This window comes from Cinclus cinclus, chromosome Z (genome assembly GCF_963662255.1).
Source record: "Cinclus cinclus chromosome Z, bCinCin1.1, whole genome shotgun sequence".
Lineage (NCBI taxonomy): Eukaryota > Metazoa > Chordata > Aves > Passeriformes > Cinclidae > Cinclus > Cinclus cinclus.
The window spans coordinates 19,923,710-19,995,798 of NC_085084.1; the positions used below are offsets into that span (position 1 = coordinate 19,923,710).

The 72,089-nt window shown below is 38.6% G+C and overlaps 1 protein-coding gene across 1 annotated transcript; it reads right to left on the minus strand.

Moving 5' to 3' along the window:
• Positions 1-4,517: 4,517 nt before the first annotated feature.
• On the minus strand, positions 4,518-55,433 carry ST8SIA4 (ST8 alpha-N-acetyl-neuraminide alpha-2,8-sialyltransferase 4). Its single transcript, XM_062513353.1, has 5 exons — positions 55,321-55,433; positions 50,940-51,071; positions 41,535-41,792; positions 29,419-29,712; positions 4,518-4,800 (listed from the first exon to the last, which is right to left on the minus strand). Exons 1-5 carry the CDS (start codon positions 55,431-55,433, stop codon positions 4,518-4,520), a joined length of 1,080 nt encoding a protein of 359 aa, XP_062369337.1.
• Positions 55,434-72,089: the final 16,656 nt, after the last annotated feature.

The window sequence follows — 72,089 nt, forward strand, 5'->3', positions numbered from 1 at the left end:
TCTTACAATTAGCACAAGATTGATAAAACTACCATAACTGTGTTACAAAGGACTATGGAACAGAATATAGCAGAAAACATGAAAGGAAATTTTTATTTTTCAGTTATACAAATAAAAAAATCCCCATAGCTGTACTTGACATAAGACTAACAGTGTCAAACATGACAATTCTGAGAGAATATGTACCAATACTTTAAACCACAAAAATTGTATGACATACACTCAGTAGCAATAGTACTCTCCTTTATCTACATTTATAACAATTGTGCTTTTCCCTACACAAAGTAACAGTGCTCTTAAAAATAAATAATGTGCAATTTCAGACTTCTATCTGGAAATATGCTAATCTAGATCCCCATCTAATTCCTGGACATGTCTCTCCCAGGAAAGTCAGCGCAAAGAGCGTTTAGCACTTTGCTATATCAACCACTAAAAACAGGTACTGAACCTGTACCTGTTTTTCTTCAAATTGCAGTCAATTACAGAAAAGGTACTGACCTCAAGCACATGTTGCTTATATTGTTTAACAAAAGAATGATATAATTGAAAAGTTCAGTAGGTCTTATATCTGGAGAGTGGCTCAGAGCTGTGGAAGAGAACTGTCCCCAAGCTGAAAAGTTAACAATCAGTTATCTATTATTTATATGAAATGTCAAAGGCTGTCACAGAAACATTAACATGTGCCTTAATAAGAAATTTACAATCAATTTATCTGAATGAATAAAGTTGCTTAATGCAAAGCTGCCATAAGCTTTGGAAAAATATACATGTTCTGCTGTCTTGATTTAGTTTCCGATTCTTATTTTTAATGTACATTTAGGAACTACAGCAGGCAACTGATATAGCTGATGAGAGATAAATTTGAAGAACATTCTGAACTCAACTGACTGGCATTTCAGTTGTTCCTCACCAGGGCAGATAACATTACAACATCAGGGATCTTTCTTTTTATCTTACTACATTCTACTAGTTGTTGATAGTATTGGATTATAAAAGTGGTAGTTATAAATTGATTATCTGCTCTGTGTTGTGGGCAGCAGAGCTGTGAATGTAGCTAAACAACAGAAATCAGCCAAGGCAGCTATGAAGGCTTAAACCGTTGACTGCTAACCAGTGAAGGACTACAAAGTGAAATCTGTTCAACCTCAAAGTCTCTATACAGCAGTTAAGATTTTGCTGCAATGCCCTGGGTCACCTTTAAAGAAAAGGTCACACAGTGAAAGTAATCTCTTTTTTTTAATTTAGGTCCTGGAGTGCCTTATATAGAAATGCTCCAAGAGCACCAGGAGGTATAAGGGAAATAGAAGAAGGGTGTCTGCAATGAGTCCATTGCTACTGCTTCCCAGCTGTAAAGTGCAAACAACACAGACAGTCCTGGGCATGTCTCACCTCAGGTTGCCTAGACCAAGCAGTAACTGGTGGTCACAAACCATCTCAAAACAATCTGTAGCACAACAAACCACACACCTGGGAGCCTCACAGAATCTTTGGGCTCCACACGGACACAGGTCTTATACAATAGTGTAAAATTACTCCTAGTGCTTGTGAAAACCCACACAGTCAAAGACTACAACTGTTACTTGCCACAGAGAATAGTTTGAGACCCACCCCTCACTACATCACACCTCATCTCAGGATAAAGTGAGGCAGGTGAGAGAAAAGGTGTGGAGTCCCATGATTTTGGTAGGGAGGCACACCTAGGTGCTGGTGTTGAGGGGAGAGTGCTGTGAGAAGGATGAGTGTGGGTGACAGCAGAATGCCCTGAGCCTATGGCTCATGGTGTCCAAGAATGCAGTACGGAAGGTAGAAAGCCTGAAGAAGATGAGGTTAAGGCCCAGTTTTGAGAAGGTATGGAGAAACTGTTGTCTTTGAAGCAGGGGCTACTGCCAATGCTTTGTGCCAAGCCAAATCAGAGAAATTTAGTGATAGGGTAAAAATCTGGATTCCACAGCTTATGTACTAAAGTTAACCTCACATGAGGAAAAACAAATGCATGCTTGGTTTTGAAGAATGCAAAACCAAGGCCTTGGCCAAAGTTTAGCAAATTCTCTCACCTATCTTTCTATTTACATGATATTATTTTCATTTATTCATTTGCACAAATATTTTTTTTTTACTGCCAAGGAATAAGAGAGTCCCCATTGACTTTGCTGTAAGATACATAAACAATAGGCATAATCAAACCTTCCACAGGCAAACAAAATCACGTGTCAGGTAGCATTTTAGATTACTGAGCATGCTGTTTGCTGATGGCCTGACACTAGAGAGAAGAAAATACATTCCCAAAAGATAGAGTTGAGCAGATGTTTCTCTGAGCTTCTGAGAGACTGGCAGTCTGCGAATTATTTATTTCAGTAACAATTTTGTCAATGTATATGAAAGATGCTTTAAAAGATCAACAGCAGCACAACCCTAACAGCAAAAACAGGAATATGCTCACCCTTCATCGAAGAAATAATCTTGTATTAAAATGAAGGTGTACACAGTGAACAAATAGCACCCTCTGGTTTATCAGTGAACAAATTAAACACATTCCAGTCTGCATGGCTGTTTAGTTCATTGTGATGCCTTGATTTCAGTGAGATTCATCTTTGGATGGCATATTGCACGTCAGCATGTGGCCAAAGTAAACTGTCCTAGGTAGGACAGTCTGGTGAATAAGGAAAGATGTTACTGTGTCTTACATATAACAGAACTGACTTTCTGCTTCCTGTAATATTTGGCTGCAAGGCAGTGATTCAGCAGGCAAATCTGCATAATCGCAGATCTCCAATCATGCATGATGAAATACATGACCTTAAGAGGAGAAAATGGGTAATAAAGAGATAATAAATGTTTGTGAGAATGGTGATACATATGAAATTGCTCAAACTAATTTAACATTTAGTAGATACTCTGAATATCATATTCGGACACCATGACCTAATGTAGCTCTGAAAACATAATAAGAAAATATGCATTCATTATTCTTGCATGCATACTCCTTAGTTGAGCATAGCAGGAAAGATCTGAAACCATGATGTTACCCATTTATGTGCCCCTTTAGCATTCAAATATATCATAAGACGACAAGTTTTGTTTTTAATGTATGTTGTATTGAACCTCTCCTACGCTCCTGTAATTTCTCATTTTCTTTTTTTGGAAAGAAGGAAGTGAAAGAACTCTTGGTTTTTTGGATAAACAGGACTGATGATAAAAAAAAACAAACAAACTGTGACATAATGTAACTCTGCATTATTTCAGTCAGTTACACATCAGAACATCTAGATGATACAAAAGAGGTATATTAAATAAAGAGATCATTTAACAGTATTAGAAGTTTAAAAGAACTGTATGATCTGCATTTTTACTATTAATTGGCTAGGTATTCTTTTTTTTTTTCCTTAGTTCCACTGTCACCTGAGTTTCTTTAGACTTTTCCTTTCTACCAAGTATAAAACTGTATATATATGTATGCGCACATATATATTTGAGTGCATGAAGTAATTTCTTTATGCCTGCAGATTTCTCTGAAGCATCCTATATGTGAAGTCAGTAAAGAGGTTTTGATCTGAAATGCTTAAAAAACATAAGTAACAAAGAATATTTTCCCTTAAGCAGCAAAGAAACATAAATCCACACTGTTTCTCCAATAAGGAAAAAATGTGTATAAAAGTAATCTTTGGCACCAAAAACAAGGGCACCCTCTTGTATGTCTTCAAATCTGTACAGGAGAGAAAAACTTCTCTTTAAGTCAGATCAAAATGATATCTGTGTGGTTTCATGTAATGAGTAATGACACCAGTAGCTAGAAAAACAATTGGGATGTTAAGGATTGTGTGATAGCAGGGCACAACACAATAACACTTGATAAAATATTTGATGTTCCCCTCTACCCTCCCACATTTACAATTCTTTTTACCTGAAGACAATTCCATAAGATAAAAAAATTAATTACACATAACAACCTTGAAATCTTGTAAGGCTCCAAAAACTTAAAAGCAACAAAATGCAACCAATGGCAATATGAAAAACAGTAACAAAAGCTGAGGTTATCATACAATATCAGAAACAGTTCTCTGACTGAAGGCATTTACTGATTTGTTTGATCTTACAGATTTCACTTTCTTTACTTAAATCCATCATGATATTTTCTGCAAAAGACTAATTTATTTACTCAAGTATATATTCCATCCACTGGGTATTCCTGTGTGGGCTGTCTGATTACAGTTGCAAATTGGCAGGCTCTTTTTCTTCTTTAATTCATGATGAATGTGTCACTGCATTCTGTAAACACTACTGAGCATACATTCAAGCTTTGTTCTTAGTGAAAGTGGCACTTACTTGAACCTTTGCAGTCAAGATAGCTTAGTTATATAGCACTTTACAGGTATAATAGCTGGTTATGTATTTCTGATATAACACCTTTTTCCAATGACTTAATGGGTATTGAAACAAATCCCCACTGTGGTCCCATTGCCATTCCACATCTTTATGATGAGGTGTGTATTCTGTGTTTATTGTACTTTACATGTGCTTTATTGCTGTATGCATTTCCCTGTTGTTAATTTAAGTGCTCCTCTATTATGTAAGACATACAACGTTTTGAACTCTAATGGCATCCTATGAGGACTGGCACTGGAAAAGTACCGATACTTCAGATCATCATAATAGTGATACTTGACTGGTTTTCCATGTAAATCCTTTGGGAATGGCCAAAATCCATACAGGTGAATTTCATCACAAAATCTGGTGGCGAGTGTATACATGAGGAGACCAGTGCTGGGTCGTTTAATGTGGACCTTGTTTGTTAGCCAATAGCTGCAAAGAAAGAAAAAGTGCATTAAGAAATTAATATAACATCATGTGAATAAATCCCATGAACCTATTTTATCTACTATGCATTCATTTTACACTATGAAAAGGTGAAAGTCTCCTTTTCTCTAAACTGAGATCATAATGACACTGTTCTGGCGCACCTTTATTCCTCCTATAAGAGGTTAAGCGAGACCTTATTTAGCACAGTGCTGCAAAAACCCTGGCCTGCTAAGGGACTTAGTTCAGGCTTTAATCCTGACACAACATCATGTCTGCAGAAGCTGGAAGACTGCAGTTAACCTCCTCAGCCAGATCAGGGAACGGTCTCTTGCTATAAAATCTGACCTGTTGTGGTATCCAATTCTTGTGATCAAGTGAGCCCTATGCTGAATATTTGATTGGCCTGCTGGTTACTTCACAAACTGCTTGTCTAAACAGAAAGCAAGTGCAAATTATAAACATAAATTAATAATTTAATTTTCAGAAGTCAGTAGAAGAGAAGCTCAATTTACTTGCTTGCGCTTGTTTCTGTTTCTGTTGTTGTTGGCTTGAAGTTTTTTGGTTTGGTTTGGATTTTTTTTTTTTGCATTTTTGCATTGCAACTCAAGTTCATTTTTTGAAAGCTGAAGAACCCTGCAAAGCAGAAAAGTTCTGAGCTGAGTAATTGCTTCTCCAAAGCCAGCATAGGGAATGACTCAGAATTTTGCTTGGCTGTAAAAACAGGTTGGTAAAAAGCATATTGAAGGAGTGAATGCAATTGGGAATGGGTACATCTACAAATGACACATGCATATATCATTTTTCATTGTCTTCATAAACACCATTTTTTAGACATAACATGGTAAGCAGTTTGCTTTTCACTCTGATAAACTGCAACTCTGTAAGACAAGATAAACCAAAGAAGGGACTCCATTATAGAAAATAAATGTTTGTTTATGGAAATGTTGCTGAAGAAAGAAATCTGAACACTTTTAGCACTTCATATCACAGATAAGAATAACAGATTAAAAGCTAATTATTTAATTTTTGTAAAAACTGGCAGCTGTCTCTTGAGAAGCTAGTACTTCAATCTCATGCATCTGTCTACATGAGTGTTTTTAGCCAAATAGCAGTCAAAACAGATGCATATGGTATTACAGGATACCACTGCTATCATTCCAGCTGAACTTCACCCCTCCAGGAATAGGATGCTCATGGCAGAAAATTAAGTTAGTAAACAGGTACATATTTGAAAAGGACACTACATCTTACTTAAGCATTTCCATCCAGAAATAAGTATGTAATGAAGGAATAAAATAAAATGAAGACTCTTACAATTTAAGAGTATAAAAGCATATCTTCTCCTGTCATATTCCGGTATTATACAAAACAGAAGTTTAGCTACTTGGTATTTCTTAAAATTGAAAAATATCCAAACTCCCTCTATATATATTGATAATATAGTACTTGATGTAATGATCATAAAAAAAATTGTAACTTGGGATCAATTATACTTCATACGAAGAAAAAAAAACCAGGAATCAACAAAGGCTGATCAGGGTCGACTGACGTTGTAGATGCTTTAACCAATAGGCATCTTTGTACCTGCTTGCAATTTCTGGAGTTTTATTCTAGCTTTAGTTTAAAGTATAAAAATACTCTCCCGATCTACTTTTCTGGGATGCACTCATTTTCTGTAAACTAAGTTTGCATCATGAAGGATGCAATATACTTTACTTACTACAGATCTGAATGAGAATCTGTCTTGTTTCTCATAACTCATCTCTAGATCTTCACCCATGACCAATTTCTGGTTTTCAAGCTGGATCAGGAATCAGCTTGACTGACAGGACTGGACGAATCTCACTATGTGAGAAAACAGTCATCACTATGAAGTCTGTAACTGGCTATGAGTGCACCACTGCACTAATTTTCTTGATGCTTCATGGTAAAACAACTCTTTTGTGAGGCCTGAAGACTGAATTTATTGATGATTAGTGAATGTGCCAATGCAAAAAAAAACCTCTTTAATTCTATAATTTCTGTGACTTGAAGTTGAGTTGCTTGAATTCAAAGAGATCTCACTTTAAATTACTTTTAAATATATGGCTGATCATAATGTTGTAAAGACACTGGCATGATACAATGAATTTCAAATTATGCTCAAAAGTTAAAAGTAATTTCTAGGGGCAAAGGAAAACGAGCACAAATAGAAAGTAGGTTGAACAGTCTGCAATGAAAGGAAAGTCAGAGCAGTATTTAGGTCCAGGTATTGCTTTTTATACATTTGCCATTAATAAATACCATGTTTACAACAGGTAACTAAAAAACCCACAATACCCTGTAGGAGTAAGGGTCACCCTGCTTACAGCAGGGGACTGCTATAAATGCCTCTTCCATGAAAAGAAGGGGTATTTGAGGAGGTACTGGTTCCTGTAGCAATGTCCTTGTGCTCCTACTATCATTATGTCTATTTTCACCCTAGCTCCTCATCCCAAATCCAAGCATCTTTGCCTTCAAAACTTATTACACACTTCAGACATATTAGGTAGCAATCCACAGCCACATGTCTGAGACCTCTTTCATACAGTCCAGTACAGATGTCTCTTCTACAATCCTTTATTTTTACAGAGCATACATGTTTCAAATAGATTTCACATGATTTTAAAATCTGAACAATGATCTCTTACATGTTCCAGTGTATTTTACATTAAAAATCAAAATAATCAAAGACATTTTTTGTATTTCTGTTAGTACAGGAAAGAAATACTGTCAATAATGTATTGTGCCAGCATTATTCTAGTACCTTCTGATGCTTTAAACATATATACTTTTGCCTTCCTTTTTATTATTATCTTAATGAAGACTAGTTTTAATATGCAGTTCCGCACCATAAATAAAATACATTTTAAAATTCTGTATGTAAAAATGTGTTTTTTGTCAAAGATCCTTCTTTGTCTCTACTAAGGTAATACAAAAAAACTATAAAAATTATATAAGAATTGATTTTTAATTGAGGCATTGGTGCAAAACTAATGTTCACAATGTTCACAAACCCAGTGGTGCTTATGAAGCTCCTTCTCAAAGGTTTGCTAAGCTGCTGGTGATGGGAGCATGTTTCACAGGGTAATCTTTTCTCTAACTTATCTTCCATATTTCTGTGTCAGCACCTGGCACTGGTAAGACTACAGGCTAGAAAGGGATCTTTTAAATAGCCGCTTTTATGTTCTTGGACCCAACATCTGTTTCCTAAAGAAGGTGTTAGGGCAAATATCTTCCTCAAATTCAAAGAAAAATCAACTTCTTGTGCTTTCTTGTCTTCAGTGGGATTAATCACACCAATCACAGGAACAATCCTTCAATTTACGCTCTTAATTTATGTGGATGTTTTAGTTAAGAATGCACTATTTGTCTTTTTCTTACTGAGATATGCTTTGTGCAGAATGCTGCACAAAGAATCTAAAGTGTGAAAGAATTAAAGTGTGAATAACAACACAGAAAACATGACAACCAGCACAAAAGCACTGCTAAGTGTTTGCACAACATCTACTTGAAAATTCACAGTGTACAGAATTTTCAAAGACTATACATAAAAAACCCTCTTTCATTAAAAGAAATAATACACTTTATGAAGAACTGAAACTCCATCACAGCTCCACCCAAACAGTCAGGATTCTGTCCTGATCTGATCTGCCTCTTTAGTAGTTACAAATGTGCTCTGTGATACATCACACTACAGGATGAAAAGGGAAGTAAAGGCTACTCACTTATGTTTCTAGTGAAACTTGCAAAGAATATCCATCAATATATTAAAAAATAATTTAAACCCTCAGGAATCCATTTACATGAAAAGGAAACCTGAACCTTTGCCAGTAAATATGGTTAGTCTTCTACTGCACAGAGACTGAAACATCTACCCTTGCTACAGTAGTCATGAAAGTCATCAACTGACACTCAGCACAGTACAAGCCTCTGCTAAAAATATGGCTTGCTCAATTCATGCAGAAAACCATTTTCAAGAGTGAAACATAGCTTAATTTTAGGAGAAGTCATCTACAAATAATTTGAGACAACAGTTGCACTAGATGTGCACACAGACACACAGCAAAGGTGCAGTCAAACAGACCTAGAGTACATTTTACAGGCCTAGAATGTCAAGAGAGAAACTTCTGGAGAAAAGTTTTTCCTTTCTGACATATCAGCTCCTTACTGAAATATGATGGAAAGAGATAGATCTCCCAGTGAGGTGTTCCATGCCTATCTTATTTCTGTGACACACTTGGACAATAACATATACCTACTGTACAGGTAATGGAGCACAATATAGAATTCTACAAAATAAAGAATCACAGAATTGATTCAGCTGGGAGGGACCTTTAAAAATCAGTTAGTCCTCTCCCTCTGTTCTGGGCACGGACACATTACACTAGACCAGGTTGCTCAAAGCTTCATCCAACCTGGCCTTGAGCAATTCCAGTGATGGGACATCCACAACCTCCCTGAACAACTTGTTCCAGTGTCTCAACACTCTAATGATAAAACATTTCTGCCTTCTGCCTAACCCAAACTTATCTTCTTTCAGCTCAAAACCACTGTCCTTTGGCCTGTCTTGGAGAGATAGGTAAAAAGCCTCTCCCTCTCCAGCTTTCTTGTAGGCTCCCTTCAGGTACTGGAGGGCCACAAGGTCTCCCTGGAGCGTTCTCTTCTCCAGGCTCAGCAAGCCTAGGTCTCTCTGCCCCTCTTCAGAAGAGGGATGCTCCAGCCCTCTGATGATATCTGTGTCCCTGTTCTGTACCTGCTGTCTTCTTTCTGCTGAAGACTCCAGAGCCAGATGCAAGACTCCAGGTGGGGTCTCAGCAGAGTAAAATTGGGCAGAATGAACTCCCACAACTTCCTGGCCACACTCCTTGTGATGCAGCCCAGTATACAACTGGCTTTCTGGGCTATGAGCGTATAATTCCAGTTCACATTCATATGAAGACATGCTAATGTTTCTTTCAGGTTAAGAAATCCTATTCACTCAAAAAGCATTTTCTAAAAGTTTTTAAAATCAAGTTGTAGCCATAAACTAGAATCCACCATTTGTGATAAACAACAAGATTGCAACAATTTTTCTTTTATTCCCACACAGACATTATAAATTAATGAACTACCTTCACAATTAAAAAATTAAAGTCTATACACCAGTGTGTAATTTCAAATCAATCTGGTTTTGATTAATACAGACTGAACCTGCATCAAGTTATTTTTTTGTTGTACTTTTGTTGAAAACTGCTAGCATTTCTGGGCTATTTTTTTCCCTTTGCAATTCCAACAGTTAAGACAACAGTTTATTATTTTGTATATTTTTATCTTGTTTCATGGAACCATTTAAAAATATGGAAATATTAAGGACTAACATAAAACCTTAAAAATGTTGGAGAACATTTGAACAGTATGACTGGTAGATGTAAAAATGGTGATCAAGAAGCATGCATATGACTGTATGAGGATTTGAAATGTCATATAGGAGATATTTTTAGATGATACACAGACAGTCAAATCTAAGTGAAATACAATGTAGCAACATACAGTAGCAAGCAAAACACAAAAGAGAAAGTATCTGATAAATTAGGAAGAAATAGAACCATCAAGTTAAATATCGAATCTGAGCAACTCTTTGCCATAATTTTATAGTCCTCCTTTCTCCTTTGTTTCATTCTTTCTGCATGAAACCTCAGAAGATAAACTATTTACCTATGCCTATAACTAGAAAGTGCAGCTACAAAAAAAAAAAATCCTTGGCCAGAAAAGTTGTGTGGAATTGCCATTCTGGAAAGCCCAATTCTAAGAAAATACTTACAGAAGTAGGTAAAAAGAATGAAAGAATGCAATTCTATTTTAAACAAACAGGGCTACAAATGGTTTCAAAGGGAGTAATTGGCTTTTTTTCCCTCTCGTATAGGTTGTGAATATTACTTATTTTCTTCTCTACAAAGGGTACTGGTATTAGATTGGATTAAACAGAAGCAATGAAGCAGAGGGATTATTCATAATCAGACTGAAGATGGCACAACACTGTTTTATTGATTTTAAAACTAAATTTTCTACTCAGTAAAATAGGATTATTTACCACTATTCCATGCACAGAAACTTATGCAAAGGTGGAAGAAATTAGCTTGGAAATAGGAAAAAGTGTCAGGTAAAAAAACCCCAAATATTTAGTGTACAGAAAAGCTCCAGCATTTCCTTACAGCAACATGAGAAGGCAGTCACAGTAAAGAGGTAATTTAAGATTTTAGGACATTTCTAGACTAAGCTTATATTTTGACTCATGTTTAGGCTGGGTCTGTTTTAGAAGTAGACTCATCCACTGAAGAAAAAGTTTGGCTGTGAGTGGTAACAACTGCTAGAAAGAATTCCTTTGCTCTCTACACATCTTCTATGGCTCCTTTTCTGCCTAGGGGTGGCACAAGAGACATGGGCTGCTGTTCCCTACTATTGGAACATTTTATGGATCTAGAAGTTGATGCAGACCAACTGTGATGGCTGGTTGGCTTCCTTGGCAGGGATTTTGCCTGTGGCATCAGGAAGGTTAGCACCAGCAGCCATTCTCAATCTGAAAACAGTCACACAAATCCACTCCGTGACTTCCTCTATCTCTGGAGCTAAACTGAGAAATCTGAACCCAAGAGTATACCACACCTGGCCCATAGGATCTCCAACAGCCAGAGATCAGGCAGGATGATAAATAAACAGCCTACTTTCTATCAGCCATATTCCCTTCCTGAAAGTGCCCTTTTATACTTCTCAGAGTAGCTATTCAAGCTTCAAGAAGACTGTTGAAGCAGCCCCTTGACAGGAAACCTTGATAATGGCTTAGGTCAGCAAAGGTAACCACAGCCAAGAAATTAAATTGACACATGTTCTGCACAGTAACTTGGTATACGGAACCAATGCTGTTGGGTATGTAAAACCAAATGTTCATATTAATCTTGAACGTCTGTTCTTTGTCAAACTGTGTCCTGGGGTTATGACTTTTTCTGGAAATTCGTGAGGGCATAACAAAAATTGCATTATATTTCATTAAAAATTACCACAAAATATAGGCAAATTGAGTGAAAGAAGAATTTGGCTTGCAAAAAAAGTGGAAAACAGATTGGATTAAACTCTTCAACTGTATAAGTGAAAGCTTGTCTGGGAACGCCATGTCAAATGAAGAACACAGAAAAATCTTCTGTTGGAACAAAGACATAACAAATTCAGTTAACGGACAGACTGAAGAAGAGCTATGTAACCTTAATGCAAAGTTGCAACAGTACTGTGTATCAGAGTGATTGGGCACATTGCTAAGAGCTTTGAAACACACAGGTAAGGTCAGATTAAAGTAATAAAATATGGATTTCAAAACCTTACATTAATTCTTAGTATTCTATAAAATAAAATTCACAATATAAAGTATTCATTCTTCATATTTTATGAAGGCATTACAACAGCTTATAATTAACTAGCATTTTTCCTGTGAAAATTTGAACAGAATATTACTGTAGGGGTGTAATTAAATTTAATTACTTGCCCTAATTCTAGCTTTCACCATTAGATCTAGTCTTTCCTACTGAGGGAATATCTGCTCTTATGCTAACAGCCAGAATATATTTCTGTAACAGAAAAAAATCCTACCTACCTAATTTTCTCTCTTTTCAAAACAATGCAAATGCAGTCATGTTCAGAAGGAAAATCTAATATATGAAGAATCAGAGTAAAATCAGTGCCCATTATACATAGTAGGGAATTAGGAAGACAATAATGGAAGGGCTTATTCAAATTGCTAAATTCCGCCTTTGTTTCTTCAAAATAATTTAGCTGTTGCCTAAAATATCCATTCCATGGGACTGTATTCTTGAAAGATCATTTTCTAGGAACTTACTTCACCTATTAGATCTACCCTAAAATAGAAAAAACTTGGTAGGAGAAGTTGTGTTGAATTTCCCTTCTGGGCCCAGTCCCAAAAAAAAGTTATAAATGGAGGCAAAAGAAGACAACTCTGTTTTAGGTAGGGCTACAAATGGAAGCATGCTTTAGAGTCAATTGCTTTTAGAAGGAGTCAGCTTGGGATTTTTTGGTCCTTGCTATAGAATATTATATTATGTGTCCCTGAAACAGGGCAAAAGTTAGAAAGATGATCCCAGGATGAGTCTGAAAGTATTTTGTTAATGGCACTGATACTGAAACTAATGCTGAAAAGTACAGCCTGTAAATTTGAGAATATGTTCAGGATGCTTTTTGCTCATAACATTATAAACAGTTTTAAGCTTCTTTTAGCTTGTGCCCAACTGCCCTTTGCACCTGAAGTCAGTAATGCCTAACATCATAATATCAGGTCTGGATACATCATTAAAACAAGATGTTCAGTGCTATGCTACTTGTTAGATATTTTGAAGTTCTTGAAGGTAGATATATATATAGAGATATATATATGTGTGTGTGTGTGTGTGTGGATATATATATATATGTGTGTGTGTGTGTGTGTGTGTGTGTGGATATATATATATGTATGAATTATACTGAAGTTCTATAGCTACAGTTATATAGAAGAAAATCTGGTTTCTTCTGATTTAATCAAAACAAACCGAAGTCTCCTATTTAGAGATTTTTACAGAAAATACACATGACAGGACCTTAAATTTGATCGGTGCAACAAACCAGAGCAGATTAATCAGATATGAAAGCTATTGATTTTATTATCTCTCTTGGAGTGATTTATGATGATAGTCTATTCCATGATCCTCTGCTTTATGCCCAAAAGCGGTTGTTGTATCTTTAAGGCCTGGGACTGGGTGTGTGCAGGGCTGGGGAGGGGGGACCTTTGGGTTATTTGGTGGGCATTTTCAAAGACTCATTGCCCATGTGTTCTACGGCTCTGTGATGTGAGGTTCTGCTTGGCCCAGGCTAAAAGCTTTTCTCTTCCCTCACTTGGAGAAGCTGTAGTACAAATCTTTCATCTGCCTTGAGGTGAACTCATCAGCTGCGGGTCTGAGAAAGAGAGTGGGACTGGCGGGAGCAGGGCTGCCCTGTTCCAGCCCCAAGCCTCAGGGAGACAAGGAGAGAGAACACACACCAAGAGGCTCCTGACCAGGCTTTTTGCCTGCCATGACTGCTGTGAAGAGGAGGTCGACACCAGAGATCCACCAGGTTCTTGCCTCCTGCTGGAACTCCTCTATGGAAGCTCCTCTTCCCTTAGAGAAAAAGCTGGTGCTGTCTTGAACTTGTGTTAGGAACATTTCTCCCATTTTCACGCATTTTTGGGTTTTCATTCCTCTGTGAGTGTGGGGCAGAACATGAGGATTTGGCGTTGTTTTTCTTCCTTGCCTTGTAGCTCTCCCTAATTAGTATTCATTCTCTACTAATGCAGGGGGTTGTTGAAACTCTTTAGAGAAGACTCACTACAGTGTGTCCTCTCTTAAATCTGTCTCAGAAGTGAGTCATCATCATCAATCCCACGGTTCTCACTGAATTAACTAACCGATAGAGACAGGTTTCATACAAATAATAGTATACTACTTCAGTAAATGAGGTAGGGCAGAAGTTACTCCTTAGGATCAAGATTACACAGAACCACAGACCAGTCAAAAGCATTCCCTGAAACATGTGAAAGCATGAGTGTGATATGTGTGATAAAGAGTGTGTTTGAACACAAACAATTTGCTGCATCACAACTTAATGTGGAACTAACTCATAGTGGCAGATTGCATTACAAAATCCATTAAATATGAAAAGCACACTTAAACAATGCAGAGAAGTCCACACACCAAAGGATCAATGTCTTTAAAGAATGAATGAATGAATGAATGAATGAATGAATGAATGAATGAATGCTCACTGTTCACATCCTACTAAATTCTAACTCATTGCAAACAATGCCAACCAAAATGCCCATTAAATAGCAATGGGATGCGACTGGAGTTCTGCCAAACCCATCAACTGGTTTCACAAGGACACGCAATACACCAAGGAAAAAAACTATTCTGAGTCACTTCTACAATCTATTAGAAACAAATATGACACTGATGTGTAAGGCTGCAGATCTCACTATCGATTTTACAAGCAATAACTTCCCAAGAGAAATTTCTGTGATTTTCTGTGTTTAGTTTGCTTTCTGATGTGACAGCTTTCTGCATCATCTTCTCCTTTGACTACATATGAGAGGAGCATATAGAGAAAAATGACAAAAGACTTTGCCATTATTGGCTAGTATTAAAAAAAAGAGAAATGTGACCTCTGCATTGTACAACTTGTTTTATTTTTCTTTATGTGGGTTTCATGCACTTTAAATCTACACTGTATCAATAGAGGCATACAGTAGGTAGCTGTCTACTGTTTTTCACTTTATTGCTTGCTGTTATATATCAAATAAAGAAAAAAGGAATCCTGAACCAAACCATAAACCCCCTTGAATAGACTGAAAGATTAAAACAAAGCAACACTTAAAAAAAGGAAAAAAAGGTGTCTAAATACATTTAAAAATATTTTAAAAGAAAACAGTTCTCACTTAATGGTTTAAAGCCTTTAAACAAAGCCTGAGCTGTCTTACTGCTACTTAAAATGCTATCTTCATATATTGTCAGTGGCTTTACTAAGTTACCATCAAACATATAACTAACATATAACTCATATAACTCATTTGAAGTGCAATCTTGAGACTGAATTCAAGTTACTCAACTTCTAGTCATCAATGCTATAGAAATAGTGTTTACACATCAGCACATTTCCCAGATACCCTGTGCCCAGAACTTGCTTTGTATACTATGAACAAGTTTATAGAATATGAAAACAAAATCAGAAAGACAGATTTCCTCTTCTCTTTCACCTTCAGAGAATGATCATCATACCAAAACAGCAATGATGGTTTAGCAATTTCATGACTTAACACAAGAAGATCTGAGGCATAATTTTGTGCTTTTCACCAGTCCTTTATGTATTATCCTTGCTGGTGAGAAGCCTCCTGCTCTTTTAACAGATTCATTTGGAAAAGATGTTTGCTACTAACAATATTAGAGAGCTGACATTAACAAATGCATAAACCAAATCTTCCTCTACCCATATCCTCTCATACCTCCTCCCTCTCTCCTGAATTCATCCAGTTCATTTTCTAATAAGACTACAGACCCAGCAAGCATCACTTCTCTGGATCTATGCCCACTGTGAAAGATCCCTGGGGGAAACCACAAACTACAATGAATCAACTCTTTAGAAACCCTCAACAAACCACTTGCAGGCAGCAGAAATCCCAATTGCCACCAGTGATCCAGGGGTCAGGCTTACAAATTTTGTTTCCAGTGCCATCATGCAGCAATATTCCTGCAGCAGGCTGAGCTGCCTTATCTGCTTGGCACTCATGTTTCCACAGCACAGCTCACAGCTGTGCTCCAGGGTGAAACATCAAACACAGCTTCCAGTGGATGCCTTTTAGAGAGGAGAACACTTTGCAGCATGGAGGGAGGGCTTCTGTCTCCTTGACATTGTCTTTATCATACCTCAGGATTTCTCTTCAGTGACTTTTAAATGACTGCTAGCTCTGCAAAAGAAGATAAAACTTAACACTGAGATTATTTTATGAAACCTTCTTGTAATTGGGAGCTACGTTCTGTAAATGACCTTTTTCCTATTGCATTTCAATGCTCTGTCCATTATAGACTAAAAGGTGAAAAAGGCAAGGCCTCTTTCATGAATCTTTCTACTGCTTTGTTAGCCCATCTGTATGTTACACTTCATCTGAGGCTAAATAATTTGATCCAAGCATAAGCTGTGCCACCTGTTGATTTCAGTATGACTGCAAAACACCCACTTCCCCTCTGCCAATTCTGCCAGTAAGTGTGCCCACACTTATACTGAAATGGAAAAAAAAAAAAAAAGGAAACAAAACCCCCCACCTTGTGAGCCTCCAGAATGTTCTGAAACCAGGGGCTGCATATAGGACCTTTTTCAGTAAGGCCCTATCTTGGATTCTTTCACAAGTCTTCTTTTCTTGCAAAAAAAAGTGATTAATCATTTTCTTTGGAAAGTCCCATGTATCCCAGAGGTACACAATAAAGTACAAATAAATGTGAAATGAAAAAGCAAGTTCTAGCAATAACTTTTGCTAAGCCCATTTTTTTTGACTACTTCACTAAAGATATGACACAAAAATGCAAATTATGACATTTGCTTCCACTAAATACAGACCAGAAAACATCCATAAGCTGTTTCCGCTTTCCATGAGGCAGAGAAACTATAATATTTCTATACAGAAATATTGCTTTTAAAAAGTTTGAAATTAAAGTAATTACTTTTTCCACATTACAGAAGTAGCAATTATTTTCCTAATTTCTCCTATGGCCTATTAATTCACCTATTCAAGACAGAAGGACAGAGCTCAGAAAATTACTTCAATACAGCAGTGTTAGGTTATTGAATTCATAATGTGAATCCAAACAGCACTAACCTCCGACACATTTATAGATATGTCCTCATGCCTACAAAGGAGGATAAGGAAAAGGGTAAGCACAATGCCTAAAAATGGGATCCACAGAAACAACCTCTGCTGAAAGGGACACACAAGACAGAATGGAGAGGTACAGAGATTTTGGTCTAGAATGGGAAGGAAATGAGGACTGGTGAGAGATTTCAAATTTCATTCCATCCCAAACACATGCATGACTAGCATCTACCTCAACTATGGTGTGCCTTCCAACAGCAATGGAGCAGAATTCAGATTTAGCACCTGGTAAATCAGTTATTTTCAGATAAAACATGTTCTGTTCTTAAAACATCAACACAAAGCTGGTACTGACCTGACTCTCCCAAGGGTCTGAAATAGAGCAGTGCTCTCCCTTTATCTCACTTTCTAATTCTTTGATGTTTACTGAAACAGGCTAACAGACTTCCCTTAGCCTCTGAAAAGCCTCTGTACATGCCTCATGTACCAAATAAACTAATTCCTTCCCTCACATGGGGACTTGACTCTTCCCAGATGCTCTCATCCCCTTCCCACTCCTCAGTGGGATGGGAAGAGAACAGAAGAGTAAAGTCAAGTAAACAAGTACAAACCAAGTAAAGTCAGGGATCAAGATAAAGACGGCTTACCAGGAGAATGAAAAAGCCACCTCCCACCTTCTTCTGCTACCACAGTTGTATTGCTTGCTGAGCATGATGGTGGATGGCATGGCATTTCCTTTGGTAACAAGAAATTTTGAGGCTGTGCAAATGCCATTCAGGAACAGTCAAAACACTGGTGTGTTACTAACAACTTTTTACCCATAAATACAACAAACAGCACCTACATTTTGGCAGAAATGTTCAGGAAGAAGGCAGTAGCCATTAGTGATAGCACTTGGCAAGTCCAGACAAAATACCCCAGATACTTCTCAGTGCTTCTAATCTGAACACTTAAACCTCTCCTTGCATGCCAACAAGAACTTAGAGACTTCAAAGAAGTTCATTAAAACACTCGAAGGAACTCCTATGGATTAAAAAGCAAGAGTACAGAAGACACTGAGCCAAACTGCTCCTTCCTGTACTGACACCACTGTTTACATTCATGCCAGTGTATTACTTCTCTGAGGCACTATTCATGTTAACAGCCCAATGATCTGAATTGACCAAAGCAAAAGGCTAGACCATATAGTGCATATAGCTTTGTTTGTTTATTTCCACATTACCTCAGTAGTTAACTAAGCCTTTGAAGAAATCTGTTACTGGCTGGATGCTTAATACAACCTCTCCTCAACACAGAAGCTCAGTAAGATCAAAACTTAATGCAAAAATCTTTTAAAACTCTTGGAAGGCATTAGAATCAAGAGAAAAAGTAGCAAAATTATTATTATTGTCTTATCTTGGAAAAATCACTTTAAAAAAGGAAGGAAACCTAACAATTTTCTCATGCATACATGTTCCAGCCAGAATCAACAGATAATGCATCTCATGTGTCAAAAAAAATCCCAAGAGAAGCTACTCTGAATTCTATTAATACTATATGGCCAACATCACTCTCTGTGGATTCTAATCCTATTACTGGTTCATCAAAAACAGACTACAAAAAATGTTTCTAGTTTGCTTCTCAATTGCACAGCTACCATGTTGATTTTTTTTTAAATTTTTTTTTCAGAAGTATGAAACAATCAAACTGGAGTTATAACATATTTTTATGGTTTTTAGAAACAAAGGTTTTATGTAAGGGAAAAGAAACTGAAAAAAAACCCACAAAACAAAACAACCAAAAAACCTAAAATTGAAAAACAATCATAAGTACCAAAATAGTTTTCAAATAAATATAAATTTGCAGATACACTGTATGAATAAACTATGTGCTACGTATTCCCTGCTTAGCTCCTAGAAGTCATTAGTATTAGTTAGAGTCCTGTTGTTCATGGTAGATAACCTAAGCAACAAAATTTGAAAATGGAAAAATTCATTCCTCTTTTTTTCTTATGAATAATCCTTCTGCTCTCCACTACTAGAAACCTGAAATTCAATGTGGGAAGAGTATGTTTTTGGGGTTACTTTAATAATCGTACATACTGTGAGGATATGACACCAGGAAAAATTTTGTCCCAGCCCATTACACAGTTTTTTGGGTCTGCTCCACCAGTTTTTGAAGGGTTCAAATCACTTCTAAGTGGTAATGATATCATACAGTGGCTGACATTGCTAATAGGCCTTGTAAACCTGTTCTATTTAACATTCAGAGATGAGGGGAGATTGACTTGGATGACAATACTGATACGTCCCCCAAGAAGTAGGGATTCTGCCCCAGAGCCTGGCCCTGCCCCTGCCCCAGAGACTAAGGATTCTGCCCCTGAGCCTGACCCTGCCCCAGAGCTCAACTCAGAAAGGAACCATCCAGAGTGGGTGGGGTTTCTAGTGAAGGAGATGGGTCAAATGCTGAAGGAGTACCTTTCCCCAGCTCTTGAGAAACTCTCCCCCTGCCTTAAAGAGGGAGAACCTGATGGTGCAGCAGTGGAACCCACAAATGTTACATCTCTCCAGGTTTCAGCTGAACTGCAAGGGCACTCACAGCCAGCAGTAGTTGCGCCCATGGAAACTAGAAAGTCTAGGGTGAAAACAAAGCACCTGGATAATAAGGATCAGAAAGCAGGGCCCCCACAACCAGCAGGGGAGCCAGAGGTTGAGATCATCACCGAGTCCCTGTCATACGAGAGTCTCCATAATCTGCATAAAGACATTGCACAAAGGGGCCGTGCGGCTTTTACAACGTGGTTACTGCAGGTCTGGGACCTTATAGGTACAGGTGTGCAGCCGGATGGTAATGAGGCAAGGAATTTGGGACCCTCGACTCAGGACTCAGGTGTGGATCACATATTTGTAAGGGAACCAGGCCCCCGTTCCCTCTGGGAGCGGCTTTTAATGAGTATAAGAGAGAGGGTTGTCCATAGAGAGAGAATGCAGGAGCACCACCATAGAATGCGCTGGAAGACCGCTGAGGAGGGGATCCAACAGCTGAGAGAAATGGCAGTACTGGAGGTACTCTTTGGGAGGGGTGGACAACATGACAATGACCCCGACAAGGTCAGGTGCACAGGGCAGATGTTGTGGAATCTGGCACACCTGGGACCATCCCAATACAGCACATTCATTGCAGCCATTAATGCTGACACCAACCACAAGACAGTGGGTTCTGTTGCCAATAAGCTCAGAAATTTTGAGAATATAATGAATGGCCCAATGCAGGCTCAGGTCTCTGCTGTGATTAGGGAACTCAAAGAGGAGATAAGAGAGATGAGGGAGGAGATGAGGAAGGTCAGTGCAGCACCAGTGCAACTCACAGATGCCAGAGTTAGAGCCCAATGTCCCCCAGCTAGGGAGAGAGGGTACACCTCAAGAGCTGACCTGTGGTTCTTTCTGAGTGACCATGGGGAAGATATATGTAGGTGGGATGGGAAACCCACTTCTGCCCTGGCAGCACAGATGCGTCAACTCAGGGAGGGAAACACTAACCAAGGGAGCTCCACTAAAGTGAAGGTAGCCTCAACTTCCCATAACCAAGTCGCAGGGTATTACAAAAGAGAGGATGATTTGTCAGATCCCCTTGAGAAAACCTCCAATATGTATACCCAGAAAGGAAATAGCAACCAGTGCTAGAGGGGCCCTGCCTCTAGCCAGGGAGAGGCACGGGAAAACCGGGTCTTTTGGACGGCGTGGATCCCATGGCCTGGCACATCAGAGCCACAAAAACATAGGGCATTAGTTGATACTGCTTCACAGTGCACCCTAATACCATTGGAACATGTGGGGGAAGAACCTGTTTCTATTGCTGGGGTGACGGGGGGATCACAGGAATTGACTTTGCTGGAGGCTGAGGTGAGCCTGACTGGGAAGGAGTGGCAGAAGCATCCAATTGTGACTGGCCCAGAGGCACCGTGTATTCTAGGCATAGACTTCCTGAGGAATGGCTATTACAAAGACCCAAAGGGACTCAAGTGGGCTTTTGGAATAGCTGCTGTAGAGGCAGAAAACATTAAGCAATTGAACACCTTGCTTGGACTGTCAGAGAACCCATCTGCAGTGGGACTCCTGAAGGTGAAGGAGCAGCAAGTGCCAATTGCCACCTGGACAGTGCACCACCGGCAGCACAGGCCAATTCGAGATGCCGTGATCCCCATCCACAAGATGATCCGTGAGCTGGAGGGCCAAGGGGTGGTCAGCAAAACCCACTCACCCTTCAACAGCCCCATCTGGGCTGTGCGCAAGTCTGGCGGAGAATGGAGATTGACTGGACTATCGTGCATTGAATGAAGTGACTCCACCGCTGAGCGCTGCCGTGCCGGACATGCTGGAACTCCAGTACGAGCTGGAGTCCAAGGCAGTAAAGTGGTATGCCACCATTGACATTGCCAATGCATTTTTCTCCATTCCTCTTGCAGCAGAGTGCAGGCCTCAGTTTGCTTTCATGTGGAGGGGCGTGCAGTACACCTGGAATCGACTGCCCCAGTGGTGGAAACACAGCCCCACCATTTGCCATGGACTGATCCAGGCTGCACTGGAAAAGGGTGAAGCTCCGGAACATCTACAATACATGGATAACATCACTGTGTGGGGGAACACAGCAATGGAAGTATTTGAGAAAGGAGAGAAGATCATCCAGATTCTGCTGGGACCCGGTTTTGCCATCAAGAGGAGCAAAGTCAAAGGTCCTGCCCTAGAAATACAGTTCCTGGGAGTAAAGTGGCAAGACCGGCGGCACCAAATCCCCACTGAGGTCATCAATAAAATCACCACGAAGTCTCCACCCACCAACAAGAAGAAAACACAAGCTTTCCTAAGTGCCATGGGCTTTTGGAGAATGCACATTCCTGAGTACAGCCACATCGTCAGCTGTCTCTACCTGGTCACCCGAAAGAAGAATGATTTCCACGGGGGCCCCTGAGCAGCAGCAAGCCTTTGCCCAGATCAAGCAGGAGATCGCTCATGCTGTAGCCGTCGGCCCAGTCAGGACGGGACCAGAAGTGAAGAATGTGCTTTACTCTGCAGCCGGCAACAAGGGCTTGTCCTGGAGCCTTTGGCAGAAGGTACCTGCTGAGACCCGAGGCCGACCTCTGGGATTCTGGAGCCGAAGTTACAGAGGGTCAGAAGCCAATTACACCCCAACAGAGAAGGAGATCTTGGCTGCTTAGGAAGGAGTTCAAGCTGCCTCAGAGGTGATTGGCACAGAAGCACAGCTCCTCCTGGCACCCCGACTAGCAGTGCTGGGGTGGATGTTTAAAGGGAAGGTCCCCTCTACCCACCATGACACCGATGCCACATGGAGCAAGTGGATCGTCCTCATCACACAGCGTGCCTGTATCAGAGACCCTAATCGCCCTGGGATTTTGGAAATAATTACAAACTGGCCAGAAAGTGAAAATTTTAGTCTTGCCGATGAAGAAGAACAAGAACGAGTAACCTGGGCTAATGAAGCCCCACCATACAACCAGCTGCCAGCAGATGAAACTCGCTATGCCCTTTTCACTAACGGTTCCTGTCGCATCGTGGGGATAAACCGAAAGTGGAAAGCAGCCGTATGGAGCCCCACACGACAGGTTGCACAAGCTACTGAAGGAGAAGGTGGATCAAGTCAACTTGCTGAACTCAAAGCCATTCATCTGGCCCTGAACATTTCTGAAAGAGAGAAGTGGCCAAAGCTTTACCTTTACATTAATTCATGGATGGTAGCCAATGCTCTGTAAGGTTGGCTGGAAAGATTAAAAAAAGCTAACTGGCAACATAAGAGAAAACCAATCTGGGATGCTAATGAGAAGAAAGATATTGCCACTCAGGTAGAGAAGCTACCCGTAGAAGTCCATCATGTAGAGGCCCATGGCCCCAAGAGTCGGGCTAATGAGGAGCACTGACACAATGAGCAGGTAAATCAGGCTGCAAGAATAAAAGTGTCACAAATAGACTTAGACTGGCAACACAAGGAAGAATTATTCCTAGCTCAATGGGCCCACGATGCTTCAGGTCATCAAGGCAGAGATGCTACCTATAAGTAGGCACGAGACCGAAGAATCAATCTCACCATAAACAGTATTTCCCAAGTTATCCATGACTGTAAAACGTGTGCTGCCATCAAGCAAACCAAGTGATTGAAGCCCCTCTGGTATGGGGGGCGTTGGTCCAAATATAAGTATGGAAAGGCCTGGCAAATTGACTACATCACACTGCCTCAGACACGCCAAGGCAAGCGCTACGTGCTGACCATGGTGGAAGCCACCACTGGATGGTTGGAGACCTACCCTGTGCCTCACATCACTGCCTGCAACACCATCCTGGACCTGAAAAAGCAAGTCCTTTGGAGACATGGTACCCCTGAAAAAATTGAATCAAATAAGACTCATTTCAAGAATAGCCTCAGAAACACCTGGGCGAGAAAACACGACATCGAGTGGGTGTACCACGTTCCTTATCACGCACCAGCGGCTGGGAAAGTGGAACGGTGCAATGGACTGCTTAAAACCACCTTGAAAGCACTGGGTGAGAGAACTTTCAAGAACTGGGAGATTAATCTACCAAAAGCCACATGGTTAGTAAACACCCAAAGTTCCATTAATCAAACAAGCCCTGCCCAGTCTGAGCCCTTGAAAACACCAGATAATGGTAAGGTTCCAGTGGTGCATATGAGAGGTATGCTAGGAAAAACTGTTTGGGTGAACTCTGCCTCCAGCAAAGACAATCCAATTCGGGGGGTGGTTTTTGCTCAAGGGCCAGGTTGTACCTGGTAGGTGATGCAAAAGAATGGAAAGACCTGATGCATACCCCAAGGAGACCTTGTTTTAGGGTGAACTACCTCTGATACTGTGACTGTATCTGTAACTGTATGGATGTCTATAATTTGAAGATTTTAATTTGATTTAGCATGATGGCGTGGGAAAATTTGGGGTGGATAATGTTGGGGATTGGTTCTTTCCCTTTTCCCGCTGTGGAATTTTCCCCATTGTCATGCTAAGATACCTGTTGACTGGGCCCTGGTGAAAAAAGGGAGGGGAGAGAAGAGGGAAACCCCGCGAGATTCAAACATCCAGAAGAGGAAGCGGAAGGCCCCGCGGAGTTCGGACAAGAAGGACGATCACCGCCTGAGCCCCATCTCCACCATCCCAGCGCCGGGAGCCATCCTCACTGCTGCTTTTCTCGCCTTATCCTGCCATCATCCAGCACTCTGCTGAACATCGGGACCCACACCGTGAGCGGAGGGCTCTCTCCATCTCTCTCCCCCTGGGACAGCACTGCCATCACCCCCAGCCCTCCTGCAGCTCTGCAGGACCTGCCTGCCCCCAGCACCGGGAACTGCAGCTCAGGAAATAGATGTCTGCAGCCAAAAAACACTGGGACTGAGTTACTGTTCTGTTTGTGGGTAATTTCATAGCTGTTGTTGTTCTAGTTTATCTTGTTAGATATACTAGTAAAGAACTGTTATTCCTACCGCCATATCTTTGCTTGAGACCTCCCTTAATTTCAAAATCATAATAATCTGTAGGAAGGAAGGATCACATTTTTCAGTCCAAAGGGAAGCTTCTGCTTTCCTTAGCAAACACGTGTCTTTCGAACCAGGACAGTTAGGCATATAAAAATTGCTGATATGGAACAAAATGGCAGAATGGACTAGGGAGTGAAAAATATACAAAAGCAGTTCCGTCAGCAGCACTGTCAGTTCTGATTTTGTTCTCTGCTTCAATTGTGCTTGCCTCCAATGAAAACTCTCTCAAAAAGTGAGATATTTCTTGACAGACCTTGCAAAATCTCTCAGATATGTGATAAAATAGAACTTGTGCAAAGAAAATAAAAGCTCATCCTGTGAAACTTTAAACGAGATCAGGGCACATCCTTAGGAGATGCAGGAGTGCTGCAGCTCCAGCAAGTAGCTGCTAGACTAAAAAGTCAATCCTGGGGTGTCTCCACTTCAAGAACAGGAACATCACTTCCTGCTCCCCACATAGGACAGGATATTGGGATTAGACAAACAACTTCACTGAATAGATAAGGTTCCTAAAATCCAAACTAACTGGCTTCCCATTTGTTTGCGTAAGTTAAACAAAGCCAGCTCAAGGATACCTTATGCTAGGGCACAAGGTAGCACTATAAGGTAAAACTCTTATTTTTAATGTCCACATGTGTACGAAACAGGCTTGTACTCCACTGAAAAGTAGCTCGTGTGAATTTTTTTCCCAGTATTTTGAATATTTATATACATGATGTAAAAGACAACAAGGTCATTTTATATTTAGAATTCTATTTTTAGCATAATAGCCTTTTTTTTTTCCTGAAGGGATTTATTCATCCATGTATTCCAAAACATATTTTCTTAGTAAATATATTTTAGCAGTAAACTAAAAGGGAGGTCTGTTAGCAGGAAGAAAATAAACAGAAATTTTGGCAGCATAGGTTACTCACAGTAGCTGTTTCTCAGCACAGAGCTGCTGGAGAACTTGATTTCTGCATGTTTCAGTTTCTGAAAGTATTTTCTCTGTAATTCCCAGAGTAAAGAACTCTGAAGATGTGGTTAAGTTGTTGAAAAGGTCAATACATCCAAAGAACAGCTGTTTGCTTTCACTAATTAAAAAAAAAGGACCCTGCACTGAGAAGTGACCATAAATAGGCACAGCATACTCCTTACACAGGCAAAACTCAGTGGGAACTCTGCCATGTTTAATGCAGGATAATACTGCTCTTTCACAGGCAGGATCAAGGAGGAAATAAGCAGAGCACAGGCAAATCCCACAGGATGTCCACACAATTGTTCTGTACCCAAAAGATGGGAAGGAATCCAACATGAAGCAATTTCAGTGATACTGCTGCTGAATGACTAACAGTTCAAAGTATCCCATTTCCTACTGGATGGCTCCAGTTGGAAGAGCAGCCAAGAAAACATTCTTATATATCAAGATGAGCGTGAGAGCTTTGTTTTGTTTTTGTGGATTTAGGAAAGGAAATACAAGAAAAAACTTCTCAGAATACTAGTGTATTTAAAATCTGTATTACTTGTCAGGGCAAGGGGGTGGTGGTGTTCAGCCTCTTCAACAGATGTCTTCAAATACTCACCAGCAGAAGCACAAAAAAAAAAAAAAAAATAAAAGAGCTATGCAAGGCACTGGGAGTTAAACGACCTCCACTTAATGTACCAACTACACGTTTTGTCTCAGGAATCCTCTCTAATCCCTCCATGGATCTGCGAGGTGGGATCCATAGCAGAACATCCTGCTGATGCTACTTCTGACTTTGGTTGTCTGCCACCACTGGAAGTAAAAAATATGATCTGGACTCTAATCCCAGCAGGCAGGCACAGTTCCTGTTTGCCAGTTACAGTTCTGCTACTGAGACAAGCCTTCATACAGACACTTTCCACACCTCAGAGTATAATATCACTTAGAAAATATTATCCCAAATAATCCTAATGAAATAGTTCAACATTAAATCTCAGCCCTCTCAACAAAAAAAAAAAAAGTTTCTGAAATTAGTCATTGAAGTAAATTTAAAAAAAAAGTTACGTGATTTGTTCATTATAATTACTTTTTAATTCATATTTTTAGCTGTGACATTAGAGAGCAAGTAAGTGATTTTTATCAGTTAAACATCTTAGTACCATCTTGAACACTGTCATGTATTGATTGCCTCAGTTATTTTGTCAGTATGTACACAGTGCTACTAAAAGTTCCGTAAATTAGCTTTCAGAGACACCTGGGGAAAAAATCATGCAATGGCTCCCAAATCACTTCAAAATCTAATACTCAAAACTAAGATCAAGAAGTGAATAAGCAAAATAGAGATTATTACAGAAACCACTTGAACTAAATCTACTGAAGAAAAAAAAACATAATAAAATGGCCATTTATGATATTAGTGATTTAAAAAGTAGCTATTGTTCTAGGCTTTGTATGTATATAATTTGGTTTTAGAATCTAAAACACTTCTGAGATTCTAGAGAAGCATCCATCACTTACATCCAGCACTTACATCACCTACAGCAGCTTCATAAAGCATGAAATCAGCAAAACACTAGTTTTTTTTTTTTTTTTCCAATACACATTACCTTTTTTTTTTAACCCAAAAAGTGAATAATGGAAAGGAAACAAAGCTTTAAAAATTATCTCAGAATGCAGTCATCTGAACAATAGAAACTATCTGATCAACAGCAACTCTGTAACACTATGTACTGCTTATAAAGTTTATTTCATTAAAAGAGAAGGAAGAATAGGAGTGAGAATTCCAGTGCAGTGCTGTGATTGTAGCCAAACTGACCTGTTACTAGATAAAACTCCAATATAACTTTAATTTATTATAATATATATATATATTTTTATATATATAATTGTATAGTAATTTATTAGAAATAAAGAATTTGGCCTTATTAGATCAGGTCTAAGAAACTTTATGTTCTGCCCTTAGAAAGTGCCTAACACCATATGCTTTAAAGACTAATGAAGGAAAAATTTGACAGTTTGATACATTCAAAAAGTAATACAGACAACACTTTCCAAACCTTGAATCTGTACCCTTCAGCATAAGATGTTCTCTATTTGCATTTAACATGTCAGGTTGGAATCATGAATCTTACTGATTTGGCCCAAAATTCATGTACTTCCATAATTTAATCAAATTTCGCGTTCATTAAATCAAAGAACTCTTGACATCAATTTAAATTTACTGTGGAGTTTAAACCACAGATTGAGCAACTGGATGCAGTCATATCAGATGACACTGCTAGGTATAATCTAAAATACAGCTCAATCCAAATTTTCAGCAATTCAGATGGCAGACCTTTCGTTGCCTCATTCAGAGAGCAAATGTAGGTACTAATAATTTTTTTAAGACAAAGCCCCCGAAAGGCCCTTCTAATTGGCCAGTTAAAGACTGCACATTCTGAATTACCATTCACATTTGAAAATTTTGCCCAGATTAAGAAGATGGAAATTAAAACTGTTATGTGTAAACTGGAAGCAATCTCAGACAGGTTTATGTAGGCATATATACACAAACCACTATACCTATGTACTATACACATCTTGAATATTTGACAAGTCAACACAATCGTGGCACATAAACAGCTAAAGTCTGAATACCTAATGAAACTGAGTGACTCAGTAAAAAAGAAATTTTTTTTTGAAGGATTTTCTAATTTCAAAGGCACTAGATTATTTTTTCCAGTGCCAGAACTGCACCACAGAGGGAATGCATCAGTTAATCTATGAGACATGGCAAAATATCCTGAAAAACAACTTATGTCTAAGCTTTATTCTCATACTAAATTGGGATAATGGTTCAAACATCCTTTCTAATCTTACCTCTGCTTCTGTAACAGTAAGAACAGCTACATAAATCAGTAACTGGAGTACAAGCCAATAGCAGTACTTTAAGGCATCTTCCTAAACCGCACAAACAGCAAATTTCAAGGAACTCTAGCTGAATATCACCATGCTGTCATAATTTAATGTACAAACACATTGCATTACCATCATCTTTTAAATGATTTTCAGGCACAGCCCTACATACTTGTAATATATAGTAGTTACAAGGACATTGGATCCCTTCATCTGACAGTTTTGTTTAATCATGGGGTTAAAAAGAAAAATATCTGCTCAAAGCATAGATTTTTTTTTCCTAAAAAGTGCTTTCCTTAACATTTTCTGTGATTCTGATCAATGTTTTTAAATTGCCCAAGCATCTCGCCAAATTCAAAAGGATAAGATTGCTCCACATCCTAGATATTTTATGAAGGAACTCAGTACTTTCAGATCTGCCAGGCTTCATTATTTACAGGATTGATTCCTTACCCCTGATGTTATTTAGATTGTACTTTTTATCTTCAGTTGTTTCCCAAAGAAGACATGTAGCACTTCTATCATACAGTGAATTCAGACTATTTTTAAGATCAGCTTATCACTAAATCATTATACATTTTTACACATCAAAGTGCAATTGGAAAAGTTATTGTAATAATGTATTTCAGCTCTATTTAGCAGAGCTGGCTAAATAAATGGCCAGCATTTATTACCAAACAAACTTGTCATAAACGCAATTCATTACATCAACAAGGGAAATACCATCCTCCTTTTGACACTTCTTTTTTCCCTGCTATGAATTCTAGCTATGAGTTTCATTGTGCTGAGGACAGACCAGTCTTTTCCATACACTTACCCTCTGACAGCATGAATAAGTCTCAGTGATGGATAGGCGGTTCGCACTTTCAATTTATTCTTAAGGATTAATGCATTAACCCACTCCACATGCTTCTCTCCACCTTTGACCATGAAAGCTGGGATCCAAAGGACACTGTCATTCAGCATGGATAGTCTATGCACAAATTTTTCTCTGTCACTCTCATTCCGAAAGCCTCCAAATGCTCTTTGTACAACTGATGGGTTCATGGTAATAAAATCAGATTTAGTTCCCACATCGGCAGCAAACTCCACCACAGGAGCTAGATTGCACCTGAAGAGGAAGAAATTAATGGAAAAATGAAAATAAATATGGAACATTAACTCAGAAAAATGTGTGCATGAAGGGAAAGCTAAAAATGAACATGCAAGCCCAATTTAATTTAATGTGAGAAAAAAAATACCAGTGATAACAGGTGTGATAACACATAGTATTTTACTCAAGTTGGACAATAAGGATCAGACAAATTTTTACAAGCATTATGTGTACAGAATGCTGTAAAAAAAAATTCCTCTTCGGAACTATTTGAAACCATATCATCATGCTCTAGAATATATCAACATCTAAAACAGCACTTGTGAATAATGTGCTTTCTTAAACTTATTACCTTTCATTATTCATTTAACATCATGTTACCAACAGCTCTCACACAAATAAAGCCATGCTAGCAAAATAAGGCATAATTTATACAGTTTAGTCCACACATTTTTATTTTACTTTACTTACAACACAGTATTTAAATATTATTTATAAGCTAACCTTACCCCATCTTTAAATGAGTTTTTTGATACTTTTGTGTTTGGTATTATCACTGCAGTTGATAAGATGTTTAGAAATCATGTCTTTTTATTTGACTAAGAACTGTGACTTTTGGAAAAAAGTATTAAACTTTCAATTTTTGGTTCACATCTCATTTTCAAACCTTCTCTAATTTTGCAGTAGCTTTGTGCCTTTTTCCTAGGGTTGAGAAGCTCTCATTATGCCATTGTTCGGCAGATTTTTACCCCAATTACATAAATACATACATATGTAATCACATATATGTGTCAAATGCAGGTAACAAAATGAGATTCATTAATTAGTTGTGACTTCAGCAACCAGTATGATCTGACTGAAACAAATCATCTCCACAACATCTTCAAGAATTAGCCTGAAGCTGGTATGCCCAAAAATGTATCCTGACAAAACAATATTTTCATAACTTCTCTGTTGAGACAAAGGATGGTAAGAAGCAATGTTGGAACAGGTTCCTCCAAAACATTTGCATGTTATCACACTCCTAATATACACAGTATTTTTTTATCCACTAGTGTCTTCCAGTGCCAGATCTCCAATGACATAAAAATAAGTCAGCATTATTTAACACCAATTGATGATCTAGTCATGTCTGATAATATTAATTACCCAGAAAATAATTTCCATTATATAATTATCAGGTTAAGAAGTGGTCCTATCTTCTTCAGAAAGACGCTCTGAAGACTATAAAGCAAATATATTCCTAGGAGATAAAGAAGTCCAAGTTTCTGATGGGTAGATGTAGTCTAAGGAAATAGATTTACATTTTTCATTATCTTTACACATCAATTCCACAAACCATCTGCATGCATTTGAGGTTGCTAACAGCAGTATCTTCTAGAAAATGGTAGCTACAGCATGAGAAAAACTCCCACTGAATTGAATACTGGCTTTGTAAATGGCTTCTGAAAACCTTAATGCACAAACTTGCTATCTGTCATTATTAAAAGTTTTTTAAAATCTAAAAATAAACACGATAAAATAATCAAACCAAGTACTTGAAACAAACCAATCAAATTCTCTGAATTACTCCTGCTTTTGAAAATATCTCTTTTAAGGGCAGACTGCACAACTTTATCAGGGATTTGCATAGTGGGTTTGTTTCACTAGTCACATATAAGCACAGAATGAATTCTTTTACTTAAAAATAGAAAATAGATTCTTGACATTACAAATCCTGCTCTCTCTGAGACCCGCTTTGAGAAACAGACCATGCGTCTACCAATATCACCATGTTTAAAAAGCTGTAGGCCATAGGCATACATTGTATGTCAGTACTGCTACATCAGTAACTCAAATCTGTATTTTAGAAAGGTATACAGTGTAAACAGTATAAATTTGTAACTTAACGCATATTCAGATTTTTCCAGTATAACTTCAGAAAATAATGAGCAATCCAAATACACTCTGTAACAACAGGACAGCAATGCTTTGCCACCCTTACTGTAAAATTCCTTCACTTTAAAATTATTGCACCTTGTCCTGGTGCAACAGGCTGGACTAAAAAATTTATCCCTGTATTTCATATATGTTTCTATATAAAACTGGCTATTGTGTGTTTGTATGCAGACCTGATTGCATGTATACAGCGTTCACCTGTTTTGTAGCCTTTATCTTAACCTATGCCAGTTACACACTGTTGTTGTAAATTTTATGTTGTTAGAAGATGTCAGTGACCTCCCACCAATTCTCATGAATCTTCCAAGAAAACTTCACATTCAGAGGCAAACATACATATTTGAATTTTCTGTTAAGTGAAATGAAGCAGCCTGTTAACTGAACAATTTTTAAATAATCAAAGAAATACTCTTCCCTTGTATTTTTAAATTCTAGCTAATTTGCTATAAGACACAGAATGCCAAATATAATCACAACAGAGATGAGGCAGTGAGGGTGTTTCTGCAGCAAAAGCTTTACCATTACATGTCTACAGATTCAAGATTCATTCACCATAAATAAAACCATACTTTCATTGGGGCATTTTAAGGAAGAATACATAGAAGAGTGTAATTTACTGAATTTCTTCTTCTCATATACCACATTATTAAAACCTTGCAATATATGAATTTCTATGTACAAACGTCTTGCAACAGACCATCACTTACTATTCATCCTGAAAACAACTTCAGTGTTGTCTTCATGTCAGCATACAAGTAAGCAGGCTACAGGTGAAAGTTAAGCAAGACAAACTTGCTATGGTATTGTTACTGAGAATATAGGAACAGTAATTAAGAGTCACATTGAGCACTGAAGATTGACTTACTTAAGCAAATAGCTGAATATATGAGTATTGACAATATATCACGCTATAAAAAAGTTTGTACAGCTCCTAAATTTCCTCCTACTGCACCTGCTATTGACTGTTTCCAGACAAAAAGACAGAATGAGATTTCTCCCAGCAAAAATAATTCTCAAAACGAATGACTTTCATGTTTTGTTAAGGAACATAAAAATTCAGTTTCAGTATATTGTTTGAAACAATCTTATGGGTATTTTTTCTATATAAAAACATTTAATCAGAACCTCTAACTTCTACTTCTTTCCCTTTGACAAAACTAGCAAATAATTAGTTATTATTTGTTCCCTTACTGCTTCTAAGCACAATCTATAGCAGAAGTGTTTAGAAAAGTCTAATGAGACAAAGATTGATACATTTTAGAGAATGGGTTAGAAAAAGACCTAAGTTTATGGGAAATATTCATAATTAATGTGATTGGTAGTATCATAGGCAATAATACCCATGGTACCTCAAATTAATGCTGCAGTGCCTCTTTTTCCCATAACATCAGACCAGACCATAGACATAACCTCTGCACAGCCATTTCAACAAGGTGGTTACTTTAAACTTAGTATTAGGCATCAGACATATTATTTAAGAAATCGTTAAGCTTACAGAGGCACCTAAGTTACACAGATGCTATGTACAACCATGATACTAAAAGGCAAATATATCTATAAAATATTCCCAGTAAAAATACAGGGGTTCCCACACATGAGCTTTCAGTGTGATAAAAAGAGTTTCAACCGAAAAATGCACTGCAATGCCATCACTAAAATGAGCTTTGGGATAAAAAGGAAAAAGTAGAGAATATCTGAAACATCATGTAGTATTTAAGCACGTGCGAAATAACTGAGATGCTATGACACACAGACCAAAAATTCTCAGTGACTGAAAACCTGCTTCTTCCACAACCATCTACTACATGTATTAGTTACAGTGGGATATGCTAAGGAAAAGTGTGGGGAGAAAACTGCTTACGGCTGGAGTTTTATGCAATGAGAAAAAATGGAGTAGGTGCTCCTATACCACACTTTCACCAAACTGGGTGATGATGCCTGGGTTTGCTGTGCAATCTTTATGGCCCAAGCATCCATAACGTTCATAGTCTTTTCAAGGGCAAAGCTTAAAAAATAAAATAATGCAATCAAAATCACAAAAAATGTATTCAAATTAGAAGCCAGCTATTCCACAAAGATTCGGTTCAATTTGCTTTGTCTCTAATATAAGTATAAAGATCATTTATATCAATACAAAGGTCCAGTACATAGTATTTATCGACCATATTTCAAGTTAATTTAAAATAAAAGCCATCAAAATGTCCTTGAGTAGAATGACTATCATTTCCATTTTATCTGAGATTGAGAACCAGAAGGATATTCTACCTACAGTAGAATAATGCAAGAAATGGCCATGAATCGGTACACTTCTTAATCCTCTAACAATTGGCATACTTGAGGTTTACAACTTGAAACAAATACTTTAAAACACTATAAAGCCACAGGAAAGAAGTGCTTTATACCAATGCTTTGTTTCATTAGTATCTTCTCTTTGCAGAGCAAAGCCAAAAGCATCAGTTACACAGTAATGATCATATGCATTCTGAGAAGACAAAAAATGAAAATCAGACTGTTGCTGGCAGACATATTAAACCTTTCTGAAATATAAGGCATTACAGCCAGATTAGTGTCAATAACATACACTCCTTCCTGAGTAGCCTGCAAGGTTTCATATCCAGATTCCTATTGAAATTCTTGTAAGAGTCAAAACCAGTAATCCTGAATTCAGTAATTCATGCCATTTTAAAGAAATAATTGGACATGGAAGAAAAATTACAGGCTCAAGCAAGCAGGAGAGGAAAAACATGAGTTCAAGACCAAAGAGAACCTGACAGTTTGACTACACTCCACTCAATCTACATGCAAGGAGTACGCTGCCTAATAAGTGTGTGTCCATAGCACATCTTCTCACCTGGGTCTCCAAACAAGGTGTGCAGCAGTGCCGTAGTAACTTTCACACACGCCCCAAAAAGAGAGATTACAAAAAAAAAAAAAAAAAAAAAAAGAAAAAAAAAGAAAAAAGAAAAAGAGCACAGTTTTCCTATTTCCCCCAAAAAAATGTAATTAGTAAAGTGTTTGAATTCTCACCTGTCCTGCATACTTCTTTGGCTACTGAAAAAACTAAAATTGCTTGAAATCAACCATAGGAGTCTGGACTAATACTGAATTGCCTAACACACCCACTTCATCTCAGTCCTTACCCATGGCACAGTAGAGGATGTCTCATGAGAGCTGCAAGGTTAGAGGCTCGGGTACAGCACTGCAGATTATATTCAGATACAACAATCACGAGGTGGTTTTAGCATGTGCTGTGTAAAATACTGACTTGCTACACCCTTTCACAACACGAGTTCACAAAAGTACTGAATTTATGACTTCAGTATGAAGATGGTTTTTTGTAACATCATCTGCTAAAAAACAGCATTTATTCCTGTTGCCCAGATTAGAACTCATACCAGTAATCAACAAATTCTTTCTTCCACACATTTCCCTTAACACCAGTGACTGAAATCCAAGTTATCATCAATTGACACAGCATAGTGGAGTGTCAGAAAAAGTCTACATGGCATTTTAGAAAGAGCTGCAAAACACATTATTTACATCTTTATTGTGTGTCCTGCTGCAAAATTACACATGGATCAGTTTTGCTGTTCTTCCCAGTACTACTCCTTTGACAAGAAAATAAAGCAATGAATTTCTATCACTGAAAGTCTTTTGCATATGTAAAAAAAAACCAATTAAAAAACCCCACAGAAGCTACAACAGTGAAGTACTGGAAATTATCTTTTAATGCATGAAAAACTAAGAAATGGAACTTAGAAGCATCCTGAACACCTGTACCTTAGCTTTTTTATGTGGAAATACCATCACACATTACTATCTACAAAAAGCATATTCTTTAGGGCAATTATGAAGATACACAAAATTGTTATAATTCTGATACAGAAAATTTAAAAAAAAATGCAACCTTATGAAGACAGAAAGGGTTAAAAAATGTTATTACCCTTGTAATAAATTTGGAAAAAATTATGGTTTTCATTATTTTGGAGAAGCACTTTGGAGCTGTTAGAATGGAATGTAGAAAGCAGCAATAGTTTGAACTTTCCAAAACGGAGAACAGCTAAGAAGGAAGTTATTTAGATTAAGACTGTTCTGAACCTTTTCACCTCTTAAGAGTCAAAGGGAAAAAAAAAAGCACAGTGTTCCTGAGTTTCCAACTGTTTAGAAAGCTACTAAATTAAAGGCTCTGTACTGTCAAAAATGGGAGTAAGTGATTTCAAAATAATAGTATTCTTTTTTCTCAGGACAGTTGTAAGAACATTCAGGCTAACCCTACCCAAATGGTCTACATTTGAATGTTTACAGGACATTTATTTATTTAAGCACCCTCTCTAGAGCCCATGATCATTTGGATATGGATATAGAGATGTCACTTTCTACTGGTATTTCCTGAGCATTCTACACTTCTGTCCTGAAATGTCCTCTTAAATCACCTACTTAAGGACTAATCTTTTGAAAAAAACCCCAACAATCCTAAAATGTGGCTACAGTAATCGAGCCTTCTCCAAGGCTCTCCTGAAGTGGAGACCACCCATGCCTGGCTAACTGAAACAATTGCACTGGTGCTCCCTTTTCTCAGACACTCAAATCCCTGAGCAAGAACTTTGGAAGATGATGGCTTTCCTCTGCTTTAATTTAATGTTTCAATGTAGTGTGACAAGTTTAAGAAACAGAAAGCAAAAACCGAGCTGCCACATTTGAGATCTGGAGAATCTAATGAGCTAGTCATGATGTATTCAGATGTTATTTTTATCAGAAGACTCATGCTTTAAAATATGTTTGTTAAATTGACAACTTTGCTTTCAACAGATCTGCTGGCTCCAAGGATTTAGCTCTACTTGGCACAACGGCCATGGTTGAAGCAAGGTATACTAAAAATATTTGGAGATAAAAGCTGATAGGAATTTCAAAAGACAAGTTCCAGAACACAGCTAAATTAATATTTTAAATACCTTTATTCTGACAAATTTACCATGCTTTTATCCTAGCACATGAAGGAACAACACACATTAATGAAAATACTACTATTAACTCAAAGTGCTTTCCTGAACTAAGGTACCACACCTCCACAATGTAGTATGATTAAGTCTGTCCTTCTACCTGACCATATCTGCTGCCTTCTACTCATACCACATATGATGCTTGCTTCTGCATATCACAAGTGCCCACAAAATTCAATACACTAGGGAGAAAGTCAAAACAGATTATCCTCACCTAACATACAGGGCAAACCAAGACGTGTTAAAAGAAGCATTCTTTCATCCCAAAAGCGGAAAAAAAAAGGGACTACAAGCTTTTTCACGTCAACTTCACTAACCACAAGGATGGTCAATTTAAAAAATAAAAGTCAAAGTATGCTGAAAAACAGAGCTGCATTTGCCCAGCAAAATTTTATCACCGGTGATGGCAAAAACATCCATTTGGTTCTTAAATGCTGGCAGAATCACCAGGAAAAAAAACTCCAAATGGGAAAAGAAGAGTTGTAACATATAAACTAGGCAGTTCAATCCAAAGAAAGAAGCAAATAATATTTTTTCATGGCTGCTCCTTGTCAGAGCAGCTCTAACCCACTTAAAAAGCTTCACCCAACAGGCCTCTTTTCCATACTGTCCAACTGAAATTAAAGGGACTTTTCCAGAAGTGGTGTCACCACAAGAAAAAGCACAACATATTTATTAGGGTTTGTTTGACTGGTTGTATTTAACCAAATAACTCCAAAATTGGACTTGCCTCTGCTTTTGAATAGGTTTCATAATTAATGTTGAATTAAATTATTTTTAAAAATTAAAAATAAAAAATGAAACTACTTATTCTGATTTTTGATATTGTTCAAATTCTGAACCCAAAGCTGAACTGCTTGGTACATATTGGCTTCCAAAAGTAATTCCAAGTTACTACTTGGCACTGCTTAGTACTGGTATTTTACACTTGGCCAAAATACAGCTGCATTTCTCAGAAACTCCTATGTAACCACTGCATTTCAAAATATATGACTTATTATAACAACTTCATCTGCTCTGTAAGATGCAACAGTTAACTCAGCTCTGGCTTAGTAATTTCATCATGAGAAAGTGCAGACAATGTGGGAATATGATGTATTTATTTATCTAATCAGATATTTCTGAATGTTTTAGACTCTCTCTGGGTATAGTATCAAAATGCAGTACACCAAAGCTCAGCAGTAGAAGAGAGTAGTAGGGGCACACAGATCAATAGTTCCTAATGGGATATAAAAGCATGAGAGGTTAAAAGGAAAGGTATACAGGAAACAGAAAATAGTTCAGAGTCATCACAGTTTGGGATTTTTTTAACAGGAAAGTCTCCTCACTTCCAATTTTAATTAGATGGGCCACATTTTCTACTGCCAAAATAGGCATGACTTCACTAATCTTGTTCTGTTTGTTTGTCCATTATTATTAGCACCTTCACACTACATTTAGAGGATACTGACTTTATCAATACTGCAAATACTGTTGGATACCTGTTGTGTCCTCTTCATTGTGACGGACCTTCACTGTCGGTTTTATCATTAAATTAATAGTATTGTTAGTATAAATTCTAACATAAGAGCTGCTCCTAGCAGTTTTTATGCACATCGGCATAATGCACTTCGCATCAGAAGATTCTCCAAAACTGTCCTTTACCAGCCTGGATACATTCACACCTGGATACATTCAGTAACTCCTCTGGAGAATATCATCAGGTGGCAGTTACAAACTAACTCCCTGCTATTTAAACAGATGTTATATAACTATACATGCACTGAGACTTCAATAATTATCATATAGTTTAAACTGTAATATGTAAATTCTGAAACACCTTAACTTCCATTTGTAAATAAAAAAAATTTTAAAGTCACTGCATTGAAACTCCTTTTAGGCAGGAGGGCCAAGCATGTTATTCCCAAAAGAATAGAGATTATTATTCAGAATATTGTCTGACTCACTAGTTGTTGCACAGATCACTTTAATTGTCATACCATATAAGAGATGTTTCATGGAATCGTAGAATGGTTCAGGTTGAAAGGAGGCCCTACAGATTATCTAGTTCTAAATCCCCCACCATGGTCAGGGACACCTTTGACTAGACCTGCTTGCTCAGAGCCCCATCTAACCTGGCCTTAAATACTTCCAGGGATGGAACATGCATAGCTTCCCTAGGCAGCCTATTCCAGCTCCTCACATTCTTCACAGAACACCCACATCTCTCTCCAGTCTAAAAAAACTGATTCGAAACAGTAGCCACCTACTGCTCCTATTAAGCTTCACTAAATCTTTAAAATATTATCCTTTCTCTATGTAGCTGAATTAGCAAAAACCTCCTATCAGATATCATCACCTAGTTGCACAACAAGCTAAAACTCGTGGAAGAGCATGGGGATGACTGCAAAGAAATTCAACATGATTTAAAATAAAGTATGTACCTTGCATTCTCTATGAAAATTTTAATCTAGAAAATCTAGCATCTAATTTTTTTCTGTAATCCTGTGTCCTGGAGTGATGTTATTGTATTCCCTATCACCAACTTTGTGCCCAAAAGTTGCTGCTATAGCTTTAAGATAAGCCCAGAGAGAGAGAAAGAGGAAAGAGAAGCGATAAAATTTTTTCACCACCCATGTTTTAAAACACAAGAGATAAGACCCTCAGTTTCTTCCAACTTACAGCTTTTTCTCTCCAAAGAAAAAGAGACTGAGTAGTTTCTTTGCTTTTTAAGATAGTTTTTTGTGCCTTAACTGAAGCAATTTTTTCTTCTAGAATTGTACCTTCATCTTCTAGAACTATTCACCTTTTCTCCAATCCAAAACACCAAAACATTGCCCAGGGCTCCCCCCATGCTGTGGCCCAGTGGTCAGCTCTGGACTCGGAAAAAGACTGAACCATACCTACAGAAAAAACCTCCGAATCTCTTCAAAGCAGCAAAAAGTTTTATTATTTAACATGATTCGTTCTTTTCATACCTGTAAACAACTTGCTTGTTACATAAACAATTTTTTCACTTTCTCCAGGAAAAATCATTTTGAACCTTAAGAACCCGTAAAAAAAAAGTTGCTAAAACCTAGTCTCCATTAAACTAAACACCCTTTCAGAAAATTTCCTCCTAAATTTGTTCAAAACCAAGATACCCTGTTAAATTAATCACATTTAATGTCAGAGACAATACAAAAGCATGCCATAGGCTAAATGAAGTTTAAAACTGTGGTAATTACTTCTGGATTTCCTCTGCAGTAAATAAGGATGTTAATTTGAATAACTAGTGGTACAAGTAAGACTAATGAGGAAAATGAAAGAGAAGTGTGCTATTGCTTCAGTTGCAACTTGTTAAAATAACTTTCAAATTAAATACAAAATTCACTTATATTATTCTTTATGTACTGCAAAACTGTCATTTTTCTTTTCCATGTCCTTTTACTATTTATTGTCGCCTTCATTTTCTTTAAGGTGAAAAAAGAAAAAGCAAGTAACTCACAATGACCAATATTTCTATACTGCTTTCTGACACAACCCTCCTGCTTTCTGTCCTTTCACCCTTCTCAAATAAAATCAATTGAAACTTCTGCTTCACAAGCAAAAGTACCCATCTCTTGCTCAGCATTTTCTACACAATGCCAAGATGTCAAATGAGGTCAGCTCTGACATGATACATGAAATCCAAATTGTGTATGTGTTGAGGGTTAGTTCTCTCCCTTTTTTTTTTCCCTCTGTGGAATTTTCCCCATTGTCATGCTAAGATACCTGTTGACTGGGCCCTGGTGACAAGGGGGAGGGGATGGGAGGGAAGAGGGAAGCCCCACGAGATTCAAACATCCAGAAGAGGAAGTGGAAGACTGGGTCTCGGCCCATTTCCCCCGCGGAGTTCGGGCAAGAAGGACGATCGCCGCCTCTCCTCCATCTCCGCCATCCCAGCATCGGGAAACCACCATCGGACCCTGCCTGGCTGTCTTCTCGCTGTGAACTACCACCATCCAGCACTCTACTGAGCACCGGGACTGACACCGTGAGCGGAGGGCTCTCTCTCCATCTCTCTCCCCCCCTGGGACACCGCTGCCACCACCCCCAGGCCTCCTGCAGCTCTGCGGAACCCGCCCGCCCCCAGCACCGGGAACTGCAGCTCAGGGAAAAGGTGCCTGCAGCCAAAAAACACTGGGACTGAGTTACTGTTCTGTTTGTGAGTAATTTCATAGCTGTTGTTGTTCTTGTTTGTCGTGTTAGATACACTAGTAAAGAACTGTTATTCCTACCCCCATATCTTTGCCTCAGAGCTCCCTTAATTCCAAAATTATCATAATCGGAAGAATCACGTTTTTTTCAGTCCAAAGGGAAGCTTCTGCTTTCCTTAGCAAACACCTGTCTTTCAAACCAAAACAGTATGTTTGAAGAATGAATAAAAAGTGACTCTCCCCCAAACTGCAAGAACAAATTCTTAAACCAAGGTGAAGGAATTTATTGGGGTGACTTCCAACTACTTCAGTGGCATCCTGGTTTAACATCAATACACCACACTGAAATTTTACTGTGTGCCACACAGAAATAATGTAGTAATTTACAAAAGGCCATCTGTGCTGACCAAAAGCTAAGAAAGAGTGTTTTTAAAAGAGAAACCATTTTTCACTTATTCTACCAAGACCTCTGTAAGAATAATTTTGTCTGGAATAAGCACAGTAAAATTTTGCAAAAAGCAAAATTAAGAAATGTAAAACTCTCTCCCTTGTTTTATTTTTACTGTAAAAATCTTGTCAATAATACAGGCATGAATTTAAATTTGGGGAATCACATGTTGATGGATACTATTTCAGATTAATTTCAGATAATGCTTGTAATACGTACCTCAGATTAAAACATTTGTCCCAGCCTTTCTCCAAGAAGCACAGTACCCCGCATCTTCAACAGCAGATAAAAACTTACCTTATTACAAAGTCATGGCTATCAATCTCTTTTCCGCAACCACTCTTCAGAAGGATGCCAGAATTCCCAACAACTGCACAGGTTTTAAATCTGCGATTTTTCATTGGGGAAACTTCAGGGAGAAGGCTGTGCAAATCCTGAGAAATGTTTAGAGTGCGACGTCTGTCCAGTACATAATGAATTACATCTCCTGGCTTGAAGCTGCTTTTGACCACTGAGACATCTCGTTCAGCATCCAAGAACTGAAGAATGTTCTTCCTGTGTTGACAGAAAAACACAGAGATAACACCCAACACTCCCCACTCAAATGGAGTTTATCTGACAGCAATATAGACTGTACAAGGCATATAACATAAAGTGGAGGATAGACAGAGTCAGTCCTGCTAGGGTAATTTCCCACGCTCTAGGATGGAGTTAGAGCAAAGCTTTTAGAAGGGAAGTCACACTGGTTTACAATGTAACACATAAATACTAGAGAACAACAGCTTAACGACTTGTACATACAAAGGCTCAGAGACAAAGGAAAGGTAACTGAAAATTTGAAGGCATATTGACTATCTTTACAAAAATTTCACATTTTTAAAAAGGAATGTGTCAGTTTGTTTTCATAAAAACAAACTTAAATAAATTAAGTATTTGTGATCAGGAAATACTATGTCTTATAAATCAGCTTGGCTCAGGAATGGTCATGTTTTCTTACAGACTCGTATTTCACCATAAGAGTAATTATATTCAGTTTAGCATAAACTTCCTCCTACTTAACTGAAGTTCAGCTAAAGCTATCCTAATTAATTTGATATGAGAATACAACCAGTCTTTTTTACCCATTTCAACAAAATCAACTAAAAACATATTGCAAATTAAACTAAAGCAGCTTAGGGTCCAGTCAAGCTGTTAGTGGAACTCAAAATCTCTTACAAACTCATCAAGACTTTGAAAGATTTTGATATCTTTGAAAGATATTTTCTGTAAATAATTGTTTAAACTATTAGACAGCTTTAGACACACCTGACCAAAGAAGAATGTTTAATAAACTACTGTGTATCAAGTGAAATGTGGAAGTTGAAACTGTTGTATACTCCCAGCCCCCAGCAAGCAACTGATGAAGAATGTTTGCTTTTCTGTCAGCTGAAAAGAGAAGTCATGGTATCTGCTTATGGGGCCATCAGGATGCTCTGCTTAAGTGGAGGTAAAGCAGCTCAAACCTGCCTCTATTTGCAAAAGTTATCCTTGCTGATGGTGAAGAGGGGGTCACCCAGCTTTTGGTGTTGAAGAATGCTCAGAGCAGCCTGACTCATCAATCCCAAAGTTAAATACTATTCTGTGAAGTCTTTCCTGACAGAAAATGGTACTGGTGAGGATGCAGCAGACAGAGCTCCTGATAATGGAACCAAGAAGTCATAGTATACTGATAAGTTGAGTAAAGCTGCTGAGCTGATACATCTGACTGTCAATCCCTTTACAGTACAAAAGCCAAGGCCCCTTTTCAATAGCAGAGAATTCTGACACACTCATTTTTAGATGGACTGTATGTGTAGCTTCCCTCCTTGAGTGTGACTCTCCTTCCAGGTTACTCCTTAAGGCTGATTAAAAGAGACTTGCCCATGGTAACTCATATGGGTAAGTACCATCCAGTTCTACACAATTATTTTTCTATTGCTTCAATAGAGCTTCACTAAACAGTGCACTATACTAGAAGTTATAACTATACCACGTATTAAATAAAAATTATCTTTTAGTCTAATTATTATCATTATGATCATCAATAAATAATGTAATAACTTCAGTATATTTGGTTTGCCATCCTAATCTTGTGGGACAAAGTTGTATAAAGGTTCAATTTCACTTGCACAATACTTTAAACATAAACGGTTGACCAAGTTTGGGGCAAAGATTAGATCAAATCATACCTTGATGCCTCTCTCTGAGGAGGAGGTTAACAGGAAAGGGGTTTGGAAAACAAGTTCTCAGTGGGAGGGATTCTCTAGTAAACTCTGTCCAAAGCTTCCATTCTGCCCAAGACAGTGGCAACTGGGGTCCAAAAATTGGCACATGTTCAACACGTAAGTTCAAAAGAGATACTTAATGACTGTAGTGACTAAATAATGACTAATGATTTAATGACTAATGTATGCAATGACTGATAGCTGCACTGGCAGTGTAGAGCAGTTTTCAATACACCCTTGACATAAAAAGCTGAAAAAAATCCCTATGCCAAAGCTGTAGGAGCCACTGATAGCTCAGGACTGGAAGCAAGCAAAGCTTTACAAGCTTGTGTCCATCAGTGAAGCAGGTATGTTTATGAAAAAAGATCACATCTGAACCAAGTACAACACACTTATGGAACAGACACAAAGTGCTGAGCTGGGGCAGGGTTTAGTACAAAATAAATGTACTAGAAATTTTTGCCCCTGAAAGTCTAACAAGAAAAGAAGAAAAAAAAGCACTTTATATTTCTCACTGTTGTCAGTAGGTAAGGTGGAATTTAAAACAAAATGGGTGTTTTGTTGACAAAAAGATTTTATTTTTGCATATTAAGCTTCTAGAGAAGAACTTACATAGAGCACAACCCAACAGGGAAAGATAACTAGAAATGTTATTCTAGCAGTTGCAACACTCAGTCACAGCCATAAAGGCAAAATAATCCCCAGAAATTAAAAGGGATGAACACCAGAGACACCCATCCTCACCAGCCAGCTGTTGTGTTGCTTCCTCAAAAAAGAAGTACGCCTGAATCTTGTAACCAACAACACAAAATACTCACCATGGAACTGATCTTAAAAAGCCATAGAAGTGAAACCTAATATAAGTGTTTTTTAAATAATTCCTCTTATATCCTACACTTGGCCAAAAAACAAAAAACAAAAAACAAAACAAACAAAAAACAAAAAACAAAAAAAACCCACAAAACAAAACAAACAAACAAACAAAAACCAAACCAAACAAACAAACAAACAAAAACAACAACAACAAAAAGAGACAATCTTAAAATCCTGAGTGTAGTTTTTGGTATGGCCAGGCAAGGTATTTCTGTAAAAGGAAGATGAAGACTCAGATTTGGCCTTTAAATTGAATGGACTTTAAATCACCTTGGGTTGGATGACTTAACTTCGTGGGCACTCTGCAACAGATGGATCGACTGATACAAAACAAGAAAGAGCAAGAAAGAAAGAAAGAAAGAACTGACCAATCTAGAAACATTAAAAATTACTGCAATTTTTCATTACACAGGAAGACAGCTACTACAGCTGGGACTGAAAAGGATAGGATCAAAAGGATAGGACTGAAAGGATGCATCAAAAGCTATGAACATTATCAGCCAAGCTATCGAGAGACTCATTTCACGCGTGAATTCTGACTTGAAAAGGGATGACCACAAACAAGTGCTAAAACCTCAAAAAGTTATGTGATATGTACAGAAACTAGATTTCCAACTACAAAAAAGTCATAAAATCACCAGATTTGCTTTAGTCCCTGATATCTAGAAAAAACTCAGCTAAAACTGTCCATGTTAGCAAAAAAATAGCAACATTTGTGCATGAACACAGTATCTTCTTTATTACTTTATTACTTTAAAAAGAAGAAGGCAGTGAAGTTATTCAAACAGTGTAAAAAAAAGTACAAGCACATTGGCTTCCATTATTAATTTGGTTGCTTAGATTCAAAATTCATTTATCTATATGCTCATTAAAAAAACACCAAAGAATTTCGCATGGACCTGAATTAGAATCAGATAATCAACCACTCACTTAACACAGCTGAAATTTCCAAAACATCTAAGGAATTTATTTTTCAACAAAACACTCAGATGGTTAGAAGTCACTAATCTTAGTGTCTTCTCACATATTTAAAAATGCTTTCTTATCTGAAGCTGCCATTAGCATATTTAGTTAAATGCACACACAGTTATTGCAGTAGAAAATAGAATCCTTTTGTAAGAAATATGAAATAATGCTAACATTATTTTTTTTTATTGATTCATCTGGCTGTATCCAGATATCTTCTAATACTGAAAGCAATATGATGAATAATGCAGAGTCCATGCTACTGTTTAAAGTTCCTCTGTGCTACTGATTCACCCATACCATGGGGATAACAGTACTTCTCACGTAAGCGCCAAGAGAAAAAAAATTACTGAGGGATGACTTAATAAATACATGAGTGTCTCAGACAGTCTTGGTTATTCTAAGGTTATTCTGATTAAACAGACGTTAAAAAATAATGACATGTAAGTGTTAATCCACTTCAAGCTGCATATTAAATTGAAAAGTAAACCTGATTCCACTAAAGGAAAAAGAGCATCATTTTCAGCAAACATTGAAGAAATGGTGTTCTGCAACCTTAAGCTAAGATGTGGAAACAAAAAGTTTCATTTGAAAAGGTTTTCAAGTTTTTTTTTAATGACAAATAAAACTGTATTGTGGCGTGACCTGAGCCATTCTGTGGCCAGGTGAGACTGATGTGACTCACCCTTAATTGTAGCCAAGCAGCTGCTTGGAACACGTTTACATGACTCGAAAAAACACAGTATCATAATCTGTGGCTGACCTAGAGTTTCCCTTTGATAAGCAGAAACAGATCGTCATAATATTTAAGTACCAACTGAAACTCCCAGTTATCTGATGAGTTCACACAACAGTAATGTCTCTGAACAGCTTTCCAAACATTAAGACTATACCGCTCTCAGGCAACATGGTGAGATTTTTCTCATGATGAATTTTTCTCATTTTATTTTGTACTGTGGTCTTTGTGCCACAGAACTATTATATAATCTCAAACTGTTCTTCATCTGCCTCAGAACTGTGTGAATGAACAAAAGAAAGTAGACCACTAGAAGAGTTAACTTTCAAGATTACAAAAACATGTTTATTTTTAAACATTATCAAGAAAACCTCCAATATGCCCCAAAATATGACCTCCAATACTTTTCTCTGGGAAAAATAATTTCCACAGAGGAAGGCAATGCCACAAATCATTGCTGCTAGACTTCAGTGGATCCCAGGAAGTCTCTGGAGTGCATCCTAAATGCCCAGGAAGGTTCACTAGCAATCACATCATGGTACAGAGATGGACAAAGTGTATTTAATTGATCCTCTCTGTCCCGCTGAAGATATGCCTTTATCTACATGTCCCCCAGCCCATGTTTATCTAGTATGTTCCTAATAAGCCCTTGTGGTGGGGACTTGAAAACATCCCGATGCACCTCCGTCAGAGCTTCCCTGGCCTTATTGGAAGCATAGTATTCCTCAGATCTTTTCCACAGCAGCTGAGGGTGCTCTTGTTCTTTATCCCTTGCTCAGGACTACACCTTATTTTTAGCAATATCCTTCATCTAGAAATAAGAAACAACTTTTTTTTTTTTACTTTTATGCTGTGGATTTTTTACTCCTCCTCTTGATCTCCTTCATAAACAACTAGCAAGTCCATAAACAACCCTAGCAAGTCCTGACTCTGCTTTGCACTCTGCAGCTGGAAGGAAGAAGGCAGCTCAGCCTTTAGAATCACCAGGGACTACGTCCTAGATAAAACATGACTTTTTGCCAGCTAAATTAGCTGAATTAAAAACAAAATGAAAAAACAAACTATGTGGTAACAAAAGGTCACAGCTTGCTCTTGTACATGACTAGAGTTCCAGCTCCTGTTGGTTTCTTGAGGAGGAAGTGGGGATTGCAGCTATTTGCACCTGTGCTGGGTTTTACTTTAGTCTGAACAGAAGTTTTAAGAAAAGCTCTTCCAGGAAAACAGCCTTTAGAATCATAGGATGGTTTGTGTTGGAAGGGGATTTGAAAGATCATCAACCACTATTTTGGATTTGTTAAAAACATGCCTAACTGCAAATAATCCTAGGAGCTCCCAGCTGATGGAGGCCACACAATCAGAAATGCTGTAATACAAGAGCGGGCATGCAAAAGGAAGAGGGCTTTTAAACAGACCATGACTCAACTACCGCATATGACAGGAAGGTCATCCACATACCAGCATTTCATGAAGATAAGCAAGGTAGAGTAAGATAGATTGGCAAGCAAAAATCCCCTGAGGTTTATTATGACTAAACCAGATCACAGAACCCCAGATTCCGCATTTTGACACAAAAACAATCAGAAGGAAACTGTGCAAGTGGCTTCAGAGCATTGCTCCAAAAGCATCAGAGCAATTGCAGTGCCCCATTTCTGGTTCCATATTTACTGCTTGCACTTCAGGGACTTAACACAGCTCTTTCACACAAACTTGTAAGACAAAGACTGATAATAATCTGAGCCTTTTGAAGAAGGAAGATGCTTTTTTTTTTTAGATGCTGCTGGCATCTTACAAGTTCTCATATTTTTCTAACAGGAAGTATTTTCTGTTAAATTGCAGATATAAACCTTCTTCTTTGTAACCTTCTTCTGCTCCTTGTAGCACAAATGCACATATTTATTTAAAAGTACATAGAAGAAAGTCATAGACATTGAACTGTAGTTCATTTCACCCAGATCACATATGTGCTGTTGTCAGCCCTGTGTGGAAGGCTTCCCCATATAGGTTTGTACCATCTCAACCACATCCCTATTTTCTGAAACTGTAGCCTTCATTACAAATAAAGTTTCCTTACTTCCATAAGCATAAGGAAAACCTACACATTGCTACAGACAGTAGAGTGGAGTTAAGACATAAAACCTTAGCAGATAAACCTCAGACTCTTATTCATGACTGAAATAATTCAGATAGAAAGGGGAGCCAAGAAAGCAGTCTTTTTCCCTTTCTTCCCTTTGTCACAGGAATTACCAATTCTTCTTCAAAGAAGTTGCTAGTAATAAGAAGGTAACATCAGTTGCAAAAATCACTCTCCCACTAAAACAGGCATTGTCAAGGTAGCACATTTTACAGAATCTCATGTAATTAGTAATACCCATAATTTCTCAATCACAGAAAGTCTAGCTCCTTCTTCTTAAGCCTGCTTAGTATCTTCAGAGGGCTGCTGCCCTCCCAAGAGGGCTGCTGCACTCCACAGGCTGCCTTATCTGGCTGCAAAGTCCTAGAGCACCAGAAACCCAATGGAAGCTCTCCATCCTTCTGTGGGGTCCTATCTCAGCCTGGCCTTGCCAAGAATACCTAAGGCCTTTGAGGCTGATAGACATATCACTAACTTGAGCAAATATAAAATGGCCAGAGATGATGCCCACAAAGGCAGTAAAACAACAGCAAAGTACAATATTCTAGATGCCTCTCAACAAGATTTGACACATCACTGACCAAAAGCCACCCTTTCCACAAAGAAAAAGTCATTATAAAACACTTTGCATATTTGAAAATTGCTAATGTGGGTGAAAAGCTGATGTAAGACAGAAAAACGTCTGTCATTTATGGGTGACTATAAGTTTTATGAAATATCTTTATGAAGCATACTAATGGCTTCACAAATTATTTCTCCTCTGCTTAGAACTGACAGCATATTATATATTATTCAACAGGCACAAGTTTGTTTTTTGTTTCTCTCTTACTGTTACTTTCTATGATCAACTTCACCCCACTACGAACCACTGTTTAAAATAACAGCTGCAATTATACACTATGAATCATCTTCATGGTCTACACAGTGAGTGGCACTTATTATGGAGGGCTGAGCAGTTAGTAAAACCTCAAAAATAATTTATGACTTTGCTAGACACTTTTGAAGTTAGTCCTGATAGGTGTGTATGTGTAAAACTACAGCAGAAATGCTTCTTACTGCTGTAACACAGAAGAAAGGTGTACAGCAAACCACCTGTAAAAGTGAGAGAATGTACATAACTTGATCGGCATTAGATTGGAAAACACCATAAGGGGTTGCACATGGCTTCCTCAGCGAAAAGCATTCCTGACATCCCTCCCTCACCACTGAGCACCACAACTCAATGTACTATGCATGTCAGCTATTTTGAAACTTGTTTAGTAGATTGAGATGATACACATGTATTAACATGATGAAAAAACACTAAAGTACTCTCTACTGTTTTACCTCTTTGTCTGAATAATACATTTTTCATTTGGAACAGGTGGAAAATTGGCATAACCCAAGCTTAATTTTTTCTCATAATTCTAACCAAAAGGTTATTGTAATATTTTTCATTTGTAGTTTGGCTTGAGCAGCAAGGTGTATCAGTTTTAAATGGTTCTAAAATGTGAAACTCAATTTTTCAGTAAAATGACTGAGAATGGTTGTCTCCACTTAGAGCCACTCGCTCATTTCCAGATCAGCTTACTTCACAAGTAGAAAAAGTTAATTTTTCTCCCAACTTTCAGACCCATAACTTATGACACATACATTTCTGAGCTATGTTTATCTTCTGCACGCTTTAGAATTAGGGACATAAAATAGCAGTCATTACAAAAATCCCTAAATTTCTCCTTCAGAGAAGCCATGCTTTTATACGTGGAAACAATGCCTGTTTAAGGGGTTTGCAAACTGTCCTTTAATTTAAAAAAAAATTAAAAATGAAAAGTTTTTAAAGTAGAAAGGGAAATCACATATCAACCACATTTTAATTTGAACACATTACTATTCAAAATCTTAATATTCAGAAAATCATATCTAATCTGCTATGTGATTGTTGTTAAAAATATTTACTTTCCCTCATTTTTCATAGAGTGCAACACTCCTAAATCTCCACACTGCCAATCCATGCTCCATATGCTTCTCTCATGGGACACAATCCTGATGAAGATAGGAAAGATACAACACAACACACTCAGAGACATCTTGCTACTCTCTGTGGCCTCAAGGTGCAGAGATCAACTGTAAAGACACATCAGAACTATCACTCAGTTTAACTCCATTACTGGGTTATCCCCTCAGCATAAGCCTAAGGCTTTCTTTGGCCTTTCTGACAACAAGAACGGAAACTGCACAAGACATAGCTATTGTCAGTGTCTGACCCTGCAACCTGGGCCAGCCACAGCCACAAGTGGATTCACAACACTTGATGGCCCAGCTACTGACTCCTGTATCTCAGCTGTCTGCCTAGTCTCCCTCTGTAGTCAAGGGAGGAAAATCTGTATGCTCAGGATACTTTCACCTGTTCTATTCCTATTCCATCTATTTAGGATGAGAGAAAATCATATCCTAAAAGAGCCAGTTTCTCACCACTGACTGTGGAAGAGTTCTAGACAGCCAGCTTAAATATGGACATGAATAATACAGATTGATTGCATGGGTCTCACAGTCACAGCCAGATTAAATTGTTATTGTTATGAAGGATGACTTGACTTTGAAGCTAATGCTATGCAGTTGCATTTAACACTGAAACCTAAATAGGTACAGTTTAAAAACATCTACCTGCAAAAGTAAATTACTTTTTTTATAGACCAAAGGAATTATAAAGCAATATGAACAAAAAGAATTATAGGCAAGGTGAAATGAACTGCTTTTTTATTTCAGGAACTCACCTTATTTCCATTACCAAAGAAGAATTGATTTTCCAACCTTCTGCAGCACGTTGGAAGATTGAGGAGCCACCCTTTCGAATTATCTTATCAGAGCTATTGATCATTGATCTACTCAAACTCAGTTCACCATCTCTGCAAAGCAATATAGAAAACAGACAATTACATCGAGGCTAACTCCAGTTTAAATAATTTACATTCTAAGCATCAGCAATATATCCTTTTGTTCACAACAAAAATAAGCATCTATCTCTTAACTTTCTAAAGAAAATAAACTGCAACAGAAAAAAAATCTATGAGACAACTATCTGTAATACTTAAATATGCAAATTAAGAGCCTAAATATGTTTATATTTGTAATGGAATAGACATAACAAGAACTACAATAAAGTCCAAACTGGGAATCTGGAGAAAATTTTGTTATGTTTTTGAGGCAGATTCTGCACTTCTAGGTTCCAAATTTCTAGTACTAAACTAAGAATAAAGTGTTACATTTCAAGCTTTTTCCTGGTTCATAATCTGCAATACTAGCTTAACAGGCATCTTTGGCTCCTGCTGATGCTAAAGATTTTTAAGTATGGAATTCTTGAGTTTAATGGTATACAAAACACAATATTTCCCCAACATTTCATGAAACTTTTGCATGTACACATCCAAAACACCCCAATGGTCTTATCCTGTCCATCAGTCTTATGATTATAACTTTTTGTCAAGGTAACCTTAAAAAGTAAATACAGTAAGCTTTAGGTGATGACCACTGAAAATCTGGTGAGCTAGCACAAGTTGCTGTGGTATTAGCTGACAGGATATAAATGGGACAGAGAAGTCCAAACACTACAAGCACAACCTTAAGTGTTAGGACTAAAACTCATTGTTATCTCCACATCTTCCTATTATCATCCATAGCGTACCCTTTTAGAGGACAGAGCAATATTCAGCTGAGTTCAAACACAGCTGTTAATCACAAATATACTAAAGTAGTTAGATGTAAAAATCTGCCACAAAAATGTATTGTAACTCAGGAGTCTTGTAACTCAGGTATGCACAGGACAATAATATACATACACAGGACAAGAAATCTGTTTATCTGTTAAATAAGCATGCTCTGAAATACTGCCAAAAACAGTAACATAACTTGGAAACAGAATATCTGACCACAGCCTTCCAATGAAAAAATTGTAAAGATGCAAGACTTTAAGCTTTCCAGGAATTGCTGAGTTGTGTTTTGTTGTGGCTCCAAGTTCTGGTAACAGTGGGATCACTGCCCTTGCTAAGAAACACGGCAACATTACTGCTGTATATAAAGCAGTAACAGTAAATTATACAACAGACTGAACACAAGCTAACCTGCAAAGGGACATTAGTTAAGCTAATGGTAATATATAGTAATTTCTAAAATGTCCTGTCATTGCAAAAGCCTCTATAACTAACAAACCAGTATCACACACTTCACCAAAACCACCCTGCATTACTCACAGCTCCCCTTCTCCCTGCAGCCCAGTCATCATACTGATGCAGAGGTAAGGCTGCCACCTACTGAAAACCTACAACGTTAGGTTCAAGACCTGTATGCAAATTACCCGAATCCTGCTAACTTGAAGGCACAGAAGGATACTGCCAAAGTCTGTAAATCCAATACTGGAATACAACTGATACTTATTGCAATATTAAATTTTTTTATTTCCTAAAACTTTTCCAAAATGGTTGTAATAATATTAATTACATATATAGCCCTGCATGTATTTTCTAGATGCATTGAGTGCACGCATCTAAAGGAAAATTGCCAAACTACATCCAAGTAAAGTTCTTAGTCTAACAATACTTCAGAGATGTCTCTAGTTTATTCTAGGTTAAATATTATTTAGTACACACTTGAACAGTGAAACAAGCGACAAAACTCAGCAAAAAAAGTGCATTGTACTTAAACCCTAGCATTTAAAATGTGGCTGATTTCCATAGTCACAATTTACAAGGGCAGTGAGTTACACAGATTGTACACTGAAAAAAATGTTACATTATGTTCTTAAGAAAGAAGGTCCTAGGCACTTCGTGCTAGTTATTACTTTGAACACAAATGTTCTCATTTAGATCCCCCTCTCCCATTTACTGGATTAATTTCCATTTAGAGAAATATTAAATTAATACATAAAAATCAAAACTTTCTCCAGGTAAGTCTTCATTGTGTAAATAACTGAAAAAAATTGATTGCTTTTTATCTTCTAGAATCACTGCAAATCCTCTCTGATGTAAATGAAAGAGCTGCCATACTCTGACAGCAATTTACAGCTGACAATGGCAGCCTTCAAGGATTACCTTGCCTTGGTGACCAATCAGACCCATATAGTAAGACTCTCTTCTCATGAAGATAGTTCATTAATTAAAGTAACTGCCTTCAAGTGTATTCCATATGCTGGAATGACACTGCTTAAGAAACACTACTCTGCATGCATAATATGCATGCATGTTTCATTACTTGCTTAACCTCTAAAGGGACATTACTGACTATTTGAAGCAGGGTGTGCTTCACAATAATTGTCCTAGCATTCTTCTATGAAAGCACACAGCTGGTTTAAAGTTTCTCATGTAATTCTGATCTGTATATTATAAGTCCATTTTGGATGGCCTAGGATTTACAACTGGTGCCACTAACAACCATAAAATGGGCCACCTTGCATATCCATAACTTCGAAAAGTAAAACAACCCATGAAAAACTAACATGGCTTGCCCACACGGCCAGTCAAAAATTACCCAACATCCCAAACACTTAATTCAGGAGAAAGGCAAGTGCAACATCAATAGGGACAGCAGTTATGAGCAGCACATTTTTAAGGTGTCTTTTCTGCTTCATACAGTAATGCATGGGATGACAGGCTGTGAAGCGAAAAAATATTTCAACAGTGAAAGTGATCAGTACCATACAGTACAAGAAGTCTCTCTGATAAAGAAATAGAGGCATCACAAAATGATTAGTCAGAGGAGGAATACATCTGTATTCTAAAAGGTTTATTAGGAACATACCTGGTTATAACTAGACACAATGTACAGTAAGCTGAAGGTGTTTTTTTCCTTTGCAAACTTATATAAATTTCTGAATAATTTCACCAGTTCCTTCTAGGAGAAGAGGAAGGAGCAAATACTAAGAAACATGGGTATCAATGACAATTCTACCTTACATGGTCATTTTCACCTCTGTTTTCACACAGTGTAACCCCAAAAGTTTAAACTTATGTACATCTCCTAAGAATACAGATAGCTTTGTGGTAGAAACCGGGTTACACCCAGGCTGAACAAGAGGAAGAGATAACAGCAAGTTCTGAAAAATCTTGAACAAAAAGGAAGTAAAAATTGCACACAGGCGAGGACAGCCCCTGTTCTCAGTATGTGCCAGGGCCACAGCTGCCCAGCTGTGCCCAGCTGCTTCTATCCTACTCCCTTAACAGACTGCCTGGGAAAGAGGGATGTGCTCTCTGCCTTTAACTCCGGAGCTTCCTCCAGGCCTGTACGGGTATGTACAACCCCGGTATGCCTCCTCCTTAAATTAAGGCAAGACAAGAGAATAAAAATCTGCTGTGAAAGAATTCTTCCCACGACCAGTAAATTCATGCGTTGCTCCAGTGAAAACAAAATCTTATACACCTCCAAGGAAAAAGCAGCTCGACTGAAAATCCAACATTTCAGAGAACAGCGGCAAGTTGGGAGAAGAATGAGGAATGCAGGCATTCGAGTACATAAAGAGAAAGCTGAGGTGCAAACAGAAAAATGGCAAGGCACTGTGCTTTTCGTTTCGAGTCAACCAGACGGCAAAGGGAGAATATGTAACAGACGAGAGCGAGGGACCAGTAGTATGTTTCAGCGAAGGACCAGACTTTCCAGTGAAGGAAGCTCGAGAGTTAAGGGGGATGATCCACACTTCTCTCAGAGCAAGAATCCTTATGAAAAAGCCAAGTTAAGCAAAGCTCCCAGGCAAACTCCAGAGACGGAAGCAGGCGTTCACCTGCATCCCAGCATGTTTGCCTACGAAAGGCAAGGAACCGAGACACAGTGCGCCCCGGGCAGGTGAACATTCCCAGAAGCACCCCGTTACGGCGGCGGATAGGCAACCTCAGAAGCAGGGCAGCTCCTGATCTTTCCCGTGCACTCGCACCCACCCTGCGGCCACCAAACCCCGGCAGCAAGCCCCGCTCGCCACCCGTCCCGCAGCGGCATCCGCGCCCTCCGCAGCGCCCGTCAGCGACAGCGCCGATCTGCGTTGCACCGCAGGCTGCGGGTCACAGCCCGAGCAGCGCCGGGACACCTGACAACCCACGCGGAGGGGACCTCGGGCAGGGACACGGCCCCGCCGCCCCCTCGGACCGCCCTCCCGGCGCGGCGCCCCGCAGTTACCCGGCCAGAGGGGACTCCTGGCGCTCCTCGGTCCGCGTTATTTCTTTCGTCTTATAGAAGATGAGGAGGAGACTTATGGTGCACACAGTCCACCGCTTCCTGACGGAACGCATGTCTTCTGCGAAACGCGGGCCCCCTCCCCCTTTTCCTTTGTTTATCAAGGGTATGCTGGAAACAACTGCACATGCAGCACGAATTGGTAAAAACACGGCGATGTATTTTTTGGGGTTGTTTTTCCCCCGAAATAATTGCAGAAGACAAAATAAAATAAAACCAGGCGGGAGCAGAGGCTGCGGGTTCTTTGGCGTTTAGTTTGTGTCTCTTTCGCCCTGTCAAGCAGCTGGGCTTGCATGCAGTGCCTCCCTGGCCTCGGCCGGGGAGACGAGTCCGCGGCGCCGCTGCGCGTTACCGACCGAGCCGAGCCGAGCCGAGCCGAGCCGAGCCGAGCCGAGCCGAGCCGAGCCGAGCCGAGCCGAGCCGAGCCGAGCCGGCAGCGGTCGGCTGCTCCGCTCCGCGACCCGATCCGCTGCGGCGCCGCTCGGCCCGAGGCGCGGCCAGGGCCGCCGTGCCGCGGCGGGGCGGGGCGGGCCGGGCGGAGCGCGCCCAATGCGGACGGGGCGGGCGGTGCCTCGGCGGGGCGGGAGGAGCTGGGAGAGTCCCGCTGGCAGCTCCGCCGGGCTTGGGGAGGGCGAGTCTTCCTCTCCTGGCTCGCGTCGGTTGTACCCGTGTCGCCGGTTGGGCGCCTGGAAGTGAAGGGGGAAGACTGGTGGTGCTGTGCCGCTGAAAAAGAACACGCTTCTTTTTTTCAGAGCAGGATGAGGGGTTTTGTTAATTGGTTATTTTTTCTTCTTCCCTCGCTCCCGCTATGGATGATAGCACTGGAGATTTTTCCCGGTCTTCTTTGTCCCAAAGCCGCAGGAGGAGGCGGGAATGCAGAAGGGAAGCGGCGTGGCCCCTGCATACACCCGCCTGGAATCCTGGAGTCCGGCCAAATCCACCGCCCGTACCCAGCTCCGCGGGGTTTTGTTTCATCCACATGGTCTCTACACGGCCATTACTTGCCTAACTTCTGGAACGGTTTCTCTGAAATGCACGAAAAAGAGAAAAGAGGACAACAACAAACAAAAACAAAAAAACCCCCAAACCTTTGAGATGGATAATGGAACATGAAAATTAAATTATTGGCTACATCCGCTTTTCTCAGTATTGTTCTGCCTTTTTGAAAGTGAGTGAACTGCCCTGGAAATACACATTCTGTGTGAGAGGGATCTGCTCACAGCCCTGAAGTTTGCTCTTATGGAACAAGCAAGACCAGTATCACACTCCTCCCACGGGTGCCCAGGAAGGGTTTGTGGTAAATCTAGTGTGACTTTTCTTTCCTAGCTTAGATAACAAGCAAGAGCTCATGGGGTGACAGAACCTTCCCTGGATCTGTTTGGTTTGATATCTTGTGTCCAGAACTGATCCACAACAGACATTTCACAGGAGGATGTAAGGAAATTTGGAAGCAAGAACGGATTTTTTCCTTCCCAGGCGGGTACTCCCTCACAGACATTAGGAGTGAAGAAAGGTTAGAGAAGTTGTTGAAAATCTTAAGGCTACTAATAAGTTGTTATGTTGGAAAAATCAGTTGTGTGTAGTTAGAAATTTTTAATTCAGTCCCAGAGGAATGGAATGCAAACTGCAATTTCCTTTCACACAAGCCAAATCAGGCTGCATTTTTTGTGCTCTTCTCTGCTGTGGTTCTGATGATGACTTAGTCTCAGAAAGTGATCTCCGTAAGGCATCAGCAGCAAAAGGAGAAAAGCTATCCATGAGAGTGAAGTTCAAATTTCCCATCATATAATACCTGACATTCTTTGCTAAAAAAAAAAAAAAATCAATGCAAAACCCTACTTAATACCTTTGTAAAAACTACATCACATGTTCAGCCTAACAGTCAGGATTTTGTCAGTGTTGTTAACCCTGTTGAATATCTGTAATTTTTTTTATTCCTTATATAATCTTTGTACATTAGATTATTTTTGTAGTTAGATGGACTCATTGAAAATAGGTTGTTGAAAATGTTTATAGAGGATCCTGTATTCAGAGGTGGTTTTATTTGATTCCATCCACAACTACCAAAGGCAGCTTACCATACAGTTAGCCATAGCAGCTCCTTGGTTTCATGCCAGGCCACATGTACATTCAGAAAACAGTGTTGCCTCCACCTTCTCTTCTACCTTCTGCTGCACTTCTTCCTCCCTGAAGGTTAAAACTGAGCTCCCCTGCTGTTTTATAAGAACTAATCCTCACCCCACACAAGAAACTCTTGAGAACTGACAGTGATGTTTGTGCTGTGCCCAGCAGTGCACTTTTCTTTCCCTGCTCAGTCTGATTGCAACCAGTCTAACTGAAACTGACCAAAGAAGTTCAAGCTCCTAACCATTAAGACTGTAAAGGTTTTTTTCATTTCAAGAATGTAAAACAGTCAGTTTATACTTGAGTAAAATATGGAGAAAACTACGTCTCAACAAAAGAACAATGTGTATAACAACCTGTGGCATTTTCCTGAAAATTTCAGCTATTCCCATGCCTGTCATTCTACTGCCACGAAAACATGCTTCTGGGTCAGAAAAGTACTGTGGCATCCTGAAACATAAACCCTACAGTGATTCACTGTCTTCACCTTCTGCCCATGCTATTCAAAGCTCTGATATTATCTATGTAACAGGGACCCAGAGTCTCACAAGCTGCTTAAAAGTGGATCCAGAGCAAGTTCCTAATTTATTCATTCCTCTTCCAAAATCACTCCTGAGCTTTCATTCAGAAACAGGTTTACAGCTCTAACTACACTGACCCCTCGCAGGACCCCTCTCTTATCTTGTCTCTGTGCTTCCTTAGGTTTCTCTCCTGGTATATTCTATAGCTGTATACTCAAGTAACAGGCAGACACAAATAATGTATATATGTATAGCACATATGTAATAAAATTCAGCCAGGTGTTATGTTTAATTCACAATGATAGAATTTATTTCTGCAGAAAATTAGTTTACTGTGCAGAGTTTAAATACTCATATCTAGTATTTCACCAATTCCTTTATATTTCTTTAATGTGTCATCAACAGCAGTTCATTAACTAGCTATCTAAATTACACCTTGAAATTATTTCCTCTTTCTCATACATCCTAATTATATTTAAATAATGAATACAATTTATATTAAATCCTATGGTTTATTTTACATGAATTAGAGGAATAGTTTAGCTCTGTGAACTAGAAACATGTTCAGTAAATCCTATTTCATGGCATCTGGTGATAACAGAATTTCCTTCATGAAGGCTACTGCAGGAGCAAAAATGTGAATATTATGAATAATCATGCAGTTAAGCATTTCAAATTTCAGAGCACTTATTAGTTTCTATGGCAAAGAGTTCTTGAAGGACTGCATTTCATGCTGAAGATAGTGGTTAGAAACATGAAACATTTATCTTTATTAATGCCTAGTACTATATAAAGTCCTTTTTCCATTAAGAGTATTTCGTGTTTTGTGTGGGTGGCTAGTAATCTGAATTAATTTAGCCTGTTTTATCACTGAGGACAGAGAAACACTAGAAGACATTTTCTAGGGAAGCTGTAGTATTTCAGTCTCTAGTTGTCTTTAGGACCAAGTTACACAAATCTGGATTTTTAACTCAAGGTGGAAGGATGAGTGAGGTAAATAGTTCAGGTACCCTCTATTTTGTTAAACATATAATTTTAATGTCAGTCTATCAAGTTACTGTAAATACAGCTTTCTGATTCCTAAATAATAACTTTTAACAAAATACTCAACATTGTAGAAAGCCCATGTGTTTGTACATGCTCCTGTTTCAGGAGCAGGCAAGGCTGATGCAGCATTCTTGCATTTGGTTAACAACATTAACTCTGATTTGATCCTATGGAATGTATTTAATAGTATTCACTATTAGTTTATTTTTGTAAGAAACCCAGGTAAAACAATGAGTGATGCTTTGTGAATTTATAAGTACTACTGCTACTTCAATCTGTTGTCATTGCAGACTTCAATATCCTTCAATATTTTCATTGATGCTTCAAGCAAAGACACCAGACATCCCCATAGTTGCTTCCACATAGTCACTAATGTGCACAGAACACTTAAATTTACAGAATTGCTCTTACAACCTAAATTTGAATATTTTCTATGCTTCTGATCATCATCATCTATACATACTTTCATGAAAATGTACACTTCTTGAAATATTAGCTATTCCTCTTGTAGTAGTTCAGTATCACACTTCTAGCATTACTGGTATTGCAAATAACAGCACATCAAATACTTCATATTTGTAATGCAACAGCTTTTCCATAGGCAGCATAACAAAAGATAATGCACTAAGCCACACTTTTGCACAGTTATTCTACCATATAGGACTCAAGGTTTGGGTTGGTGGGTATTAAATTTCTCTTGATGTTCAGAGGCACAAAAGTCGGGTCAGAATGCATATTCCCACTCACCTCCCCATCACTTTTGTGACCAGCATGCAGAGATAACTTAGTGTTTGCAACCACCTTGCAGAACAACCACAGTATCAATAGTGAGGAGACAGAATAAACTTATCTGAATTTCTCAGTCATTTCTTTTGTGTGTGTGAAAGGAAGAGCGTATACTTTTCTCTAAAAGAAATTCTGCAACAATGCCTTTGGGAGTGTTAGAACTAAGTCCCAGTTAAGCTTACTCTCTGTTTTACGTTCTTTTGTGCAGTAGTGTATTTAGCCAGTGTGGAGGTCCTCAGATAAAATTGCAGTGCAACACCAAAAAAGTATTTTTAATTTAGGGGCGTACACTGTTGTGTTTATTGCACTGCATACTTCCCTGATCAATGCACACTTTTATATAGTAGTGAAATCCAAACCATGTCCATATTTCAAGCACAGTGATCATGTATGTAGGGACCACTGAAAGACGATATTGTCAGTTATCATAATCTCCTCCTTACTTTTGTGACATAGGATATTGCAAAAATCCCACAAACACTGGTTATAAAATTGCTAATTCTATGCTAATTCACAATGACTCTCAGCTAGTATGCCTTTCAAGAAGGCTAAAATCTCACTACTTTTAATCAAAATGTCTATCACATGCATAGGGACTGTATGTGTGAAAATTGATAATGATGAACTGCAGTTCTTCTCATATTATAGTTGAGCGAGGCTCAAGATGGCCTGTATTTTTTGTAATTGGGATGTAGAGAAAAAGTAGGGAGCAGAGCCATGGGTTAGAGAACACTGGGAAATTAACAGAAGAGAAAGGTAGAAGAAGTAGATATAGAAGGAGGGTGAGGATGAAAGGATTAAATGGTTGGCAACTGCGAGAGAGGGCAACAGCTATATCTGGTCCAATAAAAGAAATTAGAAGAGAAGTTTGGAGTCTAGAAAGGGTACAAGAACCTACTTAAATGGTGTCTTAGGTTTCAAGTGTAAGATGTAGCCAAAAGTGTGTGTTCTATTGGTATTCATAAGCTGTTAAAACAGGTGGGGCAGTGTTCTTTATCTTCTCCATGAGACAGCCCTGATGACACCCTTTGGGGGGCGTGGGCTATCTGTGCTAATGGGCCATCAAGGTCTCACAGAGCGACTCATAAAATTACACCATCTCACTGTGAGATGCTCTGCCCAGGGGGAGGAACCAAACAGTCCTACCTGCATATAATCTGAGGTTTAGAACACTGGAGCAGCACCTAGCACTGGATTCCCAGAGGAAAAGAGCCCTAATCACCACTGAACCTCCAGAGAAGGACCAGACTTTACTACAGGGTCACCACTTTGACAGAACCACATCCATCACTCCAGCAGGATTGGATTTAATCAGACTGCTGCCACCACCTTGACCAACAGGGTCAGGTTGTGTTCAGGTTAAGAAAGGATTTCTGTATTATTGTCTTTATTTAAATTTTCTTATGATAATGAAGTTCTGACTTGGAATCTCCCACTGGTTTGCTTTCAAACTAGTGCAAATGGAGAAGTATGACTAATTCGGGCCTACAGAGTAAACGAGGTAAGAAATGCATATAGCTGTGTCTGTTTTTTGTCTCAATCTGTCCATCTTGCAAGAACACACCCCTTGTCTCCCTTACTTAAACGTGCCTGAGTCTGTGGTTAAACCCTAAATTCACTCCATTGATCAGATAGAATTCTGTTTTGGAGTCTGAATGAAGAATTTCTCTTTCTAGAACATAAAACATGACTTAGCCAGGGGACTGTTTGTTACTTAAGATGTTTCTTTTTTGGTCAAATGAAAGAAAGTTAAGTAAATTTCTGGCCATATTTCCATTTCTTTCCCTTTTCCCTCTGTGGAATTTTCCCCATTGTCATACTAAGATACCTGTTGACTAGGCCCTGGTGGCAAGGAGGAGGGGAGAGAAGAGGGAAACCCCGCAAGATTCAAACAGCCACAAGAGGAAACAGAAGGCTCTGGCTCTCCCTATTTCCCCCGCGGAGTTCGGACGAGAAGGACGATCGCCGCCTCAGCCCCATCCCTGCCATCCCAGTGTCAGGAGCCATCCTCACTGCTGTCGGACCCTGCCCTGCTGCCTTCTCGCTTTAATCTGCCATCATCCAGCACTCTGCTGAGCATTGGGACCCACACCGTGAGCAGAGGGTTCTCTCCATCTCTCTCTTCCCCTGGGACAGTGCTGCCATCACCCCCAGGCCTCCTGCAGCTCTGCGGGACCTGCCTACCCCCAGCACCGGGAACTGCAGCTCAGGGAAAAGGTGCCTGCAGCCAAAAAACACTGGGACTGAGTTACTGTTCTGTTTGTGGCTAATTTCATAGCTGTTGTTGTTCTTGTTTGTCTTGTTAGATATACTAGTAAAGAACTGTTATTCCTATCCCCATATCTTTGCCTGAGAGCTCCCTTAATTTCAAAATCATAATAATCTGTAGGAAGGAAGGATCACATTTTTCGGTTCAAAGGGAGGCTTCTGCTTTCCTTAGCAAGCATCTGTCTTTCAAACTAGGACAAACTGGTAAATTGCAAACACATCTAAAACATAACTGGATAAATATTTACAACTCCAGAATGCATTCAGTTTTCTGATTACATCAGACTTCCAACTCTTCATTAAGGCAACAGGGAAGCTTTTTCTTCAGACTTTGAAACTAACAAAAATGTTTTAAAGTATTTCCAGGTACAACTTAGGAAATTGATCAATAAACCTGCACTACTGTCTGGCCCCACTGAAACATTCCTTATGAGATATGGGGTGTTCCTGAGAGTTTCAAAGGACTCTGTACACCTCTTTATGCTATTAGTTGAACTGGACATATTGCTGAAGGGGAGAAGAAGAAAGATCACAGCTATATGTTATCATTGGGTTAATCCTAATTTGTTTGTTCTTGGTCATGCCTGTAGTGAAATCTTGTCCAAAGTGTTTCCTCTTAGGTGTTAAGGTTAGAGTTTAGGTTTGTGGGTGAAAGGTCAGGGTTGGGTTTGGGGTTAGAGTTAAGGTGTCTAGAATTAGGGTTATGGGCATTGCAGTTTAGGATTATGGTAAGAGTGGTAGGGTTAGGTGTTAGGGCCTAGGGGTTACAGGTTAGGGTTGGGGTTTAAGCAGAGTACCTTACTCCATGGGGCAACCAGGATGATCTGAAACTACCTTGTACTGGTTTTGACCGTTACCATTTTCTTCGTAGTGTCTGTTAAACAGATGTTTTGCATTTGTGCTGAAATACAGGGTTGATAATGCAATATGAGGTGTCTTTGTTATTGCGTAATACAGGCTTTTTTGTGTTTTTCATATTGACACGCTGACAGGAGGTAGGAGATACATGGTAAGATTGGAGAAGACAGAGCCAAGACAGGTGACTGCAACTAAACAAAGGGTTATGTGACATCATGCTCAGTTTACAAATTGGACAAAGAAGGGGGAAAGTGTGATGTGAGGGGATGTTGGAGTGATGGTGTTTGATGCTCATCTTCCTGAGTAATCCTTATGAATTATAAGGCCTTATATTACAAGAACAACAACAACAACAACAACAACAACAACAACAACAACAACAACAACAATAATTATTATTATTATTATTATTATTATTATTATTATTATTATTATTATTATTGTAATTATTATTGTGATGCAGGTGCTGCTCTTCTGGGTATGGCTGAACATCAACCTGTCCACAGGAAGCAGTGAATTAATGCCTTGTTTTGTTTGCTAGTGTGTGTGTTTTTTGCTTTCTTTATTAAACTATCTTCATCTCAGCCCCTGAGTTCTCTGGTTTTTACCCTTCAAATTATCTCCCCTGTTCTAGTAGTGGGGCAGTGAGTGAGGGACTGGGCTGCTGGGGTTTAACCACAAGACCCTGTTATTAGTCCCGTGGTGTTTCCAATGGCCCTTCTGAGCTAAGAAGTAAGATCAGACTTAGGCAGATCATCTCTACTTTTGCAGACTCTTTTAACATGGCACAAAATGTCTAGGTTGATTTTTTTCTTCTATGATTTAGACAAGTTTCTAGGGCTATAAGGCCTGGAATCACAGCAAGGTGAACTTGGGTTTCTACACAATCCCAAACCCCTGCATAACAGTGTGATTAGTTGTAGTTAAGACATGTTGTCAACGCACCTGCTACCAGTCTGCTCTTCAGTTGCAAAAATGAAGTTTAGAGAATTATCTCATAAATAAAGTAATAAAATCATAAAATAATACTTGGTTTACATCTATTAATGAAGAGTTTGCATGTTGCTTTTTTTTTAGAGTGACTAGCCATGGTTGTAAAAGCAAAGGTGACTTTTTTCTTTGTTTGTAAGGCTATGCTTTAGTTTCATTTATTTATAATTCTATGTACCACATTAGTGCATGAAGAGAAAATATATTTCCTAAAAACATTTTTGTGAAATTATGAGAGATTGCTTCATGAGTTTTCCATGACTGAGAATGGGAAAGAGATTTTCTGAGAAGCTAAATGGTGAATTTGTGAGGTTCTATTATATTTTAATAACAGCGAATTTTCATATTAATATTTTCATATTAATATTTTTGATATTTATTAAAATATCATTTTAATAAAAGCTTCCAGCCAGATACTCACCTAGGCTATATAAATTTGAAGATGGGGAAAGAATGTTTTTTTCTTAATTCAAACCACAGCAACAGCTATTCAGTCTTTGGGAACTAATTCCCATTTTTATTACCGCTATTTTAAATTTTGCTTAATTTAATGCTGGTTAAATTATATGGTTAGACAGTACAAAATTGCCTGCTGTTCATTGCTTTGTGCTTGATGAAGTCATAAAGAAGAGTTTCCCATGCCTTCAACTATATTTTCTTACAAATTTCTTTAAGACATTTGCTGAATTTGACATTTTGTTGAGAATTTTTTCCTATATTTTTCCTAAATGGAAAAGCATAGTTCAACAACATTGTTATGGCATCCTTATAAGTTTTAAGAAAAAGAAATCTCCATATCTGAAACTGAATTTCTGGTCATTGGGACAGGTCAGATCTAACATTAATGTAGCCTGCTCTACACTCACCTGGCATACAAAGGATTTGGACTCAAATTCTTGTCTAAAAAGGGATTTTTCTCTGTCTTCATCAACAGTTTACAAACCTTATAGACCTGTATGGGCAGGTGAACAAGCAAGCCCTCTTGGTCAAAAGCTAAAATACCTTGACATGATCTCATATTTGCTGCAGACAAAAGCATGTGTGCAAATTTTTACTGTATAACTAACAAATGCTGTAAGTTTACAGTACACTGTCTGCTGTGGTAAATTTTTAAGCTAATTCTCAAGCTGCATTGCTATGATCAAGTTCATCTTTAATGTCTGCTTTCATTGACAGTTTTACTGTATAAGTGAAATACAGTAGTTTACAGTATGACCTGGGACTTGAAACATAAACCCACACTTCATCTACTCCATTCCAAGAGGAACTCAGTGGTATCCTTTCCAGGTCAAGTCATTCTCTTAAATGCAAGAACGTCCATTTCTTCCCCCCTCTATGTTTTATTTCTTTGCAAACTAGGATTTGTTGTTCTACTCACAGATGACCAGAGTCCTAGGTATTTAAATTTCCTTGGGAAAGCCTGCATCAGAAATTTTCAGTCCACAGAGAAGACACGGGCACCAACCTGGGCAAGAAAAATCCACAAAGAAATTACATTTCCTATATGTCACCCAGGTCAATCAGAAGATGTGAAGGAGATTTAAGATTGTGTTGCTGATCTGCTGATGTTGCTGTTAAATTTTGATTGACTAGAGCAGTGTTAGGTTATCTCTCCAGATCGCCTAACTTCTAATCATAAACTCTAGATAGGCTGCCACTGAATTTTCTTAATGTTCCCTAGAGTATTTAGTTAAATCTCTTCGACTAAAAAGTTTAAAAAGTGCAAATAATGCAAGTTTATCACATAAAAATTGAAGTAAAAATCTAATCCTATTTCTTGTAGTCTCCTCAAAGACAGTACTGAGGGCAATATTTTTTTCTCTATTTGATGAATCAGGAAAAACATGCAAATTCTTAAAACCAGTCCCAGTTATACAAGTCCTTTAGAAACTTTTCAGTGCTGAGACTTTTTCTTCTGAGGAAGTATAAGCATTGCATCAATTTCAGAGACTTACTATTTTGACTTTTATAAATATGATTTGCATTAAATAAAAGGCAGAAGACTTTTTTATTTTTGCTTAGACAACTTTATTTTTTAGTGTTCTTTAAAGAATATTATGTCACAAAATCAAAAGTAGCTATTTTTGGTAGCATCTAAGAACATCACTATTTTTAGACTTCAGAGAAACACTACGGAAAGTAAATTTTATTTGCCATGCTTATGAACTGTGAACTTTAACATTAAAGCAAAAAAAATTTGGTTTTGCTATCATTGGTTTAGCCCTAAATGAAATTAAGTAATATGTGAAAGGAAGAAAAAGTCTGTGTCTGTAGACAAACACTTGTACAGTGCTATAAGTCACAAGATGTGAATATTCTCTAATTACAGAATTACAGAAGAAGAGACAAATCTGAGTCTAAAGTGCTTAAACAGGAAATCACCACTTAGATGGGCAGAATTTTGGGAACTTACTTTCGCATACCTGTTTTTTCTGACTGGAGAGTGGGAAAATGTGTGTTGGTCTTAGGCTAAAGAAAGATGTGAATAATGTAGGTTTGTGTCCAGAAACAGGTATTACAAAATAATTTTTCTTTTATTTATTTATTCATTTCTATTATATTTACTGCTGCAAAGTGCTGTGGTCTTGTTTGCTTTCAGTGGAGAATTTCCAATGCAAAACACAGATGTGTCACTGTCATGGACCTCTAGCTGGTCGGCGGTGGAGCAAGAGGCATCGATGCCCTGGCCTTCCAGAAGGGTCTCCAGCAGTGAAGTCTCTTGGTGGCACAGGCACGCACGCACCCAGCCACTCAAGCACACACTCCAGATAGCGCCTGTGAAGTCGCTGGCAACTAAGAAGTGGGAAGGGTCTTTGTATGGAACTCCCACCTTTATCCCAACCACACACGAAAGGGACCAGGGACAAAGATGAAAGATACAGTGGAGGGTCCAGGTTTAAATATGAGGAATAAGGAGGGGGTGGAGCAGAGCATCGGGGCCAATGGTCTGAGGGCTCAGGGGCAGTACGAAGGCAGGGCAAAGGATGGCAGCCACTGGGGTAAACGGGATGGGACACTGCAGGAAAATGGGGCCAAGGGGAAGACAAGGAAGGGAGAACATTCTAGGGAACATACATATAAGGAGGAAAAGGAGTGGAGAGGCCAACAGGCCAGTCAGGGAGGTAGACCTGGGGCAGATTTGAATACACAACAAGGCATCCTGGGAGATGCTCTGTTCAGTCACCCTGAACACATGAGATTTCCCCAACATAGGGTCTGTCCCTCCAAGGGCCCACAATGGACCCTTGTTTTGTAGGCCCACCAACCTCTATATGTCACATCTAGATCTCTTCTTATCTTCATGTCTTTTCCTCAAAATAAAATAATGCTAAGCAGAGAGAAGAACAGACGGGGAGAGGTGTGGTGTACAATGGCAATCCTCTCCGTCAGTGACTGGAAATAAGGTCTAGCAATCCAAGCTCTGGCACAGAGCTCAAATACATTCTGTGCTCTCAGAATAAGACCTTAGGAATCCCTTTTTTACATAGCAGTGTATTTATGAGGAGTTCCAGGTGACATTTGCTTCCCCCAAATCAATGGCTTTTAGATTTTATATTATGTTATAGGGGTATCTCTTAGTACAGGTGCATTGACATGCAGATTTCAAAAACATCTGTGATACCTTAGCCTGCTTGAACCGCACCAATGCAAATGGGATTTATCAGCACCTTTCCCTGAATCTTGGGCTGGACAAATTAATCCTGGACATGTCTCATATCCAGGACTCCTAGACTTTCTGTCAGCATCTCAGATTATCAAGATTTGACCTGTGCATCCTGCAAAGCACCATAGTTAGGGCAATGGCTTTAGAATTCAAGCTGATGTTTTTGCAAGAAAAGCTTGCTTATTTGGAAGGAACTTAATACATTGTCAGCCTGAGGAAGTAAACAACTTGCTGCTGAATGCTTACTACCAAAAAAATATCCTTGTTCTTTGCTAGATTAACATTTGTCACATGCCATTCTGTGCTCTTCTCCTGTGAAATTCTTTCTACAGGGCAACACAGAAAGCAATTTGATGACACGGACTCTCTCCAGATGAAATGTTACGTATTCACAGACCTCTTTCTGCACTGACCGATCCTACACCACACAAATGCTTCTTGTTTTTTATCGTCAATAGATACATCTTTTCTGGCAGGCTACCAGTTCTTTGGGTTTGTGAACACAGTGTTTTTTTCCTTTGTCTTGACTCCTGTTATCTAGTCAATTATGAACTGCATTGCATGTTGGTTTTGCTCTGTCTCCTGTACAGCATAGGAAATTTTTTAACTAACTGAATTGTGTCTCATTTGCTCAGTTTCATCTTTAGATTTGGCTTAGTGATTGCTTCATAAAGGTTGGAAGATATACTCACACTTTGGAAAAATTAATTTGATCCTTTATCAATCAAGTGAAAGTAGCATTTTTGTAAGGTGAAACTTTATAACTATGCCGAATAATATTTCTTAACAGTAGAATCCTGAATTTAAGCATAGGTCATTCTTATATTCTATCAGAGAGATGAGTGAAATGTATTGAAAACACTACATTTCAGCATACTCTGCAGGCCCTTTTCTCTATCCACCCTATGTGTGCTCTGTAGTACTGATTAACCCACGCAAATTCTGACACATGGTTTGCACCTCTGTTCCATGCATCATGTTCCCTGGCATCCTGAATGTGACAGCCTGCATCTCTTCATCTCCTTGATACTGATGTTTACATTTCAAGATCAGAATTTTATTTTTTGAGCCAATTTGAAATCACAGTTGTATCAAAGTTCTTATCTCCAAGTTCCTTTTTGTCTTAGTAGTTTTAGCTGTCTCTCTGCTTTAGTTGGCAGCTCTGTATTCCAACTTCAGTCATCATTCTCAAGAAGGACTTATTTTAATCAATTAGGACTCCATGACTTACTCTTTTGTTATTTTAGTAATTTTTACTTTTTAGTTGAAAACTGGTATGTTCTGTTTCCATATTAAGTAAAGCAGACCTTCAGTTTCTGTCTCAGATCTCAAGTGAATATTAACTGAAGCTATCACTTCAGTCATCCCCTCATAGCTACCATATTTTAATTCTGCCAGAGGATTTGCCTGTCCTCTTCTTCCACCTTCCAGCTAGTGAAAACTGTGCTTCACAAATGCTCTTGTTAGGCAGTAAAAGAAGAAAGAAACTATAGATAATTAAGCATAGGTATTATAATAAGAGTCAATATCAAGAGTCTTCATTACTGCTGTTTATAGCTGGCCTATGAACAACAGCTGCTGTGTTCTCTTGCAACTCAAAGTGGTGTGACAGGTACTACCACACTTTATAGGCAGAAAAACAGGCATGTTTAAACTTCGTTCTTAACTCCTTTGCTATGTTTACAAAATAGTAAACACATTAAGGAAGATAGACGCAAGCATTGCACTGCAAACTGCATACATTATGACTGTATGAATTACATTCATAATAATGCTTGTTGGGGGTTGGTTCTCTCCCTTTTCCCTCTGTGGAATTTTCCCCATTGTCATGCTAAGATACCTGTTGACTGGGCCCTGGTGACAAGGGAGAGGGGACGAGAGGGAAGAGGTAAGCCCCGCGAGATTCAAACATCCAGAAGAGGAAGTGGAAGGCTGGGCCTCAGCCCATTTCCCCCGCGGAGTTCAGACGAGAAGGACGATCGCCGCCTCCTGCCTCTCTGTCCCATCCCAGCATCGGGAAACCACTATTGGACCCTGCCCTGCTGCCTTCTCGCTGTGAACTACCACCATCCAGCACTCTGCTGAGCACCAGGACCCACACCGTGAGCGGAGGGCTCTCTCCATCTCTCTCTCCCCCTGGGACAGCGCTGCCATCACCCCCAGCCGTCCTGTGGCTCTGCGGGACCTGCCCTCCCCCAGCACCGGGAACTGCAGCTCAGGGAAAAGGTGCCTGCAGCCAAAAAACCCTGGGACTGAGTTACTGTTCTGTTTGTGGGTAATTTCATAGCTGTTGTTGTTCTTGTTTGTCTTGTTAGATATACTAGTAAAGAAATGTTATTCCTACCCCCATATCTTTGCTTGAGAGCTCTCTTAATTCCAAAATTATAATAATCGGAAGAATCACATTTTTTTTCAGTCCAAAGGGAAGCTTCTGCTTTCCTTAGCAAACACCTGTCTTTCAAACCAGGACAATGCTTAGTATTTTTACTTTGGATAGAAGGTTTGGGGTTTTTTTGTTATTGTTAGAATGTTTAAAAGAATTTCAGACTAAAGCAGCATGTTTAGGGTACGATTTATTCCTTACAGGTAACATTTTTTTCATATTCATTCTCAGGGTTTTTTGGATTTTGGTTTTTAGTGATTTTTTTTTTCATGAGTTCATTTAAGAGCAGATGGAACAGAACTTTTAAAATTGCATAGTTCTACTCACAATCTAAAGTTACTAACAGGGTGCATATGTGGCCCAAAATTTATAGAAATAAATAGAGATTAAGGAGATATGCCAAATGCAGGAGGAGCTTTGTGCATTAAAAACCTATTCAATTTCTATGTTTCAAGAAAACCTCTTCTAATGCATACACTGGAACAAGAAGGAAACTACAGCTATTGCATTATTTTAAACAGCTGCACTTTGGAAGGACACTCATAGTGCAGATATTTAATAAACATTTAATATTACTTCTATGGAAAAAGTTAACAGGGTGTTGAATTAATCAGTCAAGATCTTGAACCTCTGAAGCAGAGCAGCACCCAGCCAACATTACAGAAGCTATCGCAGTCTATGCCCATTCTTACCACATGAGCTGAAAATGGCAGAATCAAGTCACATCTCACTTGTACTTTACCTTCATACCATCCTAAGCACCTACTCATTAGTCCTGGTCAATTGACTCTAGACCTGCTTTCCGCTCTGGGTCCTGGATTAAAGACTGAAGGATGAATGAAGTCTAAAGCTAAAGTATTTGCTTCTTAATAATTTCCTGCTAATGAAGAAATATTTGTGTTAATCCCGCCATTTAAGTATAGATTAAAAATGCAAAAATACAAAAGTAGACTGGGATATTGGTAGTACTGAAATAGGATTCTTTTCAAATGTAATATTCTATTTTATTTGAACAGTTTCCAAAAAAGGATACTCTGACAATATCTCTTATGTCACATTCTAAAACCCAAGATGGGAATGAACTACAGCCCTGTCAGTTAAATACACATAAAGTCTGAGTAATAACTTAAAAAACATATAGATGTTTAAGTAGAGTCTAAACATACTGTTTTAACATTAAAATGTTTGAGCCCAACCCCAACCTTCCCAGCTAAGTTGTCTGATTCATCTGCCACATCCATTTTTTTTTAACTGCTGCTAAAGCATTTTAGGTTCTTGTTAAATTTTATATTGTGTTTTATTTTTAATGTGTAACAATTAAATACTTGCACAACTGTTTTGCTTTTTTCCCATGTATATCTAATTCAAGATCATTCACATAATAACAATTTTCTGAACAGGAATGCTTTTTTCAGTCAAGACCAAAAAAAATCCCCATGTAAAAAATGTAAATGTAAAAAAAATTATTTCTTGAACTGCTGAATCTCCTTCTGTTTTCAAAATAACTTCCATATGTGTATTAATTCTTAGACTCATAGTGAGTAATTGCCATGTGAGTAAATTGCAATCTTGTATTAATACACAAAAAGATTATGTATGTCTGCAGATGATCTTGCTTTTTGAAGTAGCATAGCATGGAATAGAGAAAGGTCTCCCCATTTGTCAACTCTGCCTGCTCTAATAACTGCCACAAAGAAATTCCATCCTGTTCTTCAATCACAGATTCAGTGGACTGATTAGATTTCTGGTGGGTCACATTATCCAGACAGTATTTAATTTTTGATGTTCAAGTAGAAAACACATGAAAAAGAAAACAAAAACAAAAACAAAAACAAAAATACACACAAAAAACCCCAAAACAACACAATAAATGTATATCTTCAAATTCACTAATAAACTTTTATATAAATTCCAAATTATGGGCAATTTCTAATTTTTTTCCTAAGTTATCTGTAAGGACATATGACCTGTACAGCTCTCCTTCTTTTCTCTGCTATAAGTGCTGTAAATTGCTTTTCCTCTTCAGTTAAGTTTGAAACCATATCTGTCTGTACAAGCTGAGTATCAGAAA

Excerpts from the sequence above, each read along its gene's own strand:
- ST8SIA4 (XM_062513353.1), bottom strand. The coding sequence starts at position 55,433 with ATGCGTTCCGTCAGGAAGCGGTGGACTGTGTGCACCATAAGTCTCCTC. Across the intron at positions 41,793-50,939 it reads TCTTTGGTAATGGAAATAAG|GAAGAACATTCTTCAGTTCT; the intron begins GTGAGTTCCTGA and ends CTGTCAACACAG. Across the intron at positions 4,801-29,418 it reads CTTATTCATGCTGTCAGAGG|CTATTGGCTAACAAACAAGG; the intron begins GTAAGTGTATGG and ends CTTTCTTTGCAG.